Source organism: Sphaeramia orbicularis, chromosome 20, assembly GCF_902148855.1.
Source record: "Sphaeramia orbicularis chromosome 20, fSphaOr1.1, whole genome shotgun sequence".
Lineage (NCBI taxonomy): Eukaryota > Metazoa > Chordata > Actinopteri > Kurtiformes > Apogonidae > Sphaeramia > Sphaeramia orbicularis.
The window spans coordinates 34867839-34939927 of record NC_043976.1 but is presented as its reverse complement, the minus strand read 5'-3'; the positions used below and the strand labels follow the sequence as shown (position 1 = coordinate 34939927).

Genomic DNA, 72089 nt, shown 5'->3' with positions numbered 1-72089 from the left:
AAATCGCACATAAGCGAGAAGTAGCGACTCCACGCGCAATCTCCGCCGGCCGTCGTCGACATAAGCGTACAGTAAGACGGTGTTTTAAGTGCAGGTCTCTTATGTAATTTGTAGACACACACACACATCCAGAGAACCGGGTTGCTTTAAATAGCCTCCGTGGGGCTGCAGTTCCGCGTAGGACAGATATAGACCCCGAAGCAGACCTGTGTCATCATTCAAGACGGTGAAGAATCTCCGCGCCGCAGACCTCTGGGAACGCGAACACACACACAGCTGTGACATTTACAGTAGGATCTGCAGGTAAACAAGGTCCAGTCAAGACGGAGATTTAGTGTTTTTAACTCATAAAGACCCAAATGTACACAAGAGACTAAAAGCATCTACTGATATAAAATGTTCAAGCCTTTATCGGGCAAGTGACTATTTTTGGTCATTTCCGTATGCATTACAAGACGGTGACAGCAATAGTTACAGTGAGGACAGTGAGTCAGCAATCTGAGGTCCAGTGTGGTCTACAGGGTCTGTAAGGTCCACCTCTGCATGAACAGTGAGTGGACCTGCTTTGTTAAGTACCATGAAGTAATGGTACTAATGTAAAGAATGATGTTCACAGGGAGAATGTGGATGTGGACAGGGGTCTGGATCAGCAATGATGTTATAAAATACATGTTCTTTTCACCTTACATGTGTTTTTATATTTACTTCTTGTCTTTTTTTGACACAGGTAAGGAACCAAATATGGTAACTTCACTGACCTTGCATTTCTACATAATACAAAAAAACATACAAACTACTAAGTCTTGTTATGTCCTCCAATAACACACTAAGGTTGAAATTTTGAATTTGAGAGTATTTCTATGAGCGTCCTACAAAGTGTTAATGTGGTTATTTTAAAAAAAAATAATAATAATAATGGACAGTTTTTCTCTGTGTCTGGACCTCTTGTCCATATGTAGACAGTGTTCTAGGTTGCAAAAAGTGAGATTAAAAAAAAAAAAACACTTTGCATGAACAGTGAGTGTACCTGCTTTGTTAGGTACCATGAAGTAATGGTACTAATGTAAGGAATGATGTTCAAAGGGAGAATGTGGATGTGGACAGGGGTCTGGATCAGCACGCATGTTGATCTAATGTTCTAAAATACATGTTCCTTTCACCTTACATGTGTTTTTCTTGTATTATTTTTTTTTTTTAATATTTACCTCTTGTATTATTATTATTATTATTTTTTTTTTTTTTTGCCACTTACAGGTAAGGAACCAAATATGGTAACTTCATTGACCTTGCATTTTTACATAAGGCAAGGCAGATTTATTTGTATAGCACAATTCATACACAGAGCAATTCACAGTGCTTTACAAAAATGGAAAAGAGACAAGTTAAAAACAAACAATGACAATTAAAACATAATCAATAAAACATAAATAATAATCAATTAAAACAAAGCTAAAGAGAAGAGTGCAGATAGAACCCTTTCAGTTGTTCTATGCACAGTTGAACAGCTGTTTTCAGCCTGGACTTAAACATTGTCACAGTAGAGGTCTGTCTGACATCATCAGGAAGACTGTTCCAGAGTTTAGCTGCATAGAACTGAAACGCAGCTTCACCCTGTTTAGTCCTGACTCTGGACACCAGCAGAAGACCAGTCCATGAGGTTCTCAGGGTCCGAGATGGTTCATATAGGACCAACATGTCACAGATGTACTTTGGTGCTAGACCATGGACAGACTTATAGACCAGCAGAGCTGTTTTAAAGTCTATTCTCTGAGCCACAGGAAGCCAGTGCAGAGACCTAAGTACAGGACTGATATGGTCGTACTTCCTGGTTCTAGTCAGGACTCGAGCAGCAGTGTTCTGGATGGACTGTAGCTGTCTGAAAGCTCATTTAGGGAGTCCAGTGAGAAGGCTGTTACAGTAGTCTAACCTGCTAGAGATAAATGCATGGATAAGTCTCTAAGTCTGGTTTAGACAGTAAACCTTTGATTCCAGCAATGTTTTTGAGATGGTAAAAGGCTGATGATGTAACTGATTTAATGTGGCTGTTAAAGTTTAGGTCTGAGTCCATTATTACCCCTGGATTTCTAACCTGATTTTTCAGCTTTTAGAGTAAGAGATTCCAGATGACTGCTGACACTTAACAATACAAAAAAGCAATAAAGTCTTGTTATGTCCTCCAATAACACACTAAGGTTGAAATTTTGAATTTGAGAGTATTTCTATGAGCGTCCTACAAAGTGTTAATGTGGTTATTTTTTTTAAAAAATGGATAGTTTTTCTCTATGTCTGGACCTCTTGTCCATATGTAGACAGTGTTCTGGGTTGCAAAAAGTGAGATTTAAAAAAAAAAAAAAAATGCATGAACAGCGAGTGTACCTGCTTTGTTAGGTACCATGAGGTAATGGTACTAATGTAAAAGGGATAATGTGGATGATGACAGGGGTCTGGATCAGCACTTATGTTGGTCTAATGTTCTAAAATACATGTTCTTTTCACCTTACATGTGTTTTTCTTGTATAGTTTATATATTGAAGTGACTGTAGCCACAGTACTTTGGGACTACTTTCTCATTTGTCTATTACCACCTCATTATACCATGTGTAGACTGGTAACCTGTCACCTGCTACCACAGTACTATGGCATTAAGCAATGCACATACCATGTGACTATCCAGTTACTGGAAAAGGATACGGCACTGGTTACTGGAAGCTGGTTTGTGCACCTATTCATACTTGAAACATGGCGACTGTTTTGCCTCATATGGTTTTTGATGAATATAAATCAACCACTGGGACAACATTCAGAATTCGGATCATTTGATTGGTTCTGTGGCAATTAACAAACTAATATTTTGTGTCACAGTACTGTGGCAGTAGCCATTGCCTTTTTATATTCACTTCTTGGATTTTTTTGGTTTTGTTTGCCACTTATGGGTAAGGAACCAAATATGGTAACTTCATTAACCTTGATTTTCAACATGAAAATACAAAAATACAAAGAAAAAAAATCACAAGAGTAATAAAGTCTTGTTATGTCCTCTAATAACACACTAAGGGTGAAGATTTGAATTTCAGACTATTTCCATTAGTGCCCTATAAAGGGTTAATAACCTTAGAGCCACTAATCCTATCAATCCATGTAAATAATTGGTGTAAAATACAGTTATTCATCTTTTCATGGTCATCTGATATGACCCATTTGAACGTTCAGAAGCTCTGTAGTTACCATGGAAACACCGTCATCTTCTACAACATTGATTCACCAGTCAAGCCCATGGAGTTGGATCACTGACAGTGGATGGACACACTTGGTTTATGTACAGTTAATGATAGATTTTACTGAAAAAGTCAATTTTTCTTCAGTTTCTGTTTTTGATATAATAACCTTCAACTTTGATCTGAAGTTTTTGAACATTTACATGATCAGTGAGTTAAATATAGGAAAATGCCTGATTTTCATTGAAAAAACACAAAATACAAAAGATAATATAATAAATGGTGATAAATCTTTTAAGGAAGGTTAAAAATCAAGAAAAATTCATTTGGGAACGGACACAAAAGTAACACTGGGTCTTTATGGGTTATATTTTATATGGAAAAAATACTTAACTTTCACTCAAAAATCCAAAATGCAGACAATATTATTGTAATATATGATGATAAATCAATTAGGAAAAGGTTAAAAAAAGTAGAGACAATTTGGCCGACAATCACAGTTTTACTAAAAAAATAACTTTATCCCTGTCTCCCTGTAAAACCAATGGAGTTGGATCAATGACAGTGGATGGAAACACTTGGTTTTATGTTCAGTTAATGATAGATTTGACTGAAAAAGTCACTTTTTTCCCCCAAGTTTTCTCAGTTTTTAGATGTAATGTAATCTCAGCATGATGATTAAAGTACATGATCAGGAATATAAATATAGGAAAATACCAGATTTTCATTAAAAAAAATGCAAAATGGAGAGGATAATATGATAAATGCTGATAAAACACTCAAAGATTAAATAGAGCGAAAAATGAACTAGGGAACTGACACAAAAGTAACACTGGGTCTTTATGGGTTGAATTATATACTGGAAAATACATAACTTTCACTCAAAAATGCAAAATGCAGACAATAGTATTGTAAAATAGGATAATAAATCAATTAGGAAAGGTTAAAAAGTAGAGAAAATTTCACCAACAATCACAGTTTTACTAAAAAACAACTATATCCCTGTAATGAGCTCCATGTAAAACCGAGTTTGACGAATGACAGTGGATGGAGACACTGGCTTTATGTTCAATTAATGATAGAGTTGACTGAAAAAGTCACTTTTTCACACGTTTTCTCAGTTTTTAGTATAATAACCCTCAAATGTAATCTCAACATGATGATTAAAGTACATGATCAGTAATATAAATATAGGAAAATACCTGATTTTCATTGAAAAAAAGCAAAATGGAGGGGATAATATGATAAATGCTGATAAAACACTCAAAGATTAAATAGAGAGAAAAATGAACTTGGGAATTGACACAAAAGTAACACTGAGTCTTTATGGGTTAAATTATATATGGGAAAGTACACAACTTTAACTCAAAAATGCAAAATGCAGGCAATAATATTGTAAGAGAATAATAAATCAATTAGGAAGGGTTAAAAAGTAGAGAGAATTTCACCAACAATCACAGTTTTACTAAAAAACAACTATATCCCTGTAACAAGCTCCATGTAAAACCAACTGACTTTGACGAATGACAGTGGATGGAGACACTGGGTTTATGTTCAATTAATGATAGATTTGACTGAAAAAGTCACTTTTTCACAAGTTTTCTCACTTTTTAGTATAATAACCCTCAAATGTAATGTCAGGATGATGATTAAAGTACATGATCAGGAATATAAATATAGGAAAATACCTGATTTTCATTGAAAAAATGCAAAATGGAGAGGAAAATATTGTGATAAATGGTGATAAATTAATTTGGGAACTACCACAAAAGTAACACTGGGTCTTTATGGGTTAAAGCATAATCTACAGGACAGAGACATTGTTAGTTTCCCATAATTTCCATAACACTCACTGGACTAATAGTGCGCTTTCCTGCATTACATAATGTGGAAATGTTTGTTCCAAGTAGTGTTTTGTTGACAAGTGGAACATGCAAATGCTCGTAAAACACAAGGGAGCACAATTAGTATTAATGGCATTAAAGTAAGGAGGATGTTTTTATTCTGCACAATAAAAAAAATATATATATACAAGATCCATATGGGAATTCATTTTTCGGGCAAGGAAATCCTATTGAGATGCTAGAGCTCTTCTTCTAAGTTAGTCAATAATTAATATTTTTCATCAAGATTAAACCCCCACAAAACAGGCCCTCAAATGAACCGATCAAGTGTGTGGATCACAGAAGAGGCAGGTAATTTCATCGTGTATTAAAGTTCTTTTCCTTTTACCGTGACAATTGTGGTCAACGGTTCATGCATTGGAGAAAAAAAAAAAAAAAAAAAGGTAAAAATCAACTTTGTTAAACAGCGCAGTGCATGAACAGGAGGAGACAAAAACGATTACTATTCAAAGCCTTTAAATGAATTTAAAAACAGTTACTTTGGGCGCATTTGCAATTCAATCACCATGTCTCGGATTAATGCAGAAAATGCCATTTGCATTCCCGCTTCGAGTCGAGCTGCGCGCACTGATGCACGCCGGGATCACAATAACGGCTAATTTCTATGATATTCTGCAGCATTATTATCATTAATGACCACCTGTACGCCTCATTATTGCAGGGGATCATCAAGACGTGCAATGGCGGCGCGACATGTGTTATGTACAGTGTATGTTGCACACAAAAAAAAAAAAAAAAAATACAAAAAAAATAAATAAATATCAGCATGCAATCTGTACAGAACAGTACAACGCATGGCTTTCTACTGCTCAGATCCCCCCTACTGTTCTGTACTTTCCTCTGAGGCTTTAGTGTGTTTTCATGATGCAACATGCTTGGCAGCTGGCAGTGTTGCACAGCCTTGTCTGCTCCAAGTAAAAGACACAGCATAAGCCCTAATGCTTTGTGACTAGAATTTTGATCATTTAAAATCTCTCTTTCACACTTGTTTTCTCGCCTCTCCCTCCTTTTACTTCTTCTTTTCTCCCCAGCGCTCCCCTGCCTCAGCCTCTCTGTCTGTGTAAGGCACCGAATCACAGAATAATGAGTTCCTCATCCTCCCGCGGTGAGCCACGTTCGCCGTCGCAACTCAAGGCGTCTTTGATATGGATTCTGTTTAAATCAGCTATCCCACTTATTGTTGGCTTTCCTTGTTAAAAAAAAAAAAAAAAAAAATAGAAAGAAAGAAAGAAAGAAAGAAAAAAAAAAGTCACAATCTCATTAAAACCAATCAACACTGGAAGTTTTTAACCATCACTTTAGCACGTTTTGTAAGGACACGCCGAGCCAAGAACAGATTATCCTTTTGAAATAAAAAATCTGACCGCAGAAATGTGAGATTCTACCAGATCAAAAGACACCGAGGTAGGCAATCCATATCTAACACAGACTTTATTCCTGAAATTCAATTAGGTGCACCACTGTCACACACGTTACTAAATAAAATGAATTCCATTAAAAGCCAAACAAGGGAATCTATGATAATATTAGATACCGAGATCTGCAGCTGCAACATACAAACCACTATGTATGCTCTGTGTGCGTGTTGTACTTTACCTCCATAGTAACAGAGATTAAATTAGCACTGCAGTGAAATGAAAGGTATGATGTCTGGTATGCAGGCTACAATATCCTGTTTAGCCACAGCTACCGGCTCAGACCTTATGCATCCACTGAGAACAGTAACCGGGCAGATCATCTCTGCTGAAACGGCCCTGATTATGAAAGGGTATATGGACGCAATTACGCGCTATCTAATCGGAGTCGACATCAAAACCTAAATGTGTTCGAATGGCGAGTGAGTTGAGGCGTCCCACCTTTAACCCATGAAGACCCTGTGTTAATTTTGTGTCAGTTTCCAAATGAAATAACCTTTTTTAAGTGATTTATCATTATTTATTATCATATTATGTTCTGTATTTTGTATTTTATCAGTATAAATCTGGTATTTTTGTGTATTTAATGTGCTGATCGTGTACAGTCGTGGAAAAAATTGTTAGACTAAAAGCAATCCAGTACTAACTCCTGTGTATATCATGTGACTAAAACAGACAGAAAAGAAAACATGGGATGCCTAAAAGCACTGTTTTTGTCAGTACAATGCCATTCATGCAATCATTTTAGTTCAAGGGCCACATTCACCCCAATATGATCTCAAGTGGGCCAGACCAGTAAAATAATAACAGTGAAAAAAGGAAAATTACATTATGATAATGGTTACATCTACAACGTTTCCTTAAAAATCTGAATAACATGAACAACTTGAAATATCTTAAGAAAAACACGTGCAATTTTAACAATATTCTGCCTCAGTTTATCATTTACACATGTGTTACAACTTACATTACAATTTCAAATACACAAAGCACTTAGTATCAGGCAGAATATTGGTAAAAAAAAATAGCTTTTACTTCTCTTAAAACATTTCAGGTTCATATTTGTTCAGGTTACTCACATTTTTTTGTAAAAGGATATTTTATTAATGTTAACATTTTCATGTAATTTTACTTTTTTTTCACTAAAACAAAGATAAAATCTGCAGTTTTCATTATTTGTAGGTTATTATGATACTATTTTACTGATCTGACCCAACTGAGATCTGTGTGTGGATCTTGAATTGAAAGGATTTTTACACTATTGATTGTTAATATTTTCTGTGTAATTCATCCTACGGGCCGGATTAGACCCTTCGGTGGGCCGGATTTGGCCCCCGGGCCTTATTTTTTTACACCCGCGCCACAGATATTGATGTAAGAACTAAAGTGATGTTGGTTATTATCAATAAAACCATGGAAAATGGACAGATATCAGCTCTGAAATTCAACTCTTACAAGCTATTTTAATTGTTATCATTATATTGGTCCAAATAAATGTACCTTTCGTTGAACCGGACATTAAAATGAAAAAGAAATTGAAGAAAACAAGGAGTGGTCTAATAATTTTTTCTGCGACTCTCGATCAGTGTTTCTCAACAGGGTTGGTATCGCCGACGGTATCCCAGGGGGCTTTGGGACACCATCGGGGAGTATTTGGAATGAGAAAGCTGAGAGGGGGGCACTGAGACCAAAATGGGGGGGGTGTTAGTCTGGATAAGTATCAATATCAAGCAGCATGTTATGTCAATGGTGAATTTCCCTTTTTAAATGAGTGATATTTTGTTTTGTTTTTTAAAATGGAATTATGCATTTTCAAACATTTCCCTGTGGTCTACATAAACTGTAAATTCTCTGCTTGGGTCTGAATTCTTCATTAATTCAACTCCACAGGTCCATCTTCAACCCTATTTCTGAGTAATGACACCAGAAAGGTGGTTTTGAGCGCTGGCCCTTTAAATGCAAATGAGCCACTTCAGGCCCCGCCCCCTCCAGGTTGTTGGCTGTGCTGCTCTGTCTCATTCAACCAACAACTGCATATTTTAGGCAATCAGCTCGAAGTATGCTTAACCCATAAATACCCAGTGCTACTTATCACCATTTATCATAACATTATCCTCTCCATTTTGCATTTTTTCAGTGAAAATCAGGTATTTTTCGATATTTATTTTACTGATCATGTACTTTAATCATCTTGCTGAGATTACATTTAGGGGTTATCACACCAAAAACAGAGAAAACTTGAGAAAAAGTTACTTTTTTCACTAAAATCTATCAGTAACTGAACATAAACTAAGCATCTCCATCCACTGTCACTGATCCAACTCCATGGCTTTTATTGGTGAATCAATGTTGTAGAAGATGACCGTGTTTCCTCGGTAACAAACAATGCGTCTTTTCAGTAGATTATGCTAAACCCATAAAGACCCAGTGCTATTTATCATAACATTATCCTCTCCATTTTGCCTTTTTTTTGGGTGAAAATCAGGTATTTTCCTATATTTATTTTACTGATCATGTACTTTAATCATCATGCTGACATTACATTTAAGGGTTATTAAACCAAAAACTGAGAAAACTTGAGAAAAAGTGGCTTTTTCAGTAAAATCTGTCGTTCATACCAAGCATTTCCATCCACTGTCATTGATCCAACTCCATGGGTTTTACTGGTGAATCGATTTTGTAGAAGATGACAGTGTTTCCATGGTAACTAACTTGGGAAACAGTGCCTCTTTCCAGTAGATTATGCTTAACCCATGAAGGTCCAGTGTTATTTATCACCATTTATCATATTCTCTCCATTTTGTATTGTTTTGGTAAAAATCTGGTATTTTCCTTTATTTATTTCACTGATCATACACTTTAATCATCATGCTGAGATTACATTTGAGGGTTATCGCACCAAAAACAGAGAAAAAGTGACTTCTCCAGTAAAATCCATCATTCAAACCAAGCATTTCCATCCACTGTCATTGATACAACTCCATGGGTTTTACTGGTGAATCAATGTTGTAGAAGATACCAGTGTTTCCACGGTAACTAACTTGGGAAACAATGCCTCTTTCCAGTAGATTATGCTTAACCCATGAAGGTCCAGTGTTATTTATCACCCTTTATCATAATATTATTCCCTCCATTTTGCATTTTTTTGGTAAAAATCAGGTATTTTCCTATATTTATTTTACTGATTGTGTACTTTAATCATCATGCTGAGATTACATTAAAGGGTTATTATACCAAAAACTGAGAAAACTTGAGAAAAAGTGGCTTTTTCAGTAAAATCTGTTATTCATACTAAACATTTCCATCCACTGTCGTTGATCCAACTCCATGGGTTTTACTGGTGAATCAATTTTGTAGAAGATGACAGTGTTTCCATGGTAACCAACTTGGGAAACAGTGCGTCTTTCCAGTAGATTATGCTTAACCCACAAAGACTCAGTGCTATTTATCACCCTTTCTCATAATATCGTTCCTTCCATTTTGCATTTTTTTTGGTAAAAATCTGGTATTTTCCTATATTTATTTTACTGATCGTGTACTTTAATCATCATGCTGAGATTACATTTGAGGGTTATCACACCAAAAACAGAGAAAAAGTGACTTTTCCAGTAAAATTTGTCATTCAAACCAAGCATTTCCATCCACTGTCATTTATCCAACTCCATGGGTTTTACTGGTGAATCAGTGTTGTAGAAGATGACAGTGTTTCCATGGTAACTAACTTGGGAAACCGTGCCTCTTTCCAGTAGATTATACTTAACCAATAAAGACCCAGTGCTATTTATCACCATTTATCGTAATAATTTTCTCTCCATTTTCCATTGTTTTGGTGAAAATCAGGTATTTTCCTATATTTATTTTACTGATCATGCACTTTAATCATCATGCTGAGATTACATTTAAGGGTTATTATACCAAAAACTGAGAAAACTAGAGAAAAAGTCACTTTTTCACTAAAATCTATCATTAATTGAACATAAACCAAGCATCTCCATCCACTGTCATTGATACAACTCCATGGGTTTTACTGGTGAATCAATGTTGTAGAAGATACTAGTGTTTCCATGGTAACTAACTTGGGAAACTAACATTGCCTCTTTCCAATAGATTATGCTTAACCCATAAAGATCCAGTGCTATTTATCACCCTTTATCATAATATTATTCTCTCCATTTTCCATTTTTTTGGTGAAAATCAGGTACTTTCCTATATTTATTTCACTAATCATGTACTTTAATCATCATGCTGAGATTACATTTAAGGGTTATTACACTAAAAACTGAGAAAACTTGGGAAAAAGTCACTTTTTCACTAAAATCTATCATTAATTGAACATAAACCAAGCATTTCCATCCACTGACACTGATCAATCTCCATGGGTTTTACTGGTGAATCAATGTTGTAGAAGATACCAGTGTTTCCACGGTAACTGACTTGGGAAACAATGCCTCTTTCCAGTAGATTATGCTTTACCCACAAAAACCCAGTGCTATTTATCACTATTTATCATAATATTATTCCCTCTATTTTGCATTTTTTCAGTGAAAATCTGGTATTTTCCTGTATTTATTTTACTGATCGTGTACTTTAATCATCATGCTGAGATTACATTTGAGGGTTATCACACCAAAAACAGAGAAAAAGTGACTTCTCCAGTAAAATCTATCATTCAAACCAAGCATTTCCATTCACTGTCACTGATCCAACTCCATAGGTCCTACTAGTGAATCAATGTTGTAGAAGTTGACCGTGTTTCCATGGTAACTACACAGCCTCTGAACGTCCAAATGGGTCATATGTGATGACCATGAAAAGATGACAAACTGGATTTTACACCAATTATTCACATGTTTTGATAGGATTAGTGGATCAACAGGTAGTTTAGATCAGTAGATGCTTTTGGTCGGTGGTGGATGTTTGGGTCTTTATGGGTTAAAAGCTGAGAACGCTGTGACTTTTACATGGACTGTGCAGAGACAAGAATCCTCCCACACACACATAAGGATGAATCTGCGAGTTTATCTTCGAGATGAAGGCCAGACAGTCTCAGCGGCCACATCGCAACCATAAAAAGATATACATACAGATGAGTAATATTAGATGGGACTGGATATGATAAGGATGCGTGATGAAGTGTGAGCATTCAGGGCGGGCGGGAAGGTGGGGTAAAGACTGAGAATGAAACAACAAACTAATTATGAAATCAAGACGAAGCTCTCAGCCCACAGAAATAGGACTTAGTGGAGGAAAGCAGGAGCTGAGGACGGAGAGATTTGATTAAAAAGAGACGGCGGTGTTTACAGTTACTGCTTGACCCGACTGAACCCGATGCAGATTCTACACTGTAAAAAAAAAAAATCTGTAATTTAACAGAATTTTCACTGTTTATTTTACAGATTTTTCCTGTATTTTCAAGATACTGGAAAATATCAATGAAATGACAAAAATAGACTGTGATTTTACATGTCAAATGTAAAATAACATGAAAAAACGAACTGTGAATAACCATAAAGTTTCAAAAACAGAAAAAGAGAAACTATGTATAACACTTTGATTAGTATGGCCAAACAATTTATACATAAATGCAGATTTGTAAAGACCCCCCCCCCCACACACACACGCTGTTCTTAATTTACAAAAATGAAATGACAAATTTTAAAAAGACATTAAGACATGTAAAAACCAAACAAGCTTTGATTGTATATGAAAATTTAAATTTGTTGATTCCTGATTAGACCTCTGACTTTATTTTGATAATTATGTTATGTATTTTATTCAATTTTATTTTATTTTATGATGTTCTTTATTAATATTGTTCTCTTAAGTTTGAAAATGTTGCTCAGTCTGGAGAAAATAAGAATTTTTGTATGAAAATGGTGGAAATGTTTAACCAGATTTTGATTAATAAAGCTGTAAAAAAAAAAAAAAAAACTTAGTTGAAAGTGTTTTTTCGGACACAGATACAATTTGTTATTTTCCATATAATATTTGCTATATTGCCAAACAAGAAATATCTGTCATGATTATCTCAACTTAATAAAAAGAACACAATGAAAACAAAACAAAAAAACAAAAAACAAACAAAACAAAACCCCCATAAAATGTCAATTTTTTTTAAATATTTTTTTTTTCTTTTTTCACAGAAAAATAGAGTTAAAATACATTTGCAAATGTATCATAATTTCACATATATTCCTTTTCTATTCATGAGATTAAACTGTTAATTTAAAGTTTAATACTGTAAATAAATAAATAAATAAATAAATAAAACATGATAAAATTACTGACAATTAACCATTAAAGTAGTATTTGTTCTGTAAGTTTAACAAGACTTGGTTGTTAATTGACAAATATCTTGTGTAATCACGGGAGGTTTCACAACAAAGATGTTGAATAAATGTATTTTTGTGAATGTATAACATGTATAAGCACTGATAAAATGTCCTAATACAGTTTTTAATCAATGTATTGTACAACTTAGTCTCATTGAAAATTACTTATATATATATATATATATATATATATATATATATATATATATATATATATTTATAGGTAATTTGATTGTTTTAATACATGTAAATATTCTTTATTAAACATGAAAAAGTCGAAAAAATATGCAAAATCTCATGTAAAGTTAAGGCAAAAAAACTGTATTTTAATGATGGAAAATTACTGTATTTTTATGAGATGGTTATTTTTCAGCACCCCTGCTGCCAGAATAATACCATTTCGGGTTTTTTTTTGTTTTTTTTTTTGTTTTTACAGTGTACAGAGGATAAAATAATCCTACAGTGAAACTCAAAGTGACTCTAAAAATAAATAACCATTATTCTCGCGACGACTGTCATCATCACCGGCTACACACAACAACTGTAATAGCTTTGGGATGAATTATTTATGTGTGATATATTCGGGTTGCAACTGTGAAATATACACCAACCTCCTCTCACACACACACACACACACACACACACACACACACACACACACACACACCCCTTAAAAAAAGTACAAGAAAATATTTGCAACACTTCCAACGGTGATGAATGAGCTCTTTCCGGCGAGTTTCCAAAATAAAGGAGTGAAATAACATGGGCGTGTGAGGAACTCCGTGTGAATGAATTGTTTTGGCGGCGATCCAGCCAGTTCCTCCGGCGCAGCCAGTTAAAACACAGATAGCGACGCGCCTCATTGTTATGTTGGGATACGCCCCAGAGCTGGGATTTGTGCGTTTTTGAGAGTACAAAAGCAGGGAAATGAAATAGTAACACAAACTGGATTGGGAGGGAATATTCCATTCTGCAGGGATGTGGTGATGTGACAGTGGGGTTACACCGGGTTGAGGAGATGTCCTTGGGGAGGGGAGGTGAAACTTAACAAAGGCCTTCACGAGCTCAGACAAGTAAAGTGAGCCCTGCTGAACATTTTGCGGAAAAAACACCGCTGTAAGCCACCACCCTGCGTGTCCTAAAAACACCATGCGTCTGCAATATTGTGAAAGAATGTTCAGTATGTGTGCAGAAATGCAACAATGAAAACCCAAGGCGCATTCCAACAGCTTTTATCTCGCTTAAAGTGGGTGGATGTTGTATTTGAACTTTCAAATACAAAAAAAAAAAACAACAAAAATTATTATTAGAGTGTTAGGAATGAAGAGCAAAGAACTTATGCCAATGTATTAGATCACAGGTGTCAAACATGCGGCCCGGGGGCCAAAATCGGCCCGCTAAAGGTTCCAATCCGGCCCACAGGATGAATTTGCAAAGTGCAAGTTAGGGCATCTAACTCAAAAATAATATTACAATAACCAATAAATAATGAAAACACCAATTTTTTCTCTTTGATTTAGAGCAAAAAAACCTTAAATTATGAAAACGTTTACATTAACAAACTATCCTTTTATTAAAAAAAAATGTGAATAACCTGAACAACTAGAAGCACTCGGAGAGGGCAGACCTCCGCCAAGGCTGATCAGTGGCCCCCCACGTGGGCCCCCCCACCCCGATCACCACCAAAATTTAATCATTTCTTCCTTATCCCATTTCCAACAAACCCTGAAAATTTCATCCAAATCTGTCCATAACTTTTTGAGTTATGTTGCACACTAACGGACAGACAAACAAACAGACAAACAAACAAACAAAACAAACAAACCCTGGCAAAAACATAACCTCCTTGGCGGAGGTAAATATGAACAATTTGAGATGTCTAAAGAAAATCAAGTGCAATTTTAACAATTTTCTGCCTGTAGTTAAATGTTTTGTGCCTTTGTAGATCTGATCTGTAATGCATATGTATAAATGATAAGTCAAGACATAATATTGAAAAAATGATACTTATATTTCTTAACAAATTTCTTTTTTTTTTCCAGGTTATTCACATCCTTTTTGTTTGGGTAGTTTGTAAATATTGGCATAACTGAATGTCATTTTTTTGCACTAAAACCATTTGGAGTTGTCATTATTTATTGGCTATCATGCTATTATTTTACTGGTCTGCCCCACTTCAGATTAAATTGGGCTGAATGTGGCCCCCGGAAGAAAATGAGTTTGACACCCCTGCATTAGACTGTAAAGATATGCACAAAATATATTACAGCTGCAACAACTACTTGAGTAATATGAGTACAAAACATCATTGAATCTTTTTTTTTTTTGTGCCTTAACCCTGTAAAGCCTGAAGCATTAAATCATTGACAGAAAATTCCAGTTCTTTGAAACTTCATATTTACATGTTGCATATACACATATATAGAGCTGCAACCGATTAATCGACTCAGAGTGATCCAAAAAAAATCATTCAACCATAATTCTTCTGAGTCAAAGCTTTGTTTCCTTCATTTCTCTGCTGTTAAACATTGGTTCCACTGTTGTGTTTCCCACGGACGCTTATTGTGACGGACAAAGAAGCTTCAATTCAGGAAAACTGCAATAGAATATTTCCCTTCAATCAATTCGAGTCGATTAATAGAATCGGGAATTTTAGCATTCGCTTCAAGCACCTAATCGATTAATCGGTTGCAGCTCTACACATATACAGGGTGTCCCAAAAGAATGTATAAACACTTTAAATAATAGAGGGTATGCACGGGACTCAGAATTCTGACTTTAAACTCAGAATTCTAACTTTTTCATGTGTAAGGAGGAACAAAAACACTCAAGAAAAAAATCTTTACTAAGGTTCTCGTAATTCATCCATGAAAGGGTTAATATATCGGATCGGAGATGCTGTATCGAGATGCGTATCGTATCGGCCTTACAACTAAGATTCCCAACCATAGTGTAAACAATGACTTTCATGATTTATTCAGCGAGCGGTCCAGTCTGTGGATACGTAGCATTGATTTGTGGTGGTTTTCGGTAGTCCTGAGTGCGTTCTGCTACGTGACTTCCCTCTGCTGTTGAGAGTTTGTAACATCGATACTACATAGAACCCCTTTAAAAACCAGAGAACATCTCACCTGGTTCTGTTCTGTCTATTTACAGCCCCGGAAGGTTTTACCGACTGCAGCTTCATATTTAATGTATAGGTGTCAGAACAGTATCAATTCTCTGCTTTCGGCCTAGAAGGTGAGAAACGGGGAGAATACTCTTTTTAAAGTAAGCATCCGGAAAAATTCTATGAGCTCTTAGCGACGTAAAATCTAACATTCGATCAAGTCTGGCATTCAGTGGAGAGGAAATCGTTCTTGCAGATATGAAGCTTTTTTTTTTTTTTTTTTTTTTTTTTTTTTTGCTAAATGCTAGACCTCATTTCAATTTAGTGAAAAGTTCCACACTGCGTTTTGCATTCAGGCATAATGTGGCGTTTATCACTTTGCAACATCGAGGTGTGAATGTAACATAGAAGACATGCAGCCTCCGTAAAAGACCTATTCAGCAGCAGAATCCACCCCCGCCTCTCCTCCCAGTAGCTGATTCGCAGTGAGCCCTCCAGAGATAAGCCTGTCCTTCATGTGCTGTGTCTAAACACAGAGCCCAGATTACATGACCATGGAGGATTCCCTGCTGGCTGCCTGCTCCTCCACCACCACATCTTCTGGACATAAACAAGGAGGATGTAGCAGTGAGCGAACAGGCTTCCACTGTGCTCTGCGTCTCTGTAATCTTGTACAGGCGGTGTATCTTTGTAATCCCCAACACCACCACCGCCGCTGCAGTTCCAATAGCCTCGGCTCTGCGATAGCATCCGTGAATACGGAGTCTGTGGACTGTGTAGTCTAATCACCCAGACGCTTTATGAAGCTCACTTACTTTGTGACGAATGCTTCCGCCGCACTGGAGATGCTTTAATAAAGTACCTGCAAAAGCAAAACAAAAAAAAAAAAAAAAAAAAAAAGAAGTGTACAGTGATTTCTTTTCATTAAAATGGGTGTGAGAAGGTGAAATTTCTGACGATATTTTACTAATTTCATGGTCTGTGATTTTTAATGTGTTGCATACTTATTGTTTTGTCTACAAATCAAACCAATTTAACTTTTACCCCCTAAAACTTTCAGATCCAAAACGTATTGTTACCACACACACACACCCCCACCAAAGGGGAGGCAAGGGGTATTGTTTTTGGTTCGCATTGTTAACACTTCAGCAGAAAAACTATTGGTTGAATTCGTACCAAATTTGGTTTATATATTGCCAGCTCCCCAGAATAGATGTGATTACATTTTGGGAACAGTAGGTCAAAGTTCAAAATTTTTATGAATTTTTCAAATCTTTTTTTTTTTTCCCCATTTACTTGTAGTGGCTGAAATTTCAAATGTCTGTAGCAGCTAAACTATTGGTTGAATTCATTCCACATTTGGTTTATACATTGCCAGTGACCCAGAATAGAACAGATTACATTTTGGGAACTGTAAGTCAAAGTTCAATTTTTTTTTAATGAATATTTCACTTTTTTATCCCATTTACTTCTAGTGGATGAAATTTCAAATGTCTGTAGCAGCAAAACTATTAGTTGAATTCATACCACATTGGATTTATAGATTGCCAGTGACTCAAAATAGATCTCATTACATTTTGGGAACAGTAGGTCAAAGTTGTTTTTTGTTTTTTTTTAATGAATTAAAAAAAAAAAAAAATCCCCATTGACTTATACTGTGTGACATTTCATATGTCTGTAGCAGCAAAACTATTTGTTGAATTCATACCAAATTTGGTTTATAGATTGCCAGTGACACAGAACAGATGTGGTTACATTTTGGAAAAAATAGGTCAAAGTTCATGTTTTATTATGAATTTTTAAATTCTCCACCCCCATTTACTTATAATGGGCAAAATTTCAAATGTCTGTAGCAGCAAAACTATTGGTTGAATCATACCAAATTTGGTTTATAGATTGCCAGTGACACACAATTGATGTGGTTATATTTTGGGGAAAAATAGGTCAAAGTTCACTTTTTTTTTTAAACATCTTTTTTTTCCCCCATTTACTTATAATGGGCAAAATTTCAAATGTCTGTAGCAGCAAAACTATTGGTTGAATCATACCAAATTTGGTTTATAGATTGCCAGTGACACACAATTGATGTGGTTATATTTTGGGGAAAAATAGGTCAAAGTTCACTTTTTTTTTTTTAAACATCTTTTTTTTCTCCCATTTACTTATAATGGGTCAAATTTCAAATGTCTGTAGCAGCAAAACTCTTGCCTTAATTCATACCAAATTTGGATTATATATTGCCAGTGATGCAGAATAGATCTGATTACATTTTAGGAAAAGTAGGTCAAAGTTTACATTTTTATGAATTTTTTTTTACATCTGTTTTTTCTCCCATTTACTTATGATGGGTGAAATTTTAAAATGTCTGTAGCAGCAAAACTATTGGTTGAATTCATACCAAATTTAGTTTATAGATTGCCAGTGACCCAAAATAGATGGGATTACATTTTGGGAAAACTAGGTCAAAGTTCAAATTTTTAATGAATTTTTTTACATCTTTGTTTTTCTCCCATTTACTTATAGTGGATGAAATTTCAAATGTGTGTAGCAGCAAAACTCTTGTCTTATTTCATACCAAATTTAGTTTATATATTGCCAGTGATGCAGAATAGATCTGATTACATTTTGGGAAAAGAAGGTCAAAGTTAAAATTCTCTATGAATTTTTTTACATCTTTTTTTTTTTTTTTAAATAATGATCATTAATTAACATTATCAAATTTGAACCAATATGTTTAAAACAAAAGAAACTAGAAGCACTCTGAGAGTGCAGACCTCCGCCAAGGCTGGTCAGTGCCCCCCCCCCCCGTGGGCCCCCCCACCCCCGATCACCACCAAAATTTAATAATTTCTTCCTTATCCCATTTCCAACAAACCCTGAAAATTTCATCCAAATCTGTCCATAACTTTTTGAGTTATGTTGCACACTAACGGACAGACAAACAAACAAACAAACAAACAAACAAACAGACAAACAAACCCTGGCAAAAACATAACCTCCTTGGCGGAGGTAACAATAAGATTCTAACACATTCATGACAGTATCTGGAGATAATATTTACTAAGTTGACCTTTGACCCAAACCCTGATGTTTATTTCCATCATGAACTTTCATCAGAAACTTTTAAACTTTTAATGTTGACATCACTTTTATGAGTTGGTTTCATTCGTGTCAGTTCTGTTTTATTTGCTGGTTTGGGACACGCACCTTGAAAAACAGGAACACATTAGAAGGAACTGTTAAAATGTACAATAAAACTGCAGGCACAAATCTAAATGACCTTTCCAAACTGTACAAAGTTACAGCCGCTTTCAGCCCGGGCGGTTTGGGCTGATCTCCGTCTGGCTCCAAATATAATCTGTTGACATCAGCTGTGGAAGTCGGACTCATAAAAGTACTAATACTACAACAAATTATGAGTAAAAGTGCATCCAAAAGCCAATTATCTGACTCAGCTTTATTGTTATTCAATCATGATAGAACAAAATCTAGTTACTCAGGTCTCAGTGTTTGCAGCATAAAAATAAGATAAAATAATAAATCCAATATATAAAAGCTACACAGAATACAATAAAAACTATCATAAAATCTGCTAAATAATAAAGTAAACCTCTAAATATGTATAATATTCCACTATAAACAACAGCAGTAACAGCTTATTGTCAGAAAACAGTACTTTTAAAGCAGTAAAATATCATTGTTTTACTACTATTGTTGCATTAAGATGTAGATTACATTTTACTGCTGTATATGTTTAAAGTGGAGGTTATTTTAAGTACTTTATAGACTGATGTTAGTTTAGTATTATGATGATGAGAACCACAGCGGGGTGAGACTGTTGAACAGATTCAATGTAGAGTTAAAGCACCGTCCAAGCATGAAACTATTTAAAACAAGTGGTGCCAGACACAACAAGCCCCGCCCCTCGCACGTATTGTAGTTTATTTTGGCATCGATCCAGCTGATGTCATCATGTCTATGCATGTGCTGATGTCAGCATATTAATTGCCTTTATATATGTGCCAAGTTTGAAGTAAATTTAAACAAAATTGATGTTTTTATAGACATGTGAAATTTCGCTCATTATAAGTAAATGGGGAAAAAAAGAAGAATTAAAAAAATAATAAAAATTTAAACTTTGATCTATTTTTCCCAAAATGTAAAGATGTCTATTCTGGGTCACTGGCAATCTATAAACCAAATTTGGTTTAAATTCAACTAATAGTTTTGCTGCTACAGACATGTGAAATTTCACCCAATGTAAGTAAATGGGGGAAAAAAAAAAAAAAAAGATTTAAAAAAAATTCTAAAAAGTTTATACTTGGATCTATTTTTCCCAAAAGGTAACCACATCTAGACTGGGTTACTGGCAATCTATAAAACCAATTTGGTATGAATTCAACCAATAGTTTTGCTGCTACAGACATTTGAAATTTTGCTCATTGTAAGTAAATGGGGAAAAAAAATAAAAATGCATTAAAAATTTAAACTTTGACCGACTGTTCCCAAAATGTAATCACATCTATTCTGGGCCACTGGGAATCTATAAACCAAATTTGGTATGAATTGAAATAGTTTTGCTGCTGGAGTGTTAAGAAACAAACAAATTAAACCAAAAACAATACCCCTACCTCCTCTCTAAGGGGGGGGGGGGGGGGGGGGGGGGGTGTAATGAGGTTAAAAGACACAATCTTTCCAAAGTACGGGGGTGAAGGAAGTATTGGGAATCACAGGATGTTATAAGGATATATCAGTATATATGTGTGTATATGTATATGCATCTGTGTACGTATATGTATGTACACATATGCGTTATTGTATTATGGGTATATGTAAATTATATGTATATTTCTTTGTAATGATATAAAGTCAGAAACAAAATTATTGAACAATAAGTATCAGGCATTAGAGTATAGATCTGTTTAGACTAGGAAGTTTATTATTGTTAATTATTTAAGGAGAAGGGGTGAGAGTTTGTAAGTTATACTTCTTCTCATTTGTTTTTGTATTTTACGTCTTATGTTTAAATGTTCTGTCTGTTTATTTATTTTTCTTTTTTTTTGACATTCATATTCAAAATAAATACTTCAATCAAATCAAAAATCAATCACGTCTCAAACAAGAAAAGCTGAGAGCACAGACCTCCAACAAGACAGATCTGCCCCCCCCCCTCCTCGATCACCACCAAAATCTAATCATTTTTTCCTTGTGCCAGTATCAACATTTCCTGAAAATTTCATAAAAATCCGTCCATAACTTTTTGAGTTATCTTGCTAACAAACAAACAAACACGCACACACGCAAAAACACAAAGCAAAACAAAATGATCACAATACCTCCTGGTAAAAAGTCAACTTTTTATCGTTTTAGTTTATTTAGATTTGGATTTCTTTTCTTTTACTTTTATTTAATCATAAAATTGCTTAAAAATAAAAATGTTTCGAGTGGAACCCATGGTCAAAAAGGCACAAAATTTCATAATAAAAATAAATGAATAAATAAACCTACAACTCAAATATGACAGAGATGTATAGAATATGATACACGTACAAACAAAGAAGAGATTTATATGCAAAGAAATTCAGCTACAAATACAATTACACAATTTTTATGCATTTACAAACGTAAAAACATTTAATTGTAGATGTTTTATGAAAAGTTCACTCAGTAGTGCTTTGTAAATGAAAACATACCAATGACGTTGTCTCCTTAAGAGTAATGAAGGAGAGGAAACCAGATCATAGAGTCCACGATGCTGGAACTGGAACAAAAAATATAAAATATAAAACATAAGATGATGCACAGAATCCAAAAAACATGTTAATACACCTCCATATTTAATTCAATTTAATACTTTATTGCCATTGTATAAAAAACACAATGAGATATTAGTTCAAGCATCTTTCAGCCAGACAAAACCATAGTCTTGAACATTTGGAAATCTAGTTTGTGTTTTTCCTAACAGAGAAATAAACCAGGTTTTATATTTATAGTAAAAATCAAGCCTAATCTTACATTATTTAATGCTCAATATGCACTTTGACAGCTTATTATCCTCCCAGATGCCCAAAATATTTGTAGGACGGTACTCTTTTACTTTTTCGAGTGCCTCTTCTCTTAATTTAACACTTAATTTGTAAATAATTATATAGTTTTCACCAGACAGGAAGTGGATTGCAAATTGTAAAAGGAAAAGAAACTTAAGATGTCAGTGTAGTGAAGTGAAACGCACAGTAATTGTCTCAGAAATGTAGTGGAGTCGAGGTAAAATGTAAAAAATGGAAACACATAAAATACCACATTCCACCAGTGGCCTCTGTGTAACATCATGTAATTGTATGTTTTTGTGTGATTTGTGTGAACGTTTGCATTGCTGGTGGTGCAACAAATGGCCCCCTGGGGAAAAAAAACAAACAAAACATGACCTTACCGTCTAAGGCATTCTTGCATTTCTTGTTACGCAAGTAGTGCACATGCATTTCAGGTTATTTCTTTAAATTAACTGCGGTTTTGTAGAGACTGCATCATCCAATTTACCTGCAGCTCCCACCTGTTACTGACAAACAAGAAGTGGAAGATACCAAATAGTGTTTATATAAAGGGGGGTCAGATTGGGCCACATTGTCTGTTTTTGTATATATTTCAGTTGTTCTGTGCAAATATACTTTTTTTTTTTTTTTTTCCCTGCACACATATACTAAAACTAATGATCATTTGTGAGCATTTCAGAGGCAGGGTTTTCTGTCTTTATTGAAAAGTTAACATGTTAACTTGTTACTAAATGTTTCTGTTACGTTAAACACCAAATATACCTTTCAGTTGTCGATATAGAGTTAAAACATGTTTGTTGTTGTTTTCAGTTTCTGAGTATGTGAGTGAATATATTTTATTGAAAAATCAAACATAAAAATAAAGAGTTCAAATGTGAATAAACATCTGGAAAATTTTGTTAGCGTCATATACATCGATGTATAGTTTGTCATTTTAAGTGATGGTAATGTGAGTCATTTATAGTGTAGATTATAACAGTTAAAATGGTTAAAGCTGAATATATTTTATTTAGAAAATTGAACATAAAAATAGAGTTCATATATATGTGTATATATATATATATATATATATATATATATATATATATGTATACAGGGTGGGGAAGCAAAATTTACAATGAACATTTAGTTGTTTTTTCTCAGCAGGCACTACGTCAATTGTTTTGAAACCAAACATACAGGGGTTGGACAAAATAATGGAAACACCTTAAAAAATCAACAAAATATAATTTCATATGGTGTAGGTCCGCCTTTTGCGGCAATTACAGCCTCAATTCTCCGAGGTATTGATTCATACAACTTGTGAATTGTTTCCAAAGGAATTTTAAGCCATACTTCAGTTAGAATACCCTCCAACTCTTTTAGAGACGATGGCGGTGGAAATCGACGTCTTAGTTGAATCTCTAAAACTGACCATAAATGCTCAATAATGTTGAGGTCTGGGGACTGTGCCGGCCATACGAGATGCTCAACTTCATTAGAATGTTCCTCATGCCATTCTTTAACAATTCTAGCTGTATGGATTGGGGCATTATCATCTTGAGGTGAAGGTGTTTCCATTATTTTGTCCAACCCCTGTATATTGATGTCATAATCATACCTAACACTATTATCCATACCTTTTCAGAAACTTTTGCCCGTATGAGTAATCAGGAAAGCAAACGTCAAAGAGTGTGTGATTTGCTGAATGCACTCGTCACACCAACGGAGATTTCAAAAATAGTTGGAGTGTCCATAAAGACTGTTTATAATGGAAAGAAGAGAATGACTATGAGCAAAACTATTAGGAGAAAGTCTGGAAGATACTATTAAAGAAGAATGGGAGAAGTTGTCACCCGAATATTTGAGGAACACTTGCGCAAGTTTCAGGAAGTGTGTGAAGGCAGTTATTGAGAAAGAAGGAGGACACATAGAATAAAAACATTTTCTATTATGTCAATTTTCTTGTGGCAAATAAATTCTCATGACTTTCAATAAACTAATTGGTCATACACTGTCTTTCAATCCCTGCCTCAAAATATTGTAAATTTTGCTTCCCCACCCTGTATATATATATATATATATATATATATATATATATATATATATATATATATATATATATATATATATATATATATATGATGTTTTGTTAGTGTCATATATAATGATGTATAGTTTGGAATCTGAAGTGATAGTAACATATGATAGGCCTATATAATGTATATTATCATAAATAACATGGTTAAAACTAATATATTTTAGTAAAAAAATCAAACATAAAATAATCAGTTCATATATATATTCAGGATACATGTAGAAAATGTTGTTAGTGTCACATACATCGATGTATAATTTGGAATCTGAAGTCATAGTAACATGATATATAATGTAAATTATAATAATTAACATGGTTAAAACTGAAAATAATTTACTGAAAGATGGGACATAAAAATAAAGAATTCATATATGAATATACATCTAGAAACTTTTGTTAGTGTCAAATGCATTGATGTATAATTTGTAATTTTAAGCAATAATAACGTATCCTCCTGAGACCCAAGAAAGTACAAGTTTTGGCTTTTTTTTTTTTTTTAATAATTTGCCAATATTAGAAACATCATGATGCAACAGTTTTTCCAGATGCATTTTTTTTTTTTTTTTGGAATGTCCTTTGTCGTGGACAGTTTTTACCTCCGTCAGGAGGTACTGTGATCACTTTGCTTTGTGTGTTTGTTTGTTTGTTAATAAGATAACTCAAAAAGTTATGGGCGGATTTGGATGAAGATTTCAGGAAATGCTGATACTGGCTCAAGGAACAAATGATTAAATATTGGTGGTTATGGGGCGGGGGGGCGGGACTGATCTGCCTTGGCGGAGGTCTGCTTTCCTTGTTTTGTTTTGGTGTTTTTTGTATAAAGCTGTGAAACCCTTGTCCACAAATATAGGCAGAAAACCCATAGCTGGGTCTGTGGAGGATAAAAATTCCAATGCAATCCAACTTTATTTATAAAGCACTTTAAAACAACTGCAGTGGACCAAAGTGCTGTACAGAAGAATAAATAAAACCAAAATAAAAGAATAAAATACAAGAATAGATTAAAAGACATAGAAATGTACAAAGAAGAAACAGTGCTGTACAGAAGAATAAATAAAACCTAAATAAAAGATAAATATTACTAAATAATACTGAATAAATATAGACTACATATGTGAATATTTAGCGTAATAAGTCTTTATGCTTTTCTTTTTCTTTTGTTCAGACAAGGTATAATTTTTAGAGGTTTGGAGGTGACATTTAAAAACTACACCTTGTCTGAACAAAAGAAAAAAGAAAAGTATGTTGTTAACAGTAACAAAACAGTAGACAAAATGAACATCATTAGCCTCATGATAAGTCTTCGATAATGGGAAGCGAAAACACTGCATCTGAAATGCTCATAAATGATCATGACTTTATTATGTGTCGTTGTTCTGTTCCACCCAGGTTCAACCACAGACCAGTTAAACTTGGGTTCATTCCTCTGCTCTGTCCGTCCTCATATTGTCATTTTTTGTCCTCTATATTTATCCAGTATCACGGTTGTTGCCTCCAGGCTTTGTCTACGTTTACACACGCATCCTTTGTCGTTTATATTTCATCAAACTGTTTATACCCTGTAATGTGTGCAACAAAATCTTGCAAATCTTTTATGAGTCTGCTGTGGCCTGTGAAATATTCTCCACTGCAATCTGCTAGGGCAGCAGCACCAGAGCCAGCAAACACAGCCAACTGATCACAAAGCCCTCGGAGTTTGTTTGGAAAAGACGATGCTGCACAAACAGTCGAACATCAGGAGGAAATTAATGAATATTATTTTAAGACAAAACCCTGGTGGCTTCAATCGCTTCATCCTGTCACCGAGTCTGAATAGTGGAAATGGTTCTGGAAATAGTGATGAAGATGAAGATGAGGGTGGAGGGTACCCTGATCCTCTTGGATGCTGGTCTGGTTCATAGTTAACCCAAATCTTTGTAAACAAATGACATATATTTAACTGTAAAAAAATGAAAAAGAATTTCTAAGTACATTTTGTGTGCAAAATCAATGAAGAGCGCCCTCTCACTGATAATAAAAATAAACTAGAAAAGCACTCTGAGAGCGCAGACCTCCGCCAAGGCAGATCAGTGCAATAGATGCTTTTGGTCGGCGATGGCTGCCAGTGGTTCCCAACCTTTTTTGACTCATGACCCCATTTTAACATCACAAAATTCTGGCAACCCCAGACATTCAAAACGGAGACTTATTTCTCTTGGAGAAGTCTTAGCGCAACCAGGCGGGTGAAGAAATCTTTCCATTCTCTATTCGGTCCGGTTTCGACTGTGTCCGTGCAGGATGAAGTGTAGTAACGCATGCGGTTACGCGATCGGGTCAATCGAGATATACCCTCTCAGATGTTATATCCTGATTTTTATAGGAAAAATGTGTGATGTCTTATTTATAATGAAATATACACTGAACAAAAATATAAACGCACCACTTTTGTTTTTGCTCCCATTTTTCATGAGCTGAACTCAAAGATCTAAAACTTTTTCTGTGTACACACAAGGTTTATTTCTCTCAAATATTGTTCACAAATCTGTCTAAATTTGTGTTAGTGAACACTTCTTCTTTGCTGAGATAATCCATCCACCTCACAGGTGTGGCATATCAAGATGCTGATTAGAAAGCATGATTTTTGCACAGGTGTGCCTTAGGCTGGCCACAATAAAAAGCCACTCTAAAATGTGCAGTTTTATCACAGCACAATACCACAGATGTCACAAGTTTTGAGGGAATATGCAATCGGCATGCTGACTTCAGGAATGTCCACCAGAGCTTTTGCCTGTGAATTGAATGTTCATTTCTCTACCATAAGCCATCTCCAAAGCTGTTTCAGAGAATTCATGAAGAAGACTGTGCGAGGAAAATGGTGGTCACACCAAATACTGACTGGTTTTCTGACCCCCCTGGACCACCCAATACAGTAAAAGTGCACATTTTAGAGTGGCCATTTATTGTGGCCAGCCTAAGTCACACCTGTGCAATAATCTTGCTGTCTAATCAGCATCTTGATCTGCCACACCTGTGAGGTGGATGGATTATCTCAGCAAAGGACAAAGGAGAACGGCTCACTAACACAGATTTAGACAAATTTATGAACAATATTTGAGAGAAATAGGCCTTTTGTGTTCGTAGAAAAAGTTTTAGATCTTTGAGTTCAGATCATGACAAATGGGAGCAAAAACAAAAGTGGTGCGTTTATATTTTTGTTCAGTGTATATTGAATCATTAAAAAATATTTTTATTAGCAATTTATTTACTTTTTTTGTTGTCAATTACTAGAAATTTCAGGTGACCCCACATGAATTCCAGGCAACCCCAAGGTTGAAAAACACTGGGTTAACCTCTTAAAGACCCCAACGTGTCTGGGGTGAGTGTTCTGAATGTATGATTTATTTGAAATATTCATGAAAATTTAGCTTCAGTAGGAAAAATTTCAAAACAGCCTAATAGAATAGACTTTGGCAGTTTCTCAATATCAAGAACGCAGAGTATGATCTTGCGAACTTGGCAAGTATGGTCTTGGTAAGAACAGTCTAAGAGAACAGACTTCCTAAGAACGCAAGTCTATATATAATAGGAATGGATGCAAACTTTCCTCCCTGTCTCTGCTGTATTTACGCCATCTGCTCCCTAACGTATTTCCATCGAATCATCGCATCGTCACTTGATTTGATTTGAACCCTCCGGGTGCTGCAAAGCTATCTTTATATTAATTTTGGCAAAAATCAAGTGGATTTCTACGTGTTTTAATTTCTGCGTAATTTGTTATGTTTTATAAGTAGTTATACCACAACATTTGCACATGTAAGGTCAAGACTTCCGACGAACATTTCTCCGAGTACGACATAATTGTTTGTCAGCGGCAGCGGTTGTAGTCCATACTGAAAATATGTCCAAACTTTGAGCCGATTACCTAAAATGTTCAGTTAATGGTTGAACAGGACAGAGCAGCACAGCCAACAACCTGGAGGGGGCGGGGCCTGAAGCGGCTCATGTGCATTTAAAGGGCCAGCGCTCAAAACCACCTTTCTGGTGTCATTACTCAGAAATAGGGTTGAAGATGGACCTGTGGAGTTGAATTAATGAAGAATTCAGACCCAAGCAGAGCATTTACAGTTTATGTAGATCACAGGGAAATGTTTGGAAATACATAATTCCATTTAGAAAAGCTAAATATCACTCCTTTAACCCTATAACACCAAATGTATCATATTTGACATGAGTTTTGAAGCCCTCTACATGATCAGTGTGATTTTTTTTTTTCTTGAAAAACCGGATGTATACAATTAGGTACATGCAATACACAGATAATCCACCAGGGGGGAGGAATTCGTTCACCACAGGCCTTTCCAGTGACACTACAAGACTGTCATTAACGAGGAAAGAGGCAGAACTTGAACAATTTTGAAAAGGAATTACCATTTTGTTAGACATGTTTGTGTCATATTATGTTTTTGTTTGTTCAAAAATTATATTCGAGCACTGAGACCCGATGTATCAAATATGACACAAAATTGAAACTCATACATGGAGATTGATATTTAAAAAACATTTTTTTTGGTTGTTCAGAAGGACCAATAAAGGCTCCAGTTTCAAAGAACTGGAATTTTCTGTCAATGAAAACATAGAATTTACAGTTCATGTCGACCACAGGGAATTATTTTAACCCTTTCATGCACAAATTATGAGAACCTTAATCAAAATTTTTTCCTGAGTTTTTATTCCTCTTTAGGCATGAAAAAAATAATGCGACTGAAAATTTTCTTCTGAAAAATAAATAAAAATAAATAAAATAAAAATAACTGAAAAAAAAATTTAAAAATACATTTAAAAAAAATAATAATGAAAAAAAAAAAAAATCTTATAAACCTATTTTTCATAAAGTTGCAAAAATGTCCACTCAGCTGAACACCACAAATTTAATTTTTGATGCACAGAAACATGTATTTACTGATAAATTGTGTGAAAACTATGGGGAAGGCTTGTGATTCTGGGGGTTTATGTTCAGGACAGATCACATAATGTTACCAATTCATGTCAGAAAAGATATGTAGTGTCTTAAAACGTTAATAAAGATATGTGTAAAAAACAAAAAAACAAAACAAACAAAAAAAAAAAACAACAAAAAGAACAACAAAATCCATGAATATACAAGAGAACAGCTGTAGAATAACTGTCCACTGTAGTGACCGCTATGCATGAAAGGGTTAAAATGCAGAATTCTGTTTAAAAAAGCAAAATATCGCTCCTTTAAGAGCTAATTTCTTATTTTAACAGTTCATGCATCTGTAGACATGCTTATTTTTTAGATTTAACCATCTTAATTCAAGTGAAATTATCTCGCTGTATGGACATATATTCACTTGTTTTGAGTACCTTTTTCCTCAGATTTAGTGTTTTTAATCTTGTTTTTCGACACCCCTTTTTTTTTGCAGTGTGTCTTTGCATGTTGCAGCAGCATGCTAGTAATACTCTGGTGAAAAACCCTCCTCCTCCTCTTCCTCCTCCTCCTCCTTGTTCTGCTCGTCCTCAGATAACTGCCTCCAGCAGAAGATGTCCTGTCGGCACCTGGCACCCAGGGGAGGGAAGGCCCGCCACCCCCCCCCCCCCCTTAACACACAGACACTTGCATACACACCCTCCGAGTGTGGGCGTCTGTACGCGAGGAGACAACACGTAGTCGTATGCGCGTGTATACTCTTGTACGACTACTCTGCATGCCTCAGTGTGTTCATGTGTGTGTGTGTGTGTTTGTGGTGCATTATTATTGTGTGCCTGTGAGCTGGTGTTGTCTGTCAATCTCTCCCTGGTCCCAGCCTGCTCTAGCTGGTTTTATTGAAGCAACAGACAGCGTGGGCACACACACACACACATATACACACACACACACACACAAACACACACCAGCTCGAAGCAGCCCTGATCCCAGGCTGATAGAGACAGACAGAGACTTGGTGAAGTTGAGAGAACAGCCTGGGGTTGTCTGCAGACCACGGGGAATACGCCCCCGAGTCACAAAAAGCTGGAGTCGAAGCCAAAACTCTGCTAAACCCCTCCTCTTGCAAACGCTGCCATTCAGCTCTCTGTCTATCTACCTCTACCTGGATCCTTGTCTGTCACTCACTCCACTCCATCACTCGCTTAATCATTTGCATTTATTATCAGCCCCCGTTCTTGCATTATGATTATGATTATTTCCTCAGCATTGTATTGTCCAGAGCTTTACGTGGTCGTTCCCTTCTGTTCATCAATGCCATCAATCTTGCATGGTGAAAACCAATGCATCAGCAGTGTAATTTTGTAATCAGCACAGCGAGGAATACAAATCAGATCGGCAGCAAGCCATAATGCATGTAATCCATCAGAATGAAAGTGTTACAGACAACTGATACAGACAACAACCAACATGCATTTTTTGAGGTGATTAATTGACTGAATAATAGATTGATCTCTCTCTATACTCACCGAGGTTTATTTCTTTCTTTTATTCTGAAGGATGTCGATTGACTGGCTGCACAAAGATGGAGGCGGTGCAGTCATTATCAAGCGTACAGACTATAAAATCCTATTTTCCATGAATAGTGTAAAATCATTTTCAAATTCATTGCAGGACTGATGTTTTGTGTATTCACTACAGAGCTGCAGGCGTTATAATACATTTCCGATTGGGACGTTTCATTTTGTTTATGCAGTTTATTTATTTTATTGCTCTCTATTGGCGGCTATTACGAATTTTAACGGCGTCATAGAACTTATCTCCTCGTCTGCACGGCACCTCTTTTCATCTTAAGATGCGGTGGCCTGCACTTGACACAAACAATGAAGTATGCTCACAGCAGAGACAAGTAAGATAGCTAATTAGAGAAACATCTAGTAAATAGGCAATTTATCACTATGCTAAATACTGAGATAATAACACAGCTCTGGCATTTGCTTTCATTTGCTAAATGTTGGCCTGAGAATGAAGCTTATTAGTCTTCATAGCTGAAATGTCTCTTAATGCCATTTTCTCTTTTGTAGCAACATTTCCTACTGTTTAGTGGTCTCAAATGCCAGTGGGTGGGGGGGTGATACAATGAGGGTTTTGGGGTGATGTTAAAATGAGCGTAGAGCTTTGAAAATGGGTGCTTCTATGAAACAGCAGGACATGGGGGCTGAAGATTCAAACAAGATGTAGACTAATGTGAAGCAAGTTTGGAAGCACTTTGGGTCTATTTTAAAAATTAAGATTTACTGAGATAAAAGAGAAACAATTTTTCAGATATAACATTTTTAGAATATTTTCAAACAAAAATCCGCATGTAACAGTAAAAAAAGACACGAAAACTATTTTTTAAAATTCTCTCACAGGTACATGTTGGGAATCGAAGGAAATATGCAAGGTAGTGTTTCACAAAAATGGCCGCTGTTGCAAAAATTATTCGATTTATATGTGTTTAAATGGGCAGGTTCTGCATGTAATGTGATTAGACACAATGGGTTACACGCGAAACCTGGAATGAGACTGCTGATTCATGAGAAACCCGCATGTCTGGATTAGAAAAACCACTTCAAATTTAACGTTGTCTTTATATAAGACCATTTCAAGCCACACTGCAAAAATCAAAATCTTACCAAGTGTATTTTTCTTATTTCCAGTCAAAATATCTCATCACATTTAAAATAAGACATAATCACTGAAAGAGTAACTTTTCAGTGAGATATAAGAACTTATCTTTAGACAATAGATCTTGAAAATCTTATTTCAAGAAATCTTACCAAGATCATCTTCACTTGTTCTATTGGCAGGTTTGTTTTGCTTAATTCAAGATTTTTTTTTTTTTTTTTTTTTTTTTTTTTTTTTGCTTAATTCAAGCAAAAAATAAAAAATAAAATAAAAAAATCTGCCAATGGAACAAGTGAAAATTTTCATGGTAAGATTTCTTGAAATAAGATTTTCAAGATCTGTCATCTAAAAATAAGTTCTTGTATCTCACTGAAAAGTTACTCTTTAGGGTGATTATGTCTTATTTTAAATGTGATGAGATATTTTGACTAGAAATGAGAAAAATACACTTGGTAAGATTTTGATTTCTGAAGTGCATGTTTTCAGATCAAATGCACCGAGGTAGCCTTTCATGTCCCAATTTGGGTCCTATTTTTGGCCCCAATATTTTATGAAAAATTCAATCATTTTGAGCTGGCTCAAAGCAAGAGTATAATTTTTTTTTTTTTGCATTTATTTGAGGTTATTTAGGTACATCCTGGGGAGAGATATGTCAAAATTTCTCTTTTATTATTGGGTCTAAAAAGCTGGAAAAGTGCTAGAATCTGTGAATCATTCCTTCTTCTCATATCAATTGACAATCCACAATCGGAAAATGAAAAAAAATTACTCATTTTTTCATTATTCATGTACAAATCAAAAATTTAAAAAACAAGTTGTTTTTCATTCTTTCGATTGTACACAAAAATTAAAAATTGGAAATAAGCAAATGGACCAAATGTTGGGTTTCATGTTGACATTTGGTATGACCTGGAAGTTAGCGACTTATTTGTGTGTTATGCAAAGTGGCTACTTCTTAGATTGGCTACCATGGCTGCACTGTATTAAACAAAACAACAATACCTGGAAGATCCTGCTGATTTTTTCCAGTTGTCATGTCATCCTCCTAACACGTTTCCTGCCTCTGAATAACACGAAATTCTCCATTAGTGCAGAATACATTAGGTAGAATACCAGCAAACCCACGAGTGTCCAGCTCAACACACGAAGAAGTCAGTAACTTCCGGGTCATACCGAATCGGATATCAAAAACGTCAACATGAAACGTGACATTTGGTCTATTTGATATTTCCAATTTTTAATTTGTGCGCACAATCGAAAGAATCAATAACTCGTTTTTTGATTTGTACATGGATGATTAAATAACGAGTCATTTTTTCGTTTTCCAATTTTGGATTCTCAATTGAATATGAAAAGAACGAATAATACACGGATTTACCAATAAACCCAGTTTCATGGAAATACCCATATCAAAACTGTTAAATAACAGTGATTTCGTGCAGTAAACCAACGTGACATTTGGTCCATTTGATATTTCCAATTTTTAATTTGTGCGCACAATCGAAAGAATCAATAACTCGTTTTTTGATTTGTACATGGATAATTAAATAGCCAGTCATTTTTTCGTTTTCCAATTGTGGATTCTCAATTGAATATGAAAAGAATGAATGATACACGGATTTACCAGATCCTAAAATAAACCCAGTTTCATGGAAAGACCCATATCAAAACTATCGAATAACAGTGATTTCATGCAGTAAACCAAGAGGAACGCTCTGACCTATTGCTGTGTCATTCTGAACGACCCGAACACGTTAATATTTTTACTAAATTCCGCATAACACGTAGCGGTGCCAACAAAAGATATGGCAACTGACATTGTTTTCCGAGCAGTCAAAATATTGGACCAGCGCTGCCTCGCCTGGCCGTGGCTATCTCAATGAAAGATTGATGAGGCTCTTCAGGTAGATACAAAGCTAAGTGTCTTGTTTATTAATGTGCTGTGATTGGATCCATTAGCTGCCTTGTGTAAACTAATCGCCGTATAATGTGTGTTGTCATTTCAGCCTAACTGCTGATAATGTATTCCTCCCCCGTCTTTGCAAATGCTGTTATTTCCTAATAGACTCATAGAAATAATGTTGTGTCAGGAGTAAGGATTTTTTTTTTTTTTTTTTTTTTTTTCCCCCATCCGGTCCACTGAACAGTAAGCATGTTTCACATTCACATTGATTGCTGAATTTGCTGTATGCTCCAGCTTGCTGTTCTCTGATATGGGCAGTTATGTGGAGATTCAGAGCGGAGTGCAGCAGATTTGAACAAATCAAGTTGTGATGAAGCCTACCTTTTCTATTTAATTCCATCTGCTGTAGTGCAGATTTACTAGCGGCGCAGGAAGGAGTGTTTAGCTTTGGAGTTTGTAAATGAAAGGAAATTGGGTCAAATCTCAGCCACATCTTGGAATATTACTGCAGACAACCTTTTCCCTCTGCATGACATGACATCCAAAAACACATCAGCACAGTGGCAACACCGGGGGATGAAGATTATTGACTGGTAATAGCAGATCTAATAGTATCGCTTTCACAAAAGGATAAAAAAAAACAACCCTGCAAAACCATGACGGTATCATAACCACACTGGCTGACATCCAGTTTGCCATCTTCAGGGATCAATTTCTTCAAAGCCTAATGTATCTCTTTTATTTTCCATCTGAGATGCAGAGTTGGTGATCTCAAGGTGCACGCTGAGACTTTGAAGTGCAAAAGAGTTGGGAGTCAGAGATGGAAGATTCACAGCCTAGGTTTCTCCCCGCTGAGTAACTCTGACCTCAAGTGAAAAGAGTGAAAGTGAGCAAATTGAAAAGAAGTTTAGTAGGGCATGTCAAAGTTCAATATATATACACACTGGAAAATAAACCTGGTGAAACTACCTGTCAGAATCAATTTGCGGTGCCAATGAATTTCAAAGAGCTTTTTTTTTTTTTTTTTATGGGTACTGCTTCTTAACCCAAACTCTGAGTCTTGGGTTACTTACCGCAGAAACAGCCCACTTTTGTCATATTTAAATACATTTTCATAATTATGCACATTTTGTAATGTGGCTCGGCAGACTGCGTCGGGATAAAGCAATGCGTGTTATTTAAATAAATTACAATCCTTGCAAAGTTGTTCTTCTGTTCTGTTTACACCCTCTTCCCTTAATCACTGTATCATGTATGAAGTGACAGGTGTGCTTGGCATCTCCGCCACATATTCGCTAGTTCATTATGCACGCGCTCGTATCAGGCCTCATCTATAAATAAAACTGTGGCCTCTTCTTTCTGCTTGCAGGTTCACACCAAGACGGCTGCCAGTCGCATGGGAACTCCACTTCACAAGGATCAGCACAACAAATATTGCGCGTGGAGAGAGTTCGGGAACAAAAGAGTGCGTGTCGCTATGTTTTTTTTAGCAGTGCACATGCCACGGAGTTTACCACATGCTGCGGTGCTACAATAGCTGTTTGAAGCTAATGGACAGGTCTGCACAAGACTCCTTCTGCTTTGCATATGTTGTTTCTAAGTTGTCTGTTGAGATCATGGATGCTGTGGGTAGAGGAGATGGGTAAAAAAAAAATGTCGGAGGTGCAAATATAAACAACCTGGCTGGGGGCCCGCAGTCACACAAAAGGTTTAATGGTCCATTAATGAGGCCAAACATATGTGACCTCTTGTCTTTGATTCTGTTCAAACAAGCAGTTTTATTGCTTGTTTTCATTCATTGCTCGGTTAAAACGCTTGCCTGAGCACGACTGCTGATAAAAAGATATATTTAGCTGATATCAGGGGTGCCAGCTGTGGAAAAAAAACATGCAAATAATCACAGCAAACACCTCTTCCCATCTGTACCACAGGCTGTACGCCGAAACTGCGAGCATTTACACAGTTCCTTTTGCTCATTCTATTGTCCTAATTATAAACACACCTGCAATTCTTTCCTTCCTGCGCCGTGGTTCCCACAAAACTAATCGGACGGACAGAAAAGGGAGAGTCACAATGATGTAATTACTTCTCCAGGTTCCCAGGATACACTGAAAAGAACACAAGGTGGAGGTGGGGGGGGTAGGGGGTAGGGTGATGCAGGACCGTGGCTAAACAGGAAAGCCAGTTTCAGCGTCGCTTTAAAGCCGACTTGGGTGTAAAGCGATTCCGGATTACCCCGATACATGATTTAAAGGCACATTCTCCATTGGTTCAGCCCACCAGAGCGCTCAGTTAAGAGTTAGAGGAGGGGGTTTGTCTGGTCTGCGAAATAAATCTGGTTGTTGTATTTGGCAGAACGGGATGGAATTTCCTGAAATTCTTAAATCCTCAAAGCTGTTTTCAGAATTGATTTGATTGGATGGTTTGTAAGACAAAAGTCGGAGCCAAAAATGGAAGTCAGTAAAGTCAATGGGATCTCTATACCTACAGGGTGGGGAAGCAAAATTTACAATATTTTGAGGCAGGGATTGAAAGACAGTGTATGACCAATGAGTTTATTGAAAGTCATGAGAATTTATTTGCCACAAGAAAATTGACATAATAGAAAATGTTTTTATTCTACAGGGTGGGGAAGCAAAATTTACAATGAACATTTAGTTGTTTTTTCTCAGCAGGCACTACGTCAATTGTTTTGAAACCAAACATACATTGATGTTATAATCATACCTAACACTATTATCCATACCTTTTCAGAAACTTTTGCCCATATGAGTAATCAGGAAAGCAAACGTCAAAGAGTGTGTGATTTGCTGAATGCACTCGTCACACCAAAGGAGATTTCAAAAATAGTTGGAGTGTCCATAAAGACTGTTTATAATGGAAAGAAGAGAATGACTATGAGCAAAACTATTACGAGAAAGTCTGGAAGATACTATTAAAGAAGAATGGGAGAAGTTGTCACCTGAATATTTGAGGAACACTTGTGCAAGTTTCAGGAAGCGTGTGAAGGCAGTTATTGAGAAAGAAGGAGGACACATAGAATAAAAACATTTTCTATTATGTACATTTTCTTGTGGCAAATAAATTCTCATGACTTTCAATAAACTAATTGGTCATACACTGTCTTTCAATCCCTGCCTCAAAATATTGTAAATTTTGCTTCCCCACCCTGTATGTGTCCTCCTTCTTTCTCAATAACTGCCTTCACACGCTTCCTGAAACTTGCGCAAGTGTTCCTCAAATATTCAGGTGACAACTTCTCCCATTCTTCTTTAATAGTATCTTTAAGAAAGTCAACATTGCTGTGTGATGTTCTGTTGGTAGCATGTTCTAAAATGTCCCAAATAGCAGAATCCAGAAGGTTTAGATCTGGGCTAGAAGGCGGACATAAACATGATTCCCAAAAATTGCTAAAGTTGGATTTGTTGCTGTTGTCAACAAGTGTTTTGGTGTTCTTGTGTAAGATTTTAACTTCAAATCATATTTTACTGCATTTCTAACGGTCTTGTTGTCTACCTCAAGTTCAGTTGCCATTTTTCTCATGGATTTGGTTGGATCCTTTAGGATTTTGGATTTGAGAGCTTTAATAAAAGCTTTGGTACGTTTTTTGTTGCTTCCTCCACTTCCAGACTTTCTCGTAATAGTTTTGCTCATAGTCATTCTCTTCTTTCCATTATAAACAGTCTTTATGGACACTCCAACTATTTTTGAAATCTCCTTTGGTGTGACGAGTGCATTCAGCAAATCACACACTCTTTGACGTTTGCTTTCCTGATTACTCATATGGACAAAAGTTTCTGAAAAGGTATGGATAATAGTGTTAGGTATGATTATGACATCGATATATGTTTGGTTTCAAAACAATTGACGTAGTGCCTGCTGAGAAAAAACAACTAAATGTTCATTGTAAATTTTGCTTCCCCACCCTGTACATAGCTATGACATGAACCTGAACCGGAGTTGAGATCTGTCTCCAGAGATGCTAATGCCAGTGAAACTAACTATATTTAAATTAATAATTGTTTGTCAATGTCCTTGTGGCCACTGTGTACTTGAGAGAGAAAAGCTCTCTTGAGAGGATGCAGATGAGGGGAAAGACTCTTTTTTTTTTTTTTTTTATTGCTTCTGAACTTGGAGTGGTATTCAGCGCTTTTCAGAAATGACCTTCAGCGACTGTTTTCAACAAAGCTCAAGTCTCCCGGGGATTTGATTGCGAACAAAATAACACGACTTTATGTAACGCAGCGGTCGCTACACAAAGAAACGCATTACGATGAAGGCGGGTGGTGTTTTTTTTTTTTTTTTTTGTTGATGTACTTGAGGTTTCGCGTGGTCTGCTACCTGGTTTGATGGCTTAACTGGAGGAGATTTGTAGTGCTCTTGCAAAGTTGAGAGTCACTAAGCAAAAAAAGAAGAAAAAAAAAAAAAACTATTTGCGATGCAGTTCTCTCCCAAAAGCGTTTTAACCAGATTAAACTCGAGTGAAATTAACACTTTTGTAACCACTGAAAGCTTGCATAATTAATTTATCAAAGACCCGATGCACAAAACACACGACACCTATCAGATGCAACACTTATTTTCTCACCCCCCCCCCCTTTCTCCCACTTCATTCCTTCCGCATCAAAACAAGTCATTCTCACATTAGTGCAGACGGAGGGGTGCGTAGCCTGCCTGGCTCCTAAGCTTTATTTTTTGGTTGTTAGTGAGGATAGCGGCGGTGGCAGCGGTGGAAGAAGAAGAAGAGGGAGGTGTGTGTGTGGGGTTGCCTCCTTTTTCGAAAGTGTGGGTTTTTGATTCAGTGCCATATTCTCTGAAGCTGAAAAACAGCCCCATCAGTAAGTCATTTCATATGGATGCGCTCTGATGTGGCAACTGCTTTAGTCTCTGCTCAGTGTGGTGCTTTGCTATTGGCACTTTGTATTCATGTTCCGCGTTATTCTTCTCCTCTTGATTATACAATAGCAAAGGGGGAAGCTATTTAGCACAAGGAAGGAAGCCGATGCTAATTTGGATTGTTCACTTATTGGTATTTCGGAGAAGCTCGGACTATTGGTTTGCGGAAAGTGTCGGCGATGGGAGGGATGGGACTGGGATTGTCAAATTGGGCCGTTTGACATCCTGACCTGTGCTCTGCGGTCGCGAGTGGCTGTCAAAGCAGAGCTGTCATGTCCCGTTTTAGGTGCTGCTCTTCTATTGATTCAAGTGAGCGGACAGTTTTCTTAAACAAAAAAAAAAAAAAAAAAAAATCGGGGAGTGGATTCCCTCTGGGTGTAGATTTACACTTAATCAAATCAGAAATGAACAGAAAGTGGAAATAGGAAGCAGAATGCGCAATTATGTGGGCATTTCCCCTTAGAGTCACGAACAAAGCTCTCGAAATAATTTGGATGTATGAGCGAAATGTAAGCTTCGCCTTCTTCTTTTTTTTTTTTTTTTCTCTTAATCTGAGAGCTCTTTTTGTGCGGTCGCCTATTAGCGCCTAATGAGAGAGTCCTGGGATAAGCTGTAGAAGAATGCGAGTACTGTCCAAGTCGTGGCACAGTCCCAGGAGAAGGGGAGCACAGGAGGACACATATTCACCCCCCCACCCCCCCCTCCGATTACCATCAGTGCCCCCGCCGCCCCCCTTCCTTTCCCCTTTCTCATTTCTGTCTCATTCCTTTTTTGTTATTCCCTACTTAAAAACAGATAACACCCGTGCCCGTGATGCCATAGATTCCGCCAAACTGAATATTTAATTTGTTTGACGAGCCAAGGAAAATTGTTTGCTGTTGAGTTTTTCTTCCCGTGAATCTTCCCCATCCTCCCGGTGCTACTACATCTTTGTTCCATTCCCTCGACGGCTTGTTCACTTACTTTCCGTTTGACGTTCATTTGTAACAACTTCAAAACACGCTGGCACAGAATATACAGACAGATGTTAGCGATGAAATATTTATCCCATAAATTGTAACCTGGATTCCTCACTTGCCTTGTGAGCTTAGCCAACATGTTTATTATTAATGATGAATGGGCATTTTTTTTTTTGTCAGCTCTTTGTTGATTTGTAAAATAGCTGTATGAGTGCTTTTCAGAATTTGTTCTTTATTTATTTCAGGGTAAGCGTGTAGCAGATGATGCGTGATGAATGATGGGGGGCTCAAAACAGCAAGCTCAGGTCTGTTTTCACCCGATGAATCTTCATCTGAAATCCATCTTTATCTGCTCTCCGATGGTGATGACTGGCAATTTAAAGATACTCAGGCTGTCTGTTGAGACGGAGCCAGGAGCGTTTGAGCCTGAGCTGGGATCCAGGTTCCTCCCACTGCTTTGACACATAAATAAAAGAGAATAATAATGTTCAGCGGCTGCCTGAGCAGCATGCTAATACGACTGAAAGTGCCCTTTAACCAATGCACCATATCAAAAGGTGGAAAATATGATCCTGAGAGGCATCTAACGGTCCGTGGAAAGCTGTAATCCTGTACAAGTGGGACTCGTACTGCTTTATTTTATCTGCAGCTAAATAAAACCATTAGACTCTAATGTCCACATCTGAAGCAAGCATTCAGCAAACTCAATCTGTGTGAAACTATAAAATCTCAGCGCACTAAAATGAGGACGAAGCCGGCGGCGTGCGCATAAATCCGACATGCGTTGTTGTGATGACTATTTGTTTTAAACCAGCCCTCAGACTTTTTTCATTAAGCAGTGAATAAAACAGGGACGGTGGGAAATTCAGAGGGTTGAGATTAATTGGCATGCAAGCAGAGTAACTGTCCACAGTCTGCCGATCACAGGGCCAGCCAAGCATGACAAGCATAGCCTATCTTCTACTTTTCATTAGGCCACGGACGGGGCCAGCCACAAGCTTTATGCTAAACAGAGTTGATACGGCTGTCTCAGTCTCCCAAAGACCTTTACACCCTCAAAACAAAACAACAGGATACGTACCGACAAAACCAAACAATGTCATGGAAAAAAAAGAAAAAAAAAAAAAGACGCTTCTTGCGCGAAGTCTGTCATGCAAATAAAAGGAATGAATAGCTGGCGGGGAAATAAGAAGGAAGTGCGGTATCAGAAGTCGACTTGATGTGGAGAATCAATGAATAACTGTCCGCGTATGATTAACTAGGCCTTTATTCTGGAAGCGTGCCTGCTCAATTTTCAAAATGTACATTTCATTTATTGGGATCCATTAACTGAGGGGTGTTGGCAGAATTATGATTTGTATATGCAACAGTGGTAAACTAATTAAAATCCAAAGAAACTAGGCTGAGTTGTTTTTGTTGTATGTTCCAAGCATGACTTGAAAACAAACAGCAAATAAATAGGTTCAGTGTACCTCGGAGTGCAGATAGTCTGTCTTTGTAAATGTGCACATCACCATTCTGCCCCTTCTTTTTCCTCTGCATTCATATCCCAAGTGCATCTCTAGCAGACTGCTGTCTTACTTCTGCTGCATTCAGTTTTCTAATGCCAGAACTCTGCAACAACAACAACAACAAAAAAACCTCAAGCAGTTTCAGTCGCAGAGGTCAAAGAGTTTGATTATCAAAGGATAGAGCAGTACTTACTTTAATTTCAGTTGGTTTTGTTTTCTGTTTTGGTAAAATGATGGGTATTTTGAGCACTGCAGGGTACTACAGGTGTATTTTGTGAAATTTGTCTAAAAACGACTCTTTCTTGTTCTGTTTAACCCATAAACATCCACCGTCGACCCAAACCGTTTATACTGATACAATATGTTTAATACCTGTTGATCCATTAATTCTATCAATACATGTAAATAATTGGTGTAAAATGCAGTTTTTCATCTTTTCATGGTCGTCAGATATGACCCATTTGGACGTTCAGAGGCTCCGTAGTTACCATGGAAACACCATCATCTTCTACAACATTGATTCACAAGTAAAACCCATGGAGTTGGATCAGTGAAAGTGGATGGAGATGCTTAGTTTGAATGATAGATTTTACTGACAAGTTACTTTTTCTCAAGTTTTCTCCGTTTTTGGTATAATAACCCTCAAATGTAATCTCAGCATGATGATTAAAGTAAATGATCAGTAAAATAAATATAGGAAAGTACCTGATTTTTATCAAAATAATACAAAATGGAGAGAATAATATGATAAATGGTGATAAATAACACTGGGTCTTTATGGGTTAAGCATAATCTACCGGAAAGAGGCACCATTTCCTGAGTTAGTTACCATGGAAACACTGTCATCTTCTACAAAATTGATTCACCAGTAAAACCCATGGAGTTGGATCAATGACAGTGGATGGAAATGTTTGGCTTGAATGATAGATTTTACTGAAAAAGTCACTTTTCCCTAAATTGTCTCAGTTTTTGACCCATTTGGACATTCGGAGGCTCCGTAGTTACCGTGGAAACACCATCATCTTCTACAACATTGATTCACCAGTAAAACCCATGGAGTTGGATCAATAACAGTGGATGGAGACGCTTGTTTTATGTTAAGTTAATGATAGATTTGACTGAAAAAGTCACTTTCCTCTGTTTACCATCAAAGAATCTTTCAATTTACTCTGAGTTTTTGTAAACATTTACATGATCAGTAAATTGTATATAGGAAAAGACGTGATTTACACTGAAAAAATGCAAAATACACAGGATAATTTTATAATAAATGGTGATAAATCACTTAAAAAAGGTTAAATAGAGAGAATAAATCATTTGGGAACAGCTACAAAAGTAACACTGGTTCATTAATGACAATTTTTATTTATTTATCTTTTTTAAATCAATGAGTGCTCTCTTTATTGATTTTGCACATAAAATGTACTTAGATTATTATAATTTTTTTTTTTTTTTTAAAGGTGCAGGAGACTTTCACAACCAATTTTTCATCAAATCTGTCAAACCTCAGTTATTGCCTCAGTATCATGAATCTGTAAGTCTTTCTGTGATTACTCACCTGAATCTCTTGGATCACAGTGAACAATTTCTAAGTGCCATCCACCATAAACAAACCGTGTGTTTACAAACCAACCCGGGAGGTCACTCGGGCATCTTTGGAATTTTGTCGTGACGTGCATTGTGGGAAGCGGAGGGTCACGTAGCAACCTTACAGCAACAGCTGGAACGGAAACAGCAGGAACTCCCTTCCGTCTATGCATATTCCTCCAGCCGTTTCCGCATTTCCACATGTTGTTTCATGCATATAATAGCATATGGTCGTGCTGTCGCTGTCAGGCGGCTGCGCGAACCTCCGTTTCCCACAATGCACGTCGCAACAAAATTCCGAAGATGCCCGAGTGACCTCCTGGGTTGGTTTGTAAATACATGGTTTGTTTATGGTGGATGGAACTTAGAAATTGTTCACCGTAATGCAAGAGATTCAGGTGAGTAATCACCGAAAGACTTGATTCATGATACTGAGGCTATGACTGAGGTTTGACAGATTTGATGAAAAATTGGTCACGAAAGTTTCCAGCACCTTTAAAAAAATAATAAAGAAATCTAAGTACATTTTGTGTGCAGAATCAACAAAGAGAGCCCTCTCATTGATAAGAAAAAAAAATGTCATTAATTAACCAGTGTTGCTTTCGTAGCAGTTCCCAAATGGTTGTTTTCTCTCTATTTAACCTTTTTTAAGTGATTTATCACCATTTATTATAATATTATCCTGTGTATTTTGCACTTTTTCCAGTGTAAATCATGTCTTTTCCTATATTTAATTTACTGATCATGCAGATGTTCATAAAAACTCAGAGTAAATTCCAAGATTATTTGATCGTAAACAGAGGAAAGTGACTTTTTCAGTCAAATCTATCTTTAACTTAACATAAAACAAGCGTCTCCATCCACTGTCATTGATCCAACTCCATTGGTTTTACTGGTGAATCAATGTTGTAGAAGACGATGGTGTTTCCACGGTAACTACGGAGCATCTGAACATCCAAATGGATCATATCTGATGACCATGAAAAGATGACAAACTGCATTTTCCATCAGTTATTTACAAAATTGGTCGTGAAAGTCTCCGACACCTTTAATATTACAGTTAAATATATGTTGTTTGTTTACAAAGATTTGACGTGTTTGACACAGGAACATATTTTGCCTCATTTCAATCAAAAATACTGAAGCAAGAGTTGTTGGACTTGGCTAGAATAGTATATTTCAGGGGGTACTCCACTTTAAAAAAAAAAAAAAAATTGAGAACCACTGTGTTAAAAGATTAAAAACAAAAATGCATTCATCCCTTTTTGGCTCGTATCATTTTAATGATAAACATCAACGAAGAAGAACAAGCCGTCATAGTACGAACTTCCCCTTTTTTATCTTATAAATCTATGCTTGCACAAGCTAAAGCCCTATATAGCAAAAAAAAAAAAAAAAAAAAAAAAAAAGCAGCAGCTGGACCATGACAGCAGTACAAAACAGCTCATGTTGAAGAGGCTACGTGGCCTAACCACCACCTGGGTGACCTGCTTTATGGAAATCACCTCTCCACTGGGCAAACACCTCAGCTCATCATAAGAGAATTTTCCAGAGGCTCTCACAGGCCAAGAGTAATATCAGCAGAAGAGGATGAGCGTCGTTTTTAATGTTCGTCTGGTCTAGTGTCTGGTGTTCAGAGCGACTAAAGGATACTCATGGTTCGGACTGAGAGTAGAGAGCCTGAGTCTGGAGTGCAATACAGAAAAACACCCCCTACCAGCAGTGTGATGACGGTGGATTATTGTGATTGAAAGTGCTGCTGTCTAAAGTTCCCAGCCAAGAGTAGGGTAACCCCGAGGCTACGGCCGATTGTTGCTCTTTTTTGTTTTGCTCCGTGTTGACATCCGACGGACATGGGTGGGCAAGCATTTCCTCGAAAGCGGGTGGGAACGCATTATTTTGATAGTGACCCCTCCCTTTGCTCAAATGACTAAATGTCTAATTTCTGCCGGGGTGTATTCTTCAGCTGAGCGTGGGGGTTTGCATTCATAACCACTGAGTGTTAATAATGTGGCAAACAATTATGTCACAGTCTTTGGACTCCCATGTGAGAGAGTTACCCCTCCCACTCCTGCTGGGTTACAGTATGCAAATTAAAAAAAAAAAAAAAAAAAAAAAAAGGCTAAAAGTCTGAGAACTAGATCCTATACGGGGCAGGTCCAAGCTACTGTTTTGCAGAAAAGTGACTGGCATCTGTAAGCGGTTATGGGAGGAGGAGGGAGGGAAGTGGATGTGAATTAGAGCAGTAATCCATGGGAAATAAACTGGGAATAAAGGGTTAGCCTTTGTAGTCAAAGGGTGGGGAGGTGGGGTTGGTACTAGTTGGCACCCATAAAATTGATGTTTTAACCCTTTCATGCACGAATTATGAGAACCTTAATCAAGATTTTTTTTTTTTCCTTAGTGTTTTTATTCCTCTTTAGGCATGAAAAAAACAATGCAGTTGAAAATTTTCTTATGAAAAATAAGCAAAATATATATATTTTTTTAAAGTAAAAAATATATTTTAAGAAAAATAGTAATAATAATAATAATTTTAAAAAATTCTTATGAACTTATTTTTCATGAAGTTGCAAAAATGTCCACTCAGCTGGACACCATGCGTTTAATTTTTGAAGCAAAGAAACATGTATTTACTGATAAATTCCGTGAAAACTATAACTATTCTGCTTAGGGGAGATCTACACAATGTTACCAATTCACGTCAGAAAACATATGTAATGTGTTCAAACTTTAAAAAAAAGATATGTGCAAAAAAACAGAACAACAAAATCCATGAATATACAAGAGAAGAGCTGTCATAATAACTGCATGAAAGGGTTAAAAAAAAATTCTTAAGCTAAAGAATGTCACTCAATCCACTGATGTCATTTCTCGCCTCATGTAATAATAGCTCAGTGGGGATAAAAAAAAAAAAAAACAGCGGAACCACAGTGAAATCTTTTGGTGGCAAAAGCCATAAACATCAAAAGACGTAAAAAGGACTTGAACTTGCAACCGCAGGTTTATTGTAGGAATTCTATTCATCTGCCGCTAATGTTTCCTGTTTCCTTTAGCGAGAGAACATTTGCTCAAAAAGGAAAATGTATTAAAAAAAAAAAAAAAAAAGAGGAAATGATGGTTGTTTTAAAGAAACAGAAGTTAATAAAAATGTATCGCTGATTATTACTCTATTTCCCATCAACATCCTTCATCTTTCCGTCATAAATTACTGGCATTATTTACATTGCACCAACAAAGGCTTGTGGGAGGCTGTAAAAATTGCGGTAGGGTCAAAGCGTCCTCTGTGCTCTATAAATTATGCGTCCAGTGCATGTTTAATCACATGGAGCACAACGCTGACGAACAAACCCTGGCCTGACCTTCTCATAATTAAAATGCAAAGTAACCTGTTGCCTGTCTGCTGCAGTGATTGGACGTGACGTGGTGCAGTCAGTCATCCACGCTGTGCACAACGCCTGGGAGCTGCTAAACATGGCGTCTCAAAAGGAAATGGAAACACTGCTTTAGTTTTCATTTCAAGAAACATGCAAAGTAAGAAATATGGCTGAATGCATAGTGGAGCAGGTACGGATCTCAGGTGTTTCGTATATAAAAAAAGCAGGATCTTTCAGTCACTTCTGCTCCAAAATGGACATCAAAATGTTAAACTCATTTTAGTTCAGGGGCCACATTCAGTCCAATTTGATCTCAAGTGGGCCAAACCAGTAAAATACCAGTGAAAAAAGTAAAATTATATTATGATCAGGTTTACATCTACAAAGTTTCCTTAAAAATCTGAATAACATGAACAACTCAAATTGTCATAAGAAAAACAAGTGCAATTTTAACAATATTCTGCCTGGGTTTATCAGTTTATCATTTACACATGTGCATTACAATCGTACAAAATGTTAAGTAACAAGCAGATTATTGATAAAATTGCATTTACTTTTCTTTAGACATTTCCGTTTGTTCATATTATTCACATTTTTGGTAAAAGTATAATTTGGTAATGTAAACATTTTCATGTAATTTTACTTTTTTTACACCAAAAAACGAGAAAATTTGGGGTTGTCATTATTTATAGATTATAATGATAATATTTTACTGGTCTGACCCACTTGAAATCTGATTGGTCTGTATGTGGAACCTGATCATCTCTTCAGTGTAACTTTTCCATTTCACAAATTTATCCTGCGGGCTGAATTTGGCCCCTGGGCCACATGTTTGACACCCGTGCATTAACCCTTAGGGGTCCACGGTCACAGCTCTGTGACTGAATCACATGACATTTTCAACATGTCATAGTGTCAGAAGTCGGTCACATAGACCACTGGAGACAACTGCATTCAGAAGTGCGGACTTGAAACACTCTTCCACATTTTATTTGACGTTGATAGAGCAAATACAACTAGAGATATGACGGTTTGAAACTGGAGCAAACAAGCGATATAGCATTATTATAGCGATATAAAGCAAGTGTTATATTTCTGACCATTTCTTTGTAATTTTTTGGCCTTTTTCAAAACGGAAAAAAACTGACCTTATTTCAAGAAATCTTACCAGTATGATTTTCACTTGTTTTGCTGATCTTTTTTTTTTTTCTGCATGAATTAAGCAAGCAATATATTGATTTAAGCAAAAAAATCTTGAATTAAGCAAAAAACCTCGAATCAAGCAAAAACCTAATCTTGAATGAAGCAAAAAACATCTTGAATTAAGAAAAAAACATCTTGAATTAATTAAAAAACTTGAATCAAGAAAAAAAAAAAATCTTGAATTAAGCAAAAAACATCTTGAATTAAGCCAAAAAAAAAAAAACAAATCTTGAATTAAGCAAAAAACATCTTGAATTTAGCAAAAAAAAAGAAAAAAAAAAATCCACCAATGGAACAAGTGAATATTATCTTGATAAGATTTCTTGAAATAAGATTTTCAAGATCCATTGTCTAACTATAAGTTCTTACATCTCACTGAAAAGTTACTCTTTAGGTGATTATGTCTTATTTTAAGTGTGATGAGATGTTTTGACTAGAACTGCGAAAAATTACAGTTGATAAGATTTGGATTTTTGCAGTGTAATTATATCAAAACAGAGAAAAAATGAAGAAAAAGTTACTTGTTCAGCAAAAATATCATTAACTGTTTGTAAAAACAACTGTCTCCATCCACTGTCAATGATTCAACTCCATGGGTTTTACTGGTGAATCAATGTTGTAGAAGATGACGGTGTTTCCACGGTAACTACGGAGCCTCCGAATATCCAAATGGGTCATATCTGATGACCACGAAAAGATGACAAACTGTATTTTACACCAGTTATTTACATGTACTGATAGGATTAGTGGATCAACAGGTATTAAACAGTTTAGATCAGTAGATGGTTTGCGTCGCCGGTGGGTCTTTAATAGGTTAAATATCAACCATCAACCAAAAGCATCTACTGATCTGCAATATTTAATGACTTGTGAACCATTATGCGATCAATGCATGTAATAATTCCAATAAAATGCAATTTCTCAGCTTTTCATGGTCATCATATACCGTCGCAGAAAAAATGATTAGACCACCCCTTTTTTTCTTCAGTTTTTTGTTCATTTTAATGCCTGGTACGACTAAAGGTACATTTGTTTGGACAAATATAATGATAACAACAAAAATAGCTCATGGTAGTTTAATTTCAGAGCTGATATCTATCCATTTTCCATGTTTTCTTGATGATAACCAAAATTACTTCAGTTCTTACATCAATATCTATGGCATTGTACTGACAAAAACAGTGCTTTTACGCATTCCATGTTGTCTTTTCTGTCTGTTTTAGTCACATGATACACACAGGAGTTAGTACTGGATTGCATAACCATTGTTTTTGATGACTTTTGATGGTCTAATAATTTTTTTCCGCAACTGTTTGACCCGTTTGAACGTTCAGAGACACAGTAGTGAATGTGGAAACACTGTCATCTTCGACAACATTCACCATTTAAACCAATGTAGTTTACTGAAATAGTCACTTCTTAATTTTTTCCATTTTTATATAATGTCTTTTGAATTCATTCTGAGCATTTATGAACATCTACATGGACGGTGAATTGTTATGCAACACCTGATTTTCACTGAAATGCCAAATGCACAGAACAACATCAGTACAAATTGGGATAAATCGCTCTGGAAAGGTTAAATGCAGAGAACATTTCATTTTGAAGTGAACAAAAACAATTCTCCAGTACCGTGCAAGAGTCTTATCCAAATCTAGCTTTGTTGTTTTTTTCAGGGTTGAAATAATCATACACTTATTTCTCACTTTTTGTCTTCAGATACAAGAAAATACAGGAAATACTATATGTGCACAGCTTTAAAAGACACAAAAACTGAACTAAATGGGTTGTAAGGGTTAAAGTCGCTATTTAGTGTGACCTCTGACCCCATGATGAGAAACAGCGCAAACAATTACAATCATCTGACATGTTGAATGAAACCTTGTGTAAAATATCAGAAAATTAATGTTATATTGTTTGAATAAAGGGGTTAAAGACATGTCGAGTGTCCACAGTAAATACTACCACTTTGGTTCATAGAAGCCTGGCTCAGTGAATGTAATAAAAAACAATCCACCCATTTTCCTTAACAAAGAAAAGTACTTAAACTAAATACAACTCCGAATGCAGCATGTAGATAGCAGATATCAGTAATGAAATGCATGTTTGGGTGTGTGAGGTTGACTGTGTGAATCAAACAATACCAGAGTGTTGGCCATGAAGTCAGCAGGCTGCTCCGTCAGGGAAGGTGAGCACACCTGTTGAACCCACCCTTTTAGAATCTGAAGCCACACCCATAAGAGGCGTGACCAAAGAACAGACAGCACACGGTCATCCGGTTGCGGAAAAAATTATTAAACCACCCTTGTTTTCTTCAATTTCTTATTCATTTTAATGCCTGGTACAACGAAAGGTACATTCGTTTGGACAAATATAATGATAACAACAAAAATAGCTCATAGTAGTTTAATTTCAGAGCTGATATCTATCCATTTTCCATGGTTTTCTTGATAATAACCAAAATCACTTCAGTTCTTAGATCAGTATCTATGGCATTATACTGATAAAAACAATGCTTTTAGGCATTCCATGTTTTTTTACCTCCGCCAAGGAGGTTATGTTTTTGCCAGGGTTTGTTTGTCTGTTTGTTTGTCTGTCCGTTAGTGTCCAACATAACTCAAAAAGTTATGGACAGATTTTGATGAAATTTTCAGGGTTTGTTGGAAATGGGATAAGGAAGAAATGATTAACTTTTGGGGGTGATCTGGAAGAAATCCTGGATTCTGGATCACTTTGAAATTTTCGTTAACATTGTGGTAAATGGGGCCAAAATTTTCGTTTCCCAATATCTCGCTTAATTATTGACCAAAACTCATGAAATTTAACTCAGGAATTGACAATGGGGTCCTCTATCACATTTCAAAGGCTGATCCGGATCTGATCCAGAAGGCGGATTTTATTTTAAACTAGAAGCACTCGGAGAGCGCAGACCTCCACCAAGGCTGATCAGTGGCCCCCCCCGTGGGCCCCCCCACGCCAAGGAGGTTATGTTTTTGCCAGGGTTTGTTTGTCTGTCTGTTGTTTGTTTGTCTGTCCGTTAGTGTGCACATAACTCAAAAAGTTATGGACAGATTTTGATGAAATTTTCTGGTCTGGCGCCCCCCCCGTGGGCCCCCCCACCCCCGATCACCACCAAAATTTAATCATTTCTTCCTTATCCCATTTCCAACAAACCCTGAAAATTTCATCAAAATCTGTCCATAACTTTTTGAGTTATGTTGCACACTAACGGACAGACAAACAAACAGACAGACAAACAAACAAACAAACAAACAAACCCTGGCAAAAACATAACCTCCTTGGCGGAGGTAATAATAAATGTAGGATTTGTATCACCGATTATGTGGGGAATTTTTGCGCTTGGCGGAGGTCTGCGCTCTCCGAGTGCTTTTCTGGTTTCTGTTTGTTTTAGTCACATGATAGTACTTGATTGCATAACCATTGTTTCTGATGACTTTTGATGGTCTAATAAATTTTTTCGTGACTGTATACGCCACGGACATCGGCAACTGAAGAGAAAACAGAACATTAGCGAGGATATCACAATGTCATTTTCACTGAAACCTTTGTTTTTACTCCTGTACATTTAGTAGTAGTAGTAGTAGTAGTTATTTCTTCGTCCATTTAACAGAACATGATATAAACATACATACAGTTTGGATTTCTATATTTAGAAACATACTTCACATATGTCCAGATTGGATGTTAATACAGAGACTGAAAAATGCATATGTGTATGGTATGGTATGGTGCATTGCGAGAAGCTTTGCTTATGCAGCTCAACAATCCGAGCACGTTGAAAGAAAGCTTTTTAGTTTTTGCCATCAGGAGGTCATGAGAATGTGAATACCTGACAGAAAATGACAATGAATCCATATTTTTGCACAGATTTTGTCTTTTAAAGGTTGTGGTCTTAAACTTTTGATCGGTTGATGAACAGCCTATTTCACTTTAATGGTTATTTTCAATAAATTACATACTCTTTTTTTTTTTGTTTCACTTCTATTTCTTCTTGTTGCATTTTGAAACTCTACTTAGAAGCTTCTAAAGATCCAGCAGTTCACAAATGTAAATTCATGCCATTTTTCAACTGGTCTTCAAATTTTGATCAGGAGTGTAACCTATCTATGATACATCCCTCCTACATCATACATGTTATTTCATTCAAGTCTTGCAATTTTCTTGATATTAAAAAAAAAGATGATGCCCAACAGTTCATATCACATAGAGCTGGAAATGCAGTTGTAATAATGAAAGAAAAGTAAATATTGCATATTACCCGAAAATAGAAATGGAGACGATAGAGGTGTGTTAACATTTACCGTTCTGAGGAAAGCAGACAACAACTTCCATCTGTAAAAATAGCTTATCAAATGTCACGTAGTCATGGAGTAATGAAAAACATCTTTTGCTTTCAGACACAGAATGCATGTGAGGATGAAAATCACCAAAATTGGAGATGTGGGGTTTCGACACAACCGCACAATCATTTTTTTTTCTTTTTTTTTTTACCCTCTGTCCTTTTTCCCAGCTGACTGTAGAACTAAAAGGCTACTTGCTTCCCATCGCTGATACCATTAGCCTCAGTGTGATCTCGGGTTATGAAACCTTTTAACATTCCTAAGTCGAGTTTCAGAAGCGTTATGCATCAGCATGCAGAAGCCGCAGTCATTTATAATTTACAATAACACCCTTTGACCTGCAGAGTAAGTCTGCAAAACAAAACAATCACTTTAATAATTGGGGGACAGATGTCTGTTTCCCCAGGGGGCGGCAATTAATCTTAAATTTGCTAGATAGCATGTCAGCCAAAAATAGAAAGTGCACGCTCTTTTTTTTTTTTCTTTCTCTAAGTTCAGAAGACTTGCACGGAACACTTACTGTTCAGAAAGTTTAAGAACTGCGGATGTGACACAACCACTTTTCACCTTATTTTCCACTAAATTAACTCTACACACTGCCACACTTGTAGATCAACGCCTGTGCCTCCAACACCAGCAGCGACTTTATTTTATCTCTTCCCTCTTCTTCATCACATGTTACTGTATTTCCTACATGCTCTTCACTTTTTCACTCCATAATTAATTAGTGTGACCAAAATTAATTAGGGTCTAGTCCAAAAAGAATGCTGGTGTGCATTGCGAAATTAATTCCAGGGATGGAGGTAGCTAGAGGAGGATTAGTATTCTGCATGAGTGTTCCCTGTTCGTTTGTAGCCTCAGGTTTAAATGAGAGCAGATTAAGTGAAATGTAAATATCAAAAGCATAAAACCTGGTGATTGACTTAACATGGCTACATTTACATACTTTTGATAGCAGGTACACAATCGTTTAACAAATAGCTAATTAATTTCAACACTTTTACCTGTGAGGTTTTGATATCAGTGATCTGAGGGAAACCTTGTGGAGTTTTAATCATTGTCGTCAGGTACTTGAACATTTTAAAAACTAGTAAAGGGTCAATGTGTAGTTTTTTGACTTTGAAATATTAAAAAAATGACCTCAAAGTAGCATAAAAGTGTTAAGAATAAAGAGATCTGAGGTTCCGCAAAGATGCCAGTGTCTTGGATTGTACGGATATGAACTGAATTTATTTCCAGCGATGAGTCGAGGGATTTATGTGGCCACTAGAGGGAGTAGTGAGTCTAAAAAGTAACACCAGGGGCCTTTGATCAAAGCATTAGAAAGTGACCAGATAGGATGAGAACTATTAACCCTTTCATGCATAGTGGTCACTACAGTGGACAGCTATTCTACAGCTGTTCTCTTCTATATTCATGGGTTTGTTATTTTAGTTCCTTATCAGCAGCGGACGCTTCTGCATCATCCCATACACTGCAATTCATACCATTACCGTAACTTTCCTGTTCTCGATAAACCTGATCTGCAGTAACATATTTGAATGAAAATTAATTGCTAATTGTTATTAGACTGTAATTAACAGGGGGTTTTTTTTAGTTGTTTTTTGTTGCATATTATCTGAGTAAGTAATAACGAGTATTGCAATATGTTAAAATGTGAGAAAACATCAGATTAGCAGCACTGAAAATGTTTTTATTTCCTACTTTTCACACAGTATGTCAGTAAATGCATATTTCTTTGCTTCAAAAATACATTCTCGTTTGTACATGCAACCTGTGCTGCTAGTCATTCTCTCAGTAAATGAGAATCAGTTGTCAACTAACTTACCTGTTTAAATATAGGTTAAATTGAAAATAAATAAATAAATAAATATATAAATAAATTAAACCGCATGGTGTCCAGCTGAGCGGATATTTTTTTAACTCCATGAAAAATAGGTTCATAAAAAAAAATTCAATCACATTGTTTTTTTTTTTTTCATACCTAAAGAAGCATAAAAACACTCAGGAAAAAAAAAAAATCTTGATTAAGGTTCTCATAATTCACGCATGAAAGGGTTAAGAAGCAACTGTTAGAGTCAAAGAAAAGAAATGATAAAAATAGAAGCTGTTGTTTTCTCCACTGGACTCAGCTGTAAATGAAAAGAATGGCATTTGATGCTGAAATGGCAGCGTTTCTTCTACACAGGTGAGTTTGATTATGATGCTTATGAATAGGGGTGGGAATTGAAAACTGGTTCCGACTCCAATTAATCAATTCCATCACAATTGTACACCTTCAGTGTTATCAATTCTGAACAATTCTCTCATTTCCCAGCATGACGTTTTCTGGTTTTCCCTACGTCGCATCGCGGTAAATTACACAAGTACGTCATCTGCTGACCTGCTCCAAATGTGAGGAATCTTGGAAAGGAAAAAACAATCCAAAGCCTGACTACATTTCACCAGAAGAGACAAGAATAATACTGTGTGTAATCGGTGTAATAGTGCAATTTCATTTTAGGGTGCAAATACCAGCAATATGCTCATGCATTTGTCAACCCGGCATGGAGCGCTAACAACGAGTGCTAACATAGCCGGTCAAACCAGCTCCACTATGCCCTGTCGAACTACTCTTTTCCCGCTCAAAAAAACACTCAAAAAGCGATAGGAGAATTGATAAGCAATTGGATCGATAAGCAGAATCGACAATGCCATTGATATTGATAAAATCCCATCAATTCTCACCTGTATTTATTAAAAACCCCTTTAGCCCTATCAGCCCGCCTGTGGGCTGAAAAAATTATATTAATATTCATCTACGATAAAAAATATAATAAATCAGGACAATGAATGTTTTTTTCAACTTTTGCTCAAAGTTTAGACCCTAATGTTAATAAAAGTACATCAAAAGTGTATTTTAGTGCAAACTTTAATGTTCAAACATGATTTTTAATCTTTGTGGGGTGAAATATACGCTATTAAAAATCTCCGACACGAACGATTATTTTATGCATATCATCGTCAATCAAGCCAAAAAAAAAAACAGGCGAGGATAAAAAAATTCCAATTTCTCCTTTAGTTTGTTACAGGTTAACAGGTTAAGTTATTTTGTGATGTTATTATCTTTGCTAAGTTGCTGTTTGTTGATCCCCTGTTCAGACTAATTTGTAACAGTTCTGACCTTGTTAATTTGATTCCAAACAGATCTTTAGTTTAGCTATTGACGACACAAACCGTAGAGAAAACAGAGGTGATCTGCGATTTTACTGTGGCTGTTTTCTGTCAAAAAACAGAGCTAAGCTAACAGAGCTGTAATGTAAACTATCAGCTGATGCAGCACATGAACATTATAAGACACTAGTCGCTTTTCCATTGACCCTCAAATTGAGCGAATATAACTTGCGCAAAAACTACAATTTCGCCAAAATTCTCGTTTTTCAATTAAAAGTTTTTGTGCTGGCAAGAGCTGGTTTTTCAGACGTAGCAAAATTGGTATATCAACGGAAAGACCTTTTTCTGCAACTAGAATCACGTAAACATAAAGAACCGGATGTTGACGGACGATACAAGCAAAGAAGAAGAGTTTTAAAAGAAACATGGTGCAGTGTGTGTGGATACACCAAGAAACCCGATCATTTTTTAAATGTAGTACGGGATAGAGTTGTAATATATAATAATTATCAATATATCTGTAAATCAACACAATATGTAGGTTCGTCGCTGTGTTTATGGTATGATTTTGCGTGTCATCTCACGATAATAAATAAACAAATCATAACATTTGTGATTTAATGGAAATAATGACATTATGCACTTCTGTTTTTTCGACATTTAGTAAATATCTGTAAAGTTTTGCGCAGATGTCCAACAGAAAAGCGACTATTGTTATTTTGAGTGACTGTGAAAATAAGCGTCTATGAATTTTAGTTCGAAGAAGAAAAATTGATGATACCATAATACAAATATGTGTAAACAGAGAGCATTATATTTTATTCAGCGATTGATACAGTCTGTGGATACATAGCGTTGAATTGTTGGTGGTTTTGGTAGAACTAAGTGTGTGCTGATGTGCAAGTTTGCATCATAAAATCTCCAAGTCTATGTCTTTCCATCATGTAAAGGCAGGTTTCAATCTATAATCTACACACAGCGACGAACAGATGGGTAAAAAAAAACTGTAACACTCAACCAGAAAGATGAAGAAGACAAATATGAACTGTACAAAGAAAAACCTAATACAACCTGAGTACTGTGACCTCATCTTTCCATACTGTAATTGCGATTTGAGCAAAGCAGAACGCGTAACAGCAAGTTCGAAGTGAAAATATTCACAAAGTGTGAAATTAAAATACATCTCGTCAGGAGGCTATCACCATCTCTGTGCTGCTTTTCTTTCTTCTTTTCTCTGCCAGGCATAACACACAGTCAGGAGGCAGTTGTCATGGTGATTAATGCAAATGCACACTGTTAACCTGTAGAAGAGAGAAGAGTACTTTTCAAAGTATCTCAGACCTTGACTTCAGCTGAGTGTCCCTGCTCACCGTCTATATAATGGCTGTAAAAATTGAAAATCACACCAGCTTTTATACAGCTTGACATCTTGCTTGGATATTGTAAATGAAATTCCTGCACTTGAGACTGTGAACCGGTCGATTTGAGGGAAAACATTGTAAAGCGATGTCAAACACTGTGCTGGGGGAAAAAAAAAAAGAAGTGACAATGCAGTTATTTTTGACTCTGAGCAACATAGCAACAAGTTGTTTAGAATGACAACCGGCGCTTTGGCAGTACCATAACAACTGGGATCATTAGTGTATATAAAGCGACAAAGCATTGCATCTATAGTTCTGAAAGCAATGTGACCCACCAAGAATGCCTTAATGAGAGTGGGAAAGGGCAGGGACAAAAACATCATTACACCAGGGACCATTATATGGGAATGCACACTCGCCTGTCCTCACCTCTTCTTGACCGTTCGACCCCCGGCTCCAGAGGCTAACAGTGTATTTTGGTCCGTCCTCCTGCGTACACCGCCGCTGTCTGCCCAAGTGACACAAGCCAGACACTCGCGCAGTGAATCTAATTACAGAGACAATTATGATTGTGACCCACTTCGACCCGGATTTGTATTCAAATGGACTCATTTACCTTGAGCTTCGTCGCAGCTTCTTCTGAGGACTGAGAGTCGACCCGGAGACTCCTCCGTCACTCAGATGCTGTCTCTATTTTTGGCGGTGAAATGCTCTGCAGCTTTTGTTGTATTAATAAACTGAAAAAAGATCAACAAGGGTTTGTGTTATAAAGGCAGAAAATGCACCGTGTTTAACTGCGGTGTTTTGGGTTTTATGCTGTTCTGCAAAGATTTAATTTATTAGGATAAACCCCTTGGGATGTACCATCTTGTTTCCAAGGGGGTCTCAACAAACAAGACAAAAAAACAAAACAAAAGAAACAATATCAGTGGAGTAATAATCTAAAAAACAAATAAGCAAGAGACAAAACAAATAAGGAAAAAACATAATAAAAACTGCATATTTACATTAATAAGATGGGAAAACAACTAAATAAAATGTACTTTTTGGATTAATCAAGAAATACAAGCATTTGAAATTAGGGATGCACCGATACCGACACCAGTATCGGGTATCGGGTCCGATACTCAGCGCACCACCACTTACAGCGGTGTGACATTTGTTAAGTGCAGCATCTTTACAAATATATAACAATATGCATCATAAATATTTTAGACAAACTCTACTTTTACACACATCAAAATACCTTAGTCTACTACACAGGTGCAAAACCAGCCCACCACGTCTTTTTTGTTCAGGTAGTTTGTAATTATAAATATTTTCCTAATTTAATGTGTTTTTTTTTTTTTTGCACTAAAATAAAGAGAAAAGTTTGGACTCGTCATTATTTAAGGCTATTGTGCTAATATTTCACTGGTCCGGCCCATTCATTCATTCATTCATTCATTTTCTGAACCCGCTTTATCCTCACTAGGGTCACGGGGGTCGCTTGGAGCCTATCCCAGCTACTTACGAGTGAAGGCGGGGTACACCCTGGACATTTCGCCAGTTCATCGCAGGGCTGAACATATAGAGACAAACAGCTGAGATCAAATGGATGGATGGATGGATGTTTATGCCACGCAATGTCACAATAAATGTCACATTTCTGTCCAGATGTAATTTTCTAGAGTGGGATCCTTTACGTAACGTCTTCTCCATCACATCCCAAGGATTCCCAGAGGGGTTCAGGTCTGGACTCTGCGGTGGTGATGTCTCATCCCTAAACTGTTCCATCACAAACCTATTAATGAACACTTTGAATCCACTGTCCAGTTTTTCTGCTCTCTAACGAACTGATGGTTGTTTAACACATAGAGACCCAAACATCCACCATCAACCAAAACCATCTACTGATCCAAACTGTGTAATACCTGTTGATTCATTAACCCTATCCATACATGTAAATAATTGGTGTAAAATGCAGTTTGTCATCATTTCATAGTCATCAGATATGACCCATTTAGATGTTCAGAGGCTCCGTAGTTACCGTGGAAACACCGTCATCTTCTACAACACTGATTCATCAGTAAAACCCATGGAGTTGGATCAATGACAGTGCATGGAGACACTGGATTTATGTTCAGTTAGTGATATATTTTGCCGAAAAAGTCAGTTTTTCTTCAGTTTTCTCTGTTTCTGATATAATAACCCTCAACTGTAATCGGAGCTTTAATGAATGTCAACATGATCAGTGAATTAAATATAGGAAAATACATGATTTTTACTGTAAAATCTAGACTGAGCTCATAAAATCGCGTTGTGTCACACCAGTTCTAATTGCATTTGGCATGCTATACATACTCATTTTTATCCTTTCATGTTTTATTCAACGTCATTTGATCGTGTGTCAGTGTACTCCAAGATCTCCAGTTTACATATCCATAACCGCTAACCCTAAACCTAACCCTAACCGCTAATTGCATGGTGTTGTGCTTGGCGTGAACATACACACGGAAAGCTTATAATATGTACAGATAACGCACCAATTAAAAGTGGCGGGTTATCTGTACGCAATTCATGATATCACGTTGGTAAAAACATAAAATACAGAGGATAATATAATAATAAATTATGACAAATCACTGAAGAAAAGATAAATACAGGATGGGGAAGCAAAATTTACAATATTTTGAGGCAGGGATTGAAAGACAGTGTATGACCAATTAGTTTATTGAAAGTCATGAGAATTTATTTGCCACAAGAAAATTGACATAATAGAAAATGTTTTTATTCTATGTGTCCTCCTTCTTTCTCAATAACTGCCTTCACACACTTCCTGAAACTTGCGCAAGTGTTCCTCAAATATTCGGGTGACAACTTCTCCCATTCTTCTTTAATAGTATCTTCCAGACTTTCTCGTAATAGTTTTGCTCATAGTCATTCTCTTCTTTCCATTATAAACAGTCTTTATGGACACTCCAACTATTTTTGAAATCTCCTTTGGTGTGACGAGTGCATTCAGCAAATCACACACTCTTTGACGTTTGCTTTCCTGATTACTCATATGGGCAAAAGTTTCTGAGAAGGTATGGATAATAGTGTTAGGTATGATTATTACATCAATATATGTTTGGTTTCAAAACAATTGACGTAGTGCCTGCTGAGAAAAAACAACTAAATGTTCATTGTAAATTTTGCTTCCCCACCCTGTATAGAGAAAAAACTATTTTAAAACTGCCACATAAGTAGCACTTGGTCTTTATGGGTTAAGAAATGAAAAGCTACTCATTATATATTTAAAGAAAATAGTAAGTATGAGCTGCATAAGAAAGAAAAACAATCTTTAAAATGTAACGACAACAGCATTATTGTACTATTGTCATATTTGACTATTTCAGGCTGCATTTCACAGCTGACGTTTAACACTAAATCCAAATTAGTCGACTGTTCTCCTGGAATAAGTAGGATGGATCAACTTGGAAGAAGCGTTCTGCTGTTTGCCCAAAATCTCTCTGCCTGGTGCACCTCCAGACATACTGTACATTCACACATTTATAGTCGGTTTTATCACCCGGATTCCTTTGAGAATTATAAAGTAACCCTTTTTCTAATTTGCATAGGGCTCAGACATGTTCGCTGGTTCACCCTGAGTTCTGTAGCAAGGTCACGCTCAGTCAGTGACATCCACAGGCAGCAGAGGGTTCCTGGTATTTTCTCGTTGGCTGGTCTGACAAATCTCACACAGACCTTCTTTAAGGGTGAGTCAAGGTCTCTGAGAAGTGTATTTCAATTTTCACGAAAAAAAAAAAAAAGATGCGTTTACAGCTTTAGTCGTGACTAGGATGTATCTTTTAAAGGCAAATAAGAAGAAGTCGACTGCGTATCTGGAGCTTGGAGACAAACAAAACAACACAGTCTAGTCTGGAACACTTTGTTGTGGGCAATGTTCTTAGATCCTCTCATTTCTTCTGCTAATTGCAACATGGTAATTAGGTGTAGAATCTAATTTACTATGGGGGTTTGTTTAGGGAAATATGCATTATTTAAAGGGGGAAATGGGGAGGAGGAATATTGAGATGGCAACACAACAATAGTACCAAACATACTTGCTCAGTTGGGGTTGAAATGGCAGGCAGATACCAGCCGTGATGATGATGATGATGATGATGATGATGATGATGATGATGATGATGGAGGTGGTGATTATGGCACAGCACTGGTGACAGCGGTTCTGGTGCTACTGAGCCAAGGGACATAAAGGAGGGTCACCGACCTCAGATTTCAGTCCTATTTCTCCCCCCAAGCCAAGTCCTAATAGACTCCATTAACAGAAAGATCGGGAGAGAGAGAGGGAGAGAGAAAGCCCTGACGCTGGTGCTTTCACAGTCAAGTCTGCATATGTGATGACTTGCAGTCTGGCTGGCTGAATGAACCAGGCTCAGAGCCTGATAACCTCCTCTTTCCTTATTATTTCCCCTCATTTAACTCACTGTGCGCCTCCATCACAGTCCATTTTCTGGTGCGTGTCTATGAGACTCAGGCAAGGCAATCTCTCACTCCTGCAGCACGTCTGTTATTTCACAGCAATTTTGGATAATGATTTATTTTACTATCCACAATTGGAAGGCCTTTGGCTTGAAAGGGAATGATAAAATAGTAATCCCTTTGCAATTATGCAGCGACAGATAGTCACATTCATTGAGATTCACCGATACAACTGACGTGGACGCACAGCAGCTTTGAAATAATTGTGAATAACATGCACATCTCTGCTTCGCTATTGTAGCTCCGTAAAAGCCGAGCCTTAAGAATACACTCTACTACTGTGAATATGTTTTAGCAATTATTCCTGGATTCATGTAAAGAATATTAGAACCAGTGGTGTTGAATAAAAATCATGGGATTCCTTATCATTTCAGTTGATACTACTCATATTAAACGGTGCATATTCCTGATAAATTTGCATTTAATCAAGCTACCGCATCTCTGTGCAGACCTTTGCAGCCTAGTGCAGAACCCAGGTTGTTAAATCAGCCTTATTAGCTGGGACCAAAGCTTTCCAAACCATAACACTATAACAGAATGTACCCCCCAGAACTTAATCTCCTTGCATGCACATTAAAGAGATTTATTATTTCCAATCATCCTTTTGGTTTTAGACTGAACTGTATTATCAGTGTGGGAAAACATATGTAGGATGTGCACTCCGGTTACATCAAAAGGAAGTATGTGATCTTAGCGTCACATTTACAAGAAATTTGATCCATAGCGGTCCACTTCACAAGAAGATGTTCCACTTCTATGGCGAAAGACATGAGTCAGCCGCGTGGAAATGAAACGCAACATGTGGCCCGTTTCTTAAAAGGTTAAAAAAAAAATGAAGCAGATGGAAATACAGCACAGAGATTTTTTTTTTTTTTTTACATATGAGTAGCTTGGATTCTCATCACCATCATCCTCGTGGTGTAGTCAGAACTCTTCACTGCAGGGCGTGTTGCTCTTATGCATCAATAGGTAGATTTAGAGTTGACAAATCAAGCAGGGCAGCAGTTTTAGGGAGATCAAGGAGCTGCAGCATTTGAGGCAAAAACAACATTCTTTGCCACTCCGAGGCTGGGAGGTTCTCCAAAGCGAGCCTAATTAACAACTGAAGGCAACGCTTCATTTATAAACCAAAGGGATTTTACTGGAAATCAGAGGAGCTAATAAGTTGCCTGCCCATTCTAGGTCATCACCATAAGCAGGGGAGCAGGAAAAAAAAACAAAAAAAAACAAGGCTGTCGTTTTTTTATCTTTCTTTCCCTTATTTCCTGTTATTTTGTAACTTAAACTAGGCTCTTTGGTTTATCCACTGCTGTTTTGTACCATTATCTGTGTCAAGTAGAGTAATTATCTAACAAATGTATAAAAGCGACTCTCTAATTAAATGCCATGGGCTGTAAGAGATGGAGATAAATTATTTATACTGCTTTGATGAGAGCTAGCTAGCTCTAAGGAGTAAGCAGTCAGTCGCTCTTAGAGTTAAAACCACTGCAGCAGGATTTTACACAAACTTTTCTAGGGGGATGTTTGGGGAAAGAGCTATATTTGAGTGTTTGCTACCGGCAGAGAGGTGCGTCAGGTTTCTGTATTTGGCACCGAGTCCCTGCAAAGATGTAATTTGCTCATTCTAGAGCGAGGTATTTTCATGCTGGTATTTACAAGTCAGGAAGAGGTGAGGGCGTTTAAAGCTTTCAACAGCAGGTACAAATGTTTAAGGGATGACTGTAGGGAGGGTGTTGAAAACATCTTGCACAATCCCCCTGTCAGAGAATTCATACTGCATGATGTGTTGGTAAACATCCATGTTTCTAATTAATTATTAAAGTGACAAATTGGAATTGCCAGATAGATACCCTCGGTGCTCACACCCTCACTCTAATCTAATTTTGGCCATATTACCAGAGGACAGAGCAGAAGAAATACAGCCATTTATCCTCAACAAGCTGCAAGCCTCCCACAGGCAAAAGCTTTCACAATAATGAAGCATAACCAAGGAGAATCAACAAATGAGACAAAGGAAGCAAGCCAAAGTCAGATAAGAATTTCTTATTATTCCAATAAAAAATACATTCATACAGAAATATAACAATTTTGCAAAACAATTTCAAATAAAAATTTCATAAAGCATAAACATAACAATTTTACAAAAGTTGTTTTTTTTTTCTTTTTATATAAAGATTCAGTTGAGAACAAAGAGCTGTGTGTGTGTGTGTGTGTGTGTGTGTGTGTGTGTGTGTGTGTGTGTGTGTACGACAGGACAAGTTGGGGTAGTGGGATGAAAGAGAAGAAAAGTGATGGAAAGTGTAAAAGATGTGAGCAAACATGAGGCTAAATCAAGGCTCAATTACCCCTTGACCAGTATTGGCTGCTGTTTCACACAGTAGATGTTCCTCTCCTTGCTCACAAAAGGCCTTGCCAGCATTCTGAATCTATTGCAGCAAGCAGTTTCAAGTTTGTACTCATCCTGTCTCTTTCACCCGCTGATCTGAAATCCATATGTCGTAGCATGCCGCGGTGCAACTTGCTGCAACATTGGATTCCGGCGGCGGGCTAGAGCGGGTCGCTGATCTGGAGAGGGTGTCACGGATCACTTTATCCTAGAGTTTAAACAAATCCCTATAATTATTTTGCTCTCCACCTTTTTTTTTGTCGAGTATCCATCTCCCGCCTCCGATAACAAATCTAACAAATACAGATTCACCTTTGGGGAGATATCGTCATAGTGTGTTTGCCAAATCTCCATGTACACCGTCAATGGTTCAGCTCGAATGGTTGATCTTTATCTTCTCCTGAGAGCGCCCGCCCCCTCACTCACTCCTGTGGTTTTCATAATACTGTTGCAGCTTGGCTAAAACAACGCTCCCCAGACAGGTCAATAACCAACCTACACAGTCAGCAGTCTGTGACAGATTCCATGCCAACAAAGCCTTTAGCAATTCATTACTGAGAGGCAGTACAAGGCGAGGCCTGTCCAACTGCAGCCTGTTAATTACAATAAATCTTTAGCTTTTTCTTCAGTCCCACTTGTGTGGATGAAAAGACAAGGGGTAGGGGTAGGGGGGGTGGTGATGGTGATGGGAGGGAAGGATACGGGGGGACAACAGCCGAAGTTTGGTAACGTTATAAATACAAAGACCTGTTTTTGTTGATTTTGTCTGGTTAAGTTGTACCTTAGAGCTGTGAGTGATGGACTTCAGTACATACTACATGGTAGTTAACAACTTTAATAAATGAATTTAAGTGCTCTAAACATACATAATTTGTCTTATTTACATATTCGGACTTAATTGAAGTGATATACATGAACTAAATTAGTGCTCTGAAATAAAAAAAAAAAAAAAATTAAAAAAAGCAACCAACTTAAAAAAGGTCCTCTCAGGAACATTTACATTTTAACACCGCAATTGTTCGTCTTAATAGATGACAACGGTCATTACACATCGAACGAAGAGGTGCGAGTTAATTTGTAATTGAGCCTTGATCAAGCTTGTCAAATCACCCATACGACAAATGTGACATTCCCCGAGGAGTTCACCACCACGAGCAGGGCTACGTCACTTGCATAAGGCACCATTAAGGTCAACAGTGCATTATTTAGATAGAAAACCGAAAGGAATTACAAAAATAAAATTTAAAAAAATGTCCTCAAGGCATAGGATGAATGCAAAAAAAACAGAATGCATGGATTAGTAAGCAGTGGCGAGTTCTCCAGCCGGATGAGAAACAAAAGTGATGGAAGTGGATGAACAGTGGAAATCATCAAGGCGTTATGTACAATATTGTAACATTTAACCGTTCGCATTTAGCTGCACTTTTATTGAAACTATTTGCAGTCCTGATTACAGTGGAAACAGGAAATGAACAAACCCTAGAACCATGCAACACCTGTCTATGATACTGAAGTTATAGTATAGTTGTGTTATACCTCTAAGCACACAGCTTATACAATTGGACTACAAATGAGCTTTGTAGCTTGTAAAAAAATAATAAACCAGGCTACATAACACATTGCACATTTAGTAGCTGCACCAAAAACACCAAAAAAAGCTCCTGTCATACAGTGACCAGAGGGAGTTGTGGTCCCTGGGCCACAGACCGGAGGGCGACCCGTGTCGTCGGCCCTCTTTCTGGTCAAACCCAAGGCCGCAAAGGTTTCGGATGAAAGGAACCCGACCCCCTCCCCCCGGTTTGGGTGCCAAGACAGGCAGGAACTTCCTCCCTGCCCCATCCTCACATTGCCACTGGGGAAACGCAAATGGAACGCGTTTCCCCCAGAAACCCATTCAGTCCACAGCAACATTGGTACCAGCCCCGGACCATCATCCATCAATCCATCCATCTCCTCTTCCCTCCCATATCCTCTCTTCTTCTTCTTCGCTTCTTACATGGGCCAGTTAGCCAATCTCAGACATTCACAGTGCACACATGCTTACCTCAGACAGTTTTCTTTTTGTAAAGTACCAGTGTATCTGCTGTCCGGGAGATGTCCCCAAATCATCATGCACCATACATACAATTCATTCATTCTTTTTGTGTCTTTTATGATTTTTTTTTTTCTTTTTTTGTGTGTGTTAAAAGTCCTTCTCAATCAAAAATTTCTCCCATCCATGATTTGTCCTCTTGTTGCAACAGACAACCTTCAGAGCGCCTTTCTCCAAAGAGAGGTCCCGGAGGCACTGGGTTTCAGTATGGTGCAAAACGGCATGCTTTGGCTGGAACACACTCCCACCACTCCGCTCTGGGACAGTTCAACCAAGAGACTGGTCGGGAGACAGCGTTATTTTTTTTTTCTCTCCTTTAAATGTTCGCCTACGACGCGTTGCTTGGTTGGTGCTTGCCCTGCTTTAGATGTGCCTCTTCATGTGAAGAGCCAGATGGTCAGACCTGGAGAAACATCTGGGGAGACAGGGGAGGGACAAAGGAAGTTAACAACTGCACAAAACAAATAGGCTAGTGCTGAATGGGATTTGCTGACATGTGTTTGATGAGACACTTTAATTATTTAATTAGCGCATTAAAATAACAGTACGTGTTGCCCAATAGATTGTGATTTTCCAACAAATTCTTACTCCTCCTCCTCACAAATGCGACGACACTACAAAGCAGATCTTATCAATACGTGTGCATCACAAATGCTTTAATCTATCTATTTGCCTAAAATGAGACAAAAGCTTATCAGAAGGTGTTCTTTAAAGATAAAGCGCCGTCTCACCTGTCACAGTGACTGCATTTAAATGGCTTTGCCCCAGTGTGCTTCCTGAAGTGTCTGGTCAACTCATCGCTTCGTGCAAAACGCCACTCGCAGCCCTCCCATGAACACCTGTACGGTTTCTCACCTGCAAGCAAAGTGAGCAAAGAGACTTTTAGTTATGAAAATCAAAAGTGAATATTTAGAAAAAACAACAACAACAACAAAAAAGCAGTGCATTGTGGGTTTTCTGCTGCGACCATTCACAGTTCAACACTGTTGTTATTTAAATATAGTCAAATCAATCAGCCCGGGGCCAGGCCTGATGACATCGGTTACGACAGATCACTCAAGATCCAGATTCCGCTGAACCTGTTGGATCAGCGGCTCCATTTTCATGCAACCTGAAACACGTGAAGAATGTTTAGAGAAATGCAGGGTGGCTATGAGAAAGCCACACGTGCAATTTCACGCTGCTAATCAAAAATAAGGGACGGTCAAATGACCATTCAAAGCCTTCCAGCTCGGTGCCCCTGGCTCCCCGCCCATTCACCCTTTCCCATGGTGAAACCCAATCTGTTTTGAAGGACCGAGTTCTTTTATCTCCCATGTGCAACCCCTTCCCCCCCCCCCCGGCTGCCGCTCTACCTCCCTCCCTCCCTCGCTCGCTCGCTCACTCAGTCAGTCACATTCCAGATAGATTAGGTCACAGTTTAGGTATCCAGCCATGCAGAGCTAATACTCACAGAGCTCCAGCTGAGGACATCATGCAATGTGGACCTTTAATTACATTACACAATGGATGGACAATGCCATTAAGGTGGAAGACTGAATTAATCGCACTTCCACCCTTCACTCAATAAAAACTGAGATGTTTTAACCGTGTGCTAGGAGTTACTCTTGCTTGACAACTGCAGCCCCTCAGCCCCTTCTACGCAGGTCACATGAGGTCATACATCAGCCATTGGATATGGTCTAAACTCACCTGTATGAGTGCGCTGGTGTGCTTTTAGGTGGGAACTCTTCGTGTAAACCTTGCGACACCCGTTGAAGTGACACCTGTGTACTCGCCTCCTGCCGTCAGGAGACGCGTCCCCAGAGATGAGTCCCGTCTTTTCCGAATTCTTTGCGATTCCGCCGGTCCTGATTTTGACCGGCAAGTGTAATTCGGCGTGTGTGCCAAGCCAGCTGTTTGTCACACCGCTGGGCTCCGAATTGGCCTCTGGAGAAGACGGGGGAGTGCTAATGATGGAGGGGCTAAAAGGTCCAGAGCCAACCAAGACAGACCCCAGAGGGTTGGAGGTAAAGCTGTGTGTGGGCGAGAGCTCCTCAGAACTGTCTGAAGCTTCGCTGCTGGCATCAGAATTCACACTGTTGGTGTCCAAGATTTGGCTGTCCTGATTGTCCTCCTCGTGGGCTGGGGGGATCTTTGGGTCGGACTCGGTCTTGGCCTTATCCCCACAGGCCAAGATCAACTTGCTCCAGAGGTCCTCCTGGCCGTCAAACTTGAGGTCAGATGTGGAGACGTAAGGCTCGCTCTGCAGATAGCGCTCCAACTCCAAGCATGTCTGGCGAAACACAAACAAATGAGGAAATACAGTAAGAAATAAATGAATTAGAACCACAACCCCTGGAGAGTGGAAGTTCATTCACACCAGTAAGTGCTTCTGTGGGAAATCCCTTTAAATGATGCATGTGCACATACCCCCAAATACACTGATATATTTTCCAAGTCTTAGAGCAGGAAGTTTCAACCAGGAAATGTGGAAATGTGTAGTTTCTTTACAAATAACTCAACACTTATGTTTCTTTCAACACTTTTACTGTCTTTATATGTATTGTACATCCTCCTATGACCCAGCAACGCATTTTTATCCTCTGTAGGGGACAAAAGTTTGACAGTTTGACTTCAAAAATGCTATCCATCGCAAAGGACTTCCCATTAAAACAATAAATAAATAAATAAAAATAATGCAGTTTCCAATTAAGACAACTGTTTAATGTAAAAAAGCTAAAAATGTCACTTTTCTGGGTCTCAGGAGGATGTGACATGTTGATACATATACCGGTCATGTTAAATTTACATAACACTAGCTGCTTTTTGCTCCATGTTTTCCACGATAAAGAAAGAAACCTGACTTAATCCAGCCTCATTTCAGGCATCTTAACATGCAGCTGCCATCTCAGTTTCATAAGATTTATTCAGGCAGAGCTTGTCACCCTATAAACTCCAACCACCCTGCACCTGAGTGCTGCCAAAGTGTAAACGTGCATTGTCATTTCAGAGGGCCGAATGAGTCACTGCACAAATTTAGAGTCCTTTTAAGGAAGCCACTCAACTTCCCCTCTAACATGAGCTATTCAGCTGCTTTTCCTCATGCGTACCTCTGACATGCAATCACATCCTTCCTCGGTGTCAACCACTCAACCGGCTGTAAAGATACACTGGCTCCAATTTACTCAGGGGCCATTAAAGTTGAAAAGCAGGACCATTCATTAGGAGGTGCACAGAGACAACAGCTTTGACAAGGCAGATGTAGAATAAATATTTCCTCTAGGCGCACACACTCTTCTGCAGCCTTACACAATATTTTCCAGCTGCACTAGTATCTACTCATGCAAGAAGGAATTGGCTATGGCTGACATTTGATAGCCCATTCACATCCGAGGATGGAGCAAAAACAAGTTTAGAAATCATAAATATCATGTAAAGCAAGACATAAAGTGCAAATCTGATATCTTTTCTGCAACTCAAATCATATAGGATGAAATAAACAAAACATTTCTTTCTGATCAGGCTAAGATTGAACTCTACATGTATTTTATTTTTATTTTCCCCTCAAAATTAACTGTTTGCTCCACATTCTCATTTCATTTCAGTGGCTATAACACAACCAATATATATAAAAATTTAAAAAAAAAAAGAAGGTGCATATGTCCAGAAACCACCTGGTACAAGAAGTCATGCTCAAAATATATCAGAGCAGTGAAGCTGCTGTTTTGAGTTCCTCTGGACTCATTCATCTTGGCGCAGCAGAGCCTCGACTCCAGCTGTCAGACTGACACACTGATCCACTTCAGCCTGCCAAAAAAACTTCACCACCAAACTGATAACGAAATAGCATGTCAAGCCAAGAGGACGAATACCTGTCCGAGCATCGTAGTCGTGTGTTTACAACCGCTACGATAGAGATTTCTTCTAATAATAACAACAAAAAAAAACAACAACTTCTCTTGGATAGAGGCGCACGGCCGAGGCGCAATTACGCACCTAATGTATCAGAGCGCAAAAAAAAAAAAAAAAAAAAAAAAAAAAAAAAAAAAAAAATGTGAAACCTGCTCAGTTCCGCTTTGCCACACAATCCCTATCATCGGCTTTGAAATACATTCATAGTGGATGATATATATATTCACCTGCTGCCAGTACTCCTCCAGTGATGGTAAGGCTGAGAAATAGCCCGTGTCGTGAACTATTTGAAGTTCTTGAAAGATGCTGCACATGGGTAGAACATCCATTTTTTTTCCCGAGCTTGTTTTAAAAAAAAAAAAAACAAGCCTATTTAGCTGCACTTTAAAATCTGTCTCCCCAGGTATAAAAACACCCAGTGAATAAAATAAAGAGATGCTGAGAACAAGAAGAAGAAGAAGTGAAGTATCCCCTGCTGGAGCGTTTGCATGCGACGCAGACGGAGAAGCGCTTGTTTTCGGCGCACAGAAACCAGCAGCGTCCGATTCCCCCCCGTTTTTTTTCTTTTCTCGCTTGTGTTCGAGATATTTGCAAACACTGCACCGGACTGGATGGGGAACAACTGCGCTCTGCAAACTTCCCTATTCAAACCTCCAAGCCCGCCCCCCCCTCCCCCCTTCCTCACGGCAGGATTACGCCTGCATGATGCGCACCAATCGGAGCGCACCAGCGGACCCGAGCGCAAATGATATCACAGCCGACCAATCACAGCCGCCCTCTGACTTCATTTGGTTCATCCTCGGTTTTAATTGGTTCGTTTAACTCCCAGTGTCTCGTCGTTGATTGGTTGGTTATTTATAGGCATGTATATAACCGATGATCTACTCGCTTTCTCAGTAGTGTCTTGTGTCGGCTGCGTGTTTCGCCACAGACAGCGCATGTGAGCTGAAACAGCGCTGGAAAACGCTCAGTCTCTTATGTGTGTGTGTGTGTAACTTGCAAAACACTGCTGTTTAAGGCTTATGACTTCACCGAAACTGGAACTGTGGCGAAAGGCTTGTGTTGTCATCATCCTTAAAAAAAAGTTCCACTGAGTATTTATGATGCGTCCTGGCAAACACTGATTCATCTGTGGCCACATCATCATCCTTATTATTATTGTTTTTATTATTATTATTATTATTATTATTATTATCTTATCACTAGTGAGTTTAAGGGAAACACTTCAGTGCTCACTTCTCGTCTGAGTGGGTGAATATAAACAAACACACTTCTGCTTTATCTGTAAATGCCAAGATGAAACTTCTGCAGTGTCCTCACAAGAGTTTTGACAAGTCAAACCTGTCATAAGTTTGTATTTTTACTCTGTAGTTTGCATTTTTAGGGGAATATTAGTGTGATTTAATGGACTAATTTGTGCTGAGATAATTGTTGAACTTGATAGATAGATAGATAGATAGATAGATAGATAGATAGATAGATAGATAGATAGATAGATAGATAGATAGATAGATAGAGAGAGAGAGAGAGAGATAGATAGATAGATAGATAGATAGATAGATAGATAGATAGATAGATAGATAGATAGATAGATAGATAGATAGATAGTAAGCAACAAAACAAGTACAAAATTAACAAACTTAAGCACCAAAATCAATAAAATAACATGAAATGAATAAAAAACTGACCAAAATGGACAAGAAAATGAACTAAAATATACAAAAATAATGAACAGAAAGAAAAAAAAAATGAACAGACAGACAGACAGACAGATAGATAGAGATGCTTTATTCATCCCATAGGGAAATTTACAGGTTCCAGCAGTATCCACAAACTTAAAAAACAACAACAAACAAACAGTAGTAAAAACACAATTGTAAAAAACACTTTAACTTTCCACAAGGAGTCAGTGCAAAGGAGACTGTTGTGTTTATATATATATATATATATATATATATATATATATATATATATATATATATGTCAGGGTAGAGACTGCGATCTGGTAGGCTCGGCGATTCTACCAGTAGAGACTCTGATCGTAGTCTCTACCAGTAGAAACTCCGATCAGAGTCTCTACTGGTAGAAACTCCGATCCGAACCCTAACCCTAACCCTTCTACTGGCAGGATCAGAGTCTCTACCGGTAGAGACTCTGATCGGAGTTTCTACCGGTAGAGACTACGATCGGAGTCTCTACTGGTAGAATCGCCGATCCTACCAGATCGCAGTCTCTACCCTTACATATATATATATATATATATATATATATATATATATATATATATATATATATATATATATATATATATATATATGAATGGCCCAAAATAGGCAAGCCAAAATCAAACCAGAAGGAAGCCAAAATTCACCCAAAAATAATTGCGGGCTTTCAAAATATAGCCATAATTGTCCCAGAAAAGCCCCAAATCCCCATAATCCAGCCAAAAAGTAGCCAAAACATGCCATACCATCCCTGTCCTTGCTCTTTGCCCAGTCTTGAGGTTAACCAGACATATGCCATAACTCAGCCATATATTGCTGGTGCCTCCATATCACCTCACAGGTTTTCCCTGGATCCTCTCTGGACCTGCTGCTGTGGTCCTGCCTCTCTCCACCTTCATCGTCATCACTCACTTATCCATATAGTTATGATAGTATTTATTATACAGTTCCACAGATGTTCTAGTTCAGTTATCTGTGCAACAGCTGCATCCATGTGTCTCCCCCTACCTCCCCCTCTCCCCCAGTCTCCCTCTATCTCTATCGCTCTCTCTTTTTCTCCTCTTTTACTCTCTCTCTTAACCCCAACTGGTCAAGGCAGTCGTCCATCCTTCAGGAGTCTGGCTCTGCTCCAGGTTTCTGCTGTTAAAGGTCGTTTTTCCTCGCCACTGTCACCAGTCACTAGTGTTTGCTCCTGGAGGATTCTGTTGGGTTTCTGTAAATTGGCTTAGAGTCTGGTTCTGACCAACTCTATATGTAAAGTGTCATGAGATAACTTTTGTTATGATTTGGCGCTATATAAATAAAATTTGATTTGATTTTGATTTATATCTATTATGTATAACCTTAATCATACCACAGTTAAGCCTAAAGGTTTTCATAATGCCAAAAGGAAGCCAAAAATGCCAAATGTATGCCATAATACTGCCAAAATATTTGCTATCTGGGTAGACTTGTTATA

The 72089-nt window shown here is 37.2% G+C and overlaps 1 protein-coding gene across 1 annotated transcript; it reads right to left on the bottom strand.

The window, feature by feature from the left end:
• Positions 1-62561: 62561 nt before the first annotated feature.
• klf6a (Kruppel like factor 6a) lies at positions 62562-69540 on the bottom strand. Its single transcript, XM_030123551.1, has 4 exons — positions 69134-69540; positions 66705-67287; positions 65744-65867; positions 62562-65427 (listed from the first exon to the last, which is right to left on the bottom strand). The coding sequence occupies exons 1-4, from the start codon at positions 69233-69235 to the stop codon at positions 65376-65378; spliced, it is 861 nt and encodes a 286-aa protein (XP_029979411.1). The 5' UTR covers positions 69236-69540; the 3' UTR covers positions 62562-65375.
• Between the last annotated feature and the right edge of the window lie 2549 nt (positions 69541-72089).

What these genes read in the sequence shown, in the direction of transcription:
- klf6a (XM_030123551.1), bottom strand. Translation starts at nt 69,235, where the DNA reads ATGGATGTTCTACCCATGTGCAGCATCTTTCAAGAACTTCAAATAGTT. An exon ending in TGGAGGAGTACTGGCAGCAG is followed by an intron (nt 67,288 to 69,133) that starts GTGAATATATAT and finishes GTGTTTCGCCAG; the next exon opens with ACATGCTTGGAGTTGGAGCG. An exon ending in ACACCAGCGCACTCATACAG is followed by an intron (nt 65,868 to 66,704) that starts GTGAGTTTAGAC and finishes CTTTGCTTGCAG; the next exon opens with GTGAGAAACCGTACAGGTGT.